The sequence below is a fragment of the Lycorma delicatula genome, chromosome 8, assembly GCF_047948215.1.
Source record: "Lycorma delicatula isolate Av1 chromosome 8, ASM4794821v1, whole genome shotgun sequence".
Lineage (NCBI taxonomy): Eukaryota > Metazoa > Arthropoda > Insecta > Hemiptera > Fulgoridae > Lycorma > Lycorma delicatula.
In genome coordinates, this window is record NC_134462.1 from 70723132 (window position 1) to 70781778 (window position 58647).

At 27.2% G+C, this 58647-nt stretch overlaps 3 protein-coding genes and 1 long non-coding RNA gene across 5 annotated transcripts; 2 read left to right on the plus strand and 2 right to left on the minus strand.

Moving 5' to 3' along the window:
- Window positions 1-394: 394 nt before the first annotated feature.
- Window positions 395-9600, minus strand: Pfdn6 (prefoldin 6). The gene is made up of 4 exons (XM_075373472.1): window positions 9466-9600; window positions 7991-8061; window positions 4257-4381; window positions 395-695 (listed from the first exon to the last, which is right to left on the minus strand). The coding sequence occupies exons 1-4, from the start codon at window positions 9527-9529 to the stop codon at window positions 578-580; spliced, it is 378 nt and encodes a 125-aa protein (XP_075229587.1). The 5' UTR covers window positions 9530-9600; the 3' UTR covers window positions 395-577.
- Window positions 9601-9891: 291 nt separating this feature from the next.
- On the plus strand, window positions 9892-22421 carry ND-30 (NADH:ubiquinone oxidoreductase core subunit S3). Its single transcript, XM_075373030.1, has 5 exons — window positions 9892-10034; window positions 14764-14850; window positions 17308-17555; window positions 18953-19198; window positions 22088-22421. Exons 1-5 carry the CDS (start codon window positions 9950-9952, stop codon window positions 22250-22252), a joined length of 831 nt encoding a protein of 276 aa, XP_075229145.1. The 5' UTR covers window positions 9892-9949; the 3' UTR covers window positions 22253-22421.
- Window positions 22422-26218: 3797 nt separating this feature from the next.
- LOC142329037 (uncharacterized) lies at window positions 26219-31267 on the plus strand. The gene is made up of 2 exons (XR_012757415.1): window positions 26219-26705; window positions 30986-31267. It is a non-coding gene; the product is annotated as an uncharacterized LOC142329037 (long non-coding RNA).
- Window positions 31268-31377: 110 nt separating this feature from the next.
- Window positions 31378-54969, minus strand: LOC142329036 (proton-coupled amino acid transporter-like protein pathetic). Of its 2 annotated transcripts, none has more exons than XM_075373292.1 (10): window positions 54720-54969; window positions 50055-50125; window positions 47189-47311; window positions 45586-45736; window positions 44562-44683; window positions 43965-44049; window positions 41830-42105; window positions 38741-38919; window positions 35028-35188; window positions 31378-32783 (listed from the first exon to the last, which is right to left on the minus strand). In XM_075373292.1, exons 1-10 carry the CDS (start codon window positions 54825-54827, stop codon window positions 32527-32529), a joined length of 1533 nt encoding a protein of 510 aa, XP_075229407.1. In that variant the 5' UTR covers window positions 54828-54969; the 3' UTR covers window positions 31378-32526. The 2 variants fall into 2 exon arrangements, with proteins under 2 accessions (XP_075229407.1, XP_075229408.1); XM_075373293.1 differs by lacking the exon at window positions 54720-54969 and adding an exon at window positions 50780-50896.
- Window positions 54970-58647: the final 3678 nt, after the last annotated feature.

A 58647-nucleotide genomic window follows, 5' to 3' on the forward strand; every position in this document is an offset into this window, starting at 1 on the left:
AATATCACAAAATTAATGAAAAGATATATTAGAAAATGGACTAACTTCATAATTATAAACAAATTTATAGGTTTTCAAATTTATTAGAATTTAGCAAGTATAAAGATTTTAATACTAAATATAGTTAATAAATTAGTATTTTGTAGTTAAAATACATAATAATAATAATAAAACTAAAAAAAGCTTTAAAATAACACTCTTATAAATACTCTTATCAATTAAATGTCTGCTTATATCAAAAGTACATTAACAAATTAACATAGCACAAAATTTTACTTAAAAGTCACATTTTTAATGACTGGTTATTTCATTAGTTTACTGAAAAAAAAAATCATTAAAAATATATTCATAAAGGTAAGCTTGTAAAAGTAAAATTATTAATAATGCATAAAAATACAGAAAACTAGAAAAAAATTTATTGAAGAAAATATATAATTAGTAAAATTTAACATAGCTGATTGCATAGCTTTTTTCTTTTAATATCACACGTTTTGTGAGCCATTCAAATAAAATAAAAACATATTCAATGCACAAAATTTTTTTGTGTTTCAGTGCACAATAATTTAATAACTTATTTCTAAGCCTTCATAGCAACTTTTGCTTGTTGTTGAAATTGCTGTTGAAGTTTTGCAAGTTTCTCCCTATGAGTATCTTGCTTAGAATCCAGTGATGATATTAAATCTTCAACTCGTTTTCTGTAACAACATGATTTTTTTACTTTGATAAATTATTTAAAATCTTTTATTAAACTGTTCTATAAATTTTATTTTTCAATTATTTTGGATGAATAATACAAAACACAAAGAAATGATAAATTGTTTTCTTTCATTAACAAAATAAACTTTAAATAGAACATAATGGTAATTAAAGTATTCAAAAAATTCAATAAAAAATTAAAAAAATGGTACTTTTTCAATTCTTTAAACTTCTATTTCTTGACATCAATTGCCAAATTAAAAATAAACCACTACCAACACCATCTTACTAGCTCTTAAATTAGTGTAAACCAAAAACATAAAAATGTAAAGTATTGAACAAGTATTATTGTTAACTTTTTAGTATAATTTTTGCCAGTTTTATTTTTTAACCTTCTTCCAACACAATGATCCGCGCTTGATTAGTGCTCTGCGAAAATATGTTGGTATCTGATTGCCTCCCTTCATATTCTTATGCTACCCTCTTGTGAAAAAAATTTCAAAAAATTACAGTATATTAAAAAGATTTAACAGATTGGATATTTTTTATGCTTGTAACAACAAAAATACTGAAAAAGTACAAAAATTACAATAATTTAATTGCAGATTTTTTTTGCGCATTTCTACTGCGTTTTTTATTATTGAAATTTTTTTTTTCTTTGTGTTTATGAAACATAGTTTGCTGATTTTAAAAATAATACTTTCAAGCAAATCAGTTGAAAATTGAGCAAAATATGATGAAAAACCCGTGTCATAAATCACATATTAGTAACATATGTTAGTATAAGTGAAAGTAGATTCAGAAAACTACGTTTTATATAAATCCCCACCCCTGAAAAGGCTCTTCAGATTGACAAAAAACAATTTTTACTGTATACTGTTATTCATTATGAATCATTATGTGTTACATGTTTACTGATATCATTTGTCAGAAGATATTTATAGACCTCAAGTAAAAGTGATGTATTTATGACCACAAATTCTTTTTTTTTATTGTGTGTGCCGTATATAATAATTTATTATGTGTTTCAACACATCGATATGTTGCTACTAAGATAAGCTATTTTTGTAAATAATAAATAAAACCATAATCGTCACAGTAATTATAATACACAAGTCACACACACACATACAAAAGCACATTTCTGAGAAAAAATGGTCATATTCTTTCTAGTCTAAATAAAACATTTTACATTGTATAAATGTCGTTCAAATTGTGTAATAAAACTGATTCCTTTGTGAATATAAAACAAAATAACTGACTTAGATGCCATATAAAATGATTTTGTAACAGCGTTTTAAAACTGACGCCATACTTGACCAGTTCCAAAACTAAATGATCTGAAAAGGTTAAGGTTATTTAACATATTCTACTTTTATTTTTAAGTAAAAATTCTGCCTTCATAAAATACCTGATTGCAAGAAATATAAATCTTAATAAAATAACAAAAAAGCTACAGAAAAATAAGGTACTATTATCAAGAGAAAGCTAAACCCCCTTATAATATAGAAAAAAAGAATTATTTTTTATAATTAAAATGATGTAAACCAATTTTCTTGAATTTTCAGATGGAAACTTTGAATAATAAATATATGGCAAACATTTATCAAACTGCCTCTACAGACATAAACTATAGTAAAAGCCAATTTTCAACTTACTGACAATTTTTAATTTTCCTTTCATTTGTAAAGGCAAGTGAGAAAAAAAAGAGAAAATCAGCACATCAGGTAACAAGTAATTATTGAAATTTCATAAAAAAACCAGTTATCAATAAAATTTCTAGTAAGACTTTTCCAAAAACTTTCTTCTTCTTATTATTATTATTAATTCACTTGAGTGAATTTCTAACAAAGTTATTAACACTAATTTTAAGATTATTGAAGATAATAAGGTTATTATTGTTATTTATAAAATAATAAATAAGAGTTAACGAAGTTATCGATAGAAATTAAAAAAATTACCATAATTTTTATTTAAAAGTCGTTGTAAGTATAAAACATACCATAAACAAATAGAATCGTGACTATGAGGTCTGTAAATAAAGTAATAAAAGTAGTTTTTTCATAGCCAAAATGGCAACACTATAAAGTTACTAGTACACATATGAACAGCTGATTTATACTAGGGATTAATATTTTTAGTCTATTGTTGCCATGTAAGATGTAAACAAACTTTTTGTGAAACGAGTTTTTGTTGTTATGAAAATGAGTGATACTAATTATGAGCAACGTTGTGCAATCAAGTTTTGTGTTAAACTCAGTGAGAATACTATTGAAACATTTTCAAAATTGATAAGGGGTATGGAGATGACGCTTTGTCATGAGCCCAAATTTTTACAAGGTTTAAAGCATTTTTGGATGGCCGGGAGGAATCAGTTGCAGACGATCCAGGCTCTGGAAGACTGTTAATGTCAAAAGGTGACAACAATGTTAAGCGAATCGGAGACTTGATATGGTACGACTGGCAATTAACCATCAGAATGATTGCAGAACAACTGAATTTGAACTGTACCACAATCCATCAAATCTTGAAAAACAAACTGGACATGAAAAAAGTTTGTACAAAATTGGTCTCAAAAAACCTCACTGTTGAACAGAAAAACAACAGCGTGGAAGTGTGCTACGATCTTCTAGGGCAAATTGAAGCTGATCCTGATTTTCTAAAAAAATGTTATTACTGGTGATGTACCTTGGATATTTGAGTATGTCTCAGAAACAAAACGCCAGAGCAACAAGTGGCACACTACTCACCAACTCCTAAAAAAAAAAAAAAATGAGCAAATCAAAACCATGCTAATTTGTTTCTTCGATACAAATGGCATTGTCCATAGGGAGTCTGCCTACAGGGCAGACTGTAAATCAATATGTTTATCGAGAAATTCATAAAAGATGCCCATGTGAGACAAACCATCGAAGACAACTGGACATCAAGACAATGCACCTTGTCACACTGCACTCTCAATTAATGAGTTTCTGGCAAAGAAAAACTTTCCTGTAGTTCCTCAACCATCTTTTATTCACCTGACTTGAGTCCCCGTGACTCTTTCCTGTTCCCGACTTTAAAACAACACCTCCAAGGGTACCATTTTGGAACAGCAGAAAACATTAAACAAATTTAACCAACTACCTGAAGAATATTCTGGTTTCCGAGTTCCAACACTGTTATGGCGAGTGGGAAACCATTTGAAGTGTTGCGTGGCTTCTCAAGGAAAGTATTTCAAAAGTGTCTATGTATAATTGGATTGTAAGTAAAATGGTTTTCTGAACCAGTTTCATTACTTTATTTATAGACCTTTTATAATCAAATAGAAAAATAGACCCTGATAAAATAAAAAATTATGTGTAGTTTCTTGAAAATATATTATTTTATTGCTCAAATATTTATCAGAATAACTTATCATTTAAAAGAAATATTTAAAGCAATATATGTAGTTTTTAATATTTTTAAGTGTTTACTAACATAGAATTATTTAACTAAAAACAAAAAAAATACAGAAATATAAATTTGAACAAGTACATCAAAAAAAAAATGTAATCTCGTTAAAATTAAATTATACTTACAGTTCTCCGTTGATATAATCTATTCTCTTAGCCACATTCTGTTTGGCTTCTTCTAATTCCTGTTTTATTAAAACTGGCCCTATGAGCTTAAAGACTTCAGCATCTGCTTTCATTAAATCAAGTTCCTGATAAAATTATTAGTTTTTAATAAAAACACCCATTATCTAACCAAAAATTAAAAATATTAAAACTAAATACTAAAGCAATCCATGCTCAAGCCAGTGATTAAAAAAGGCTCTCTCATTCTTTAAATATAGAGACAATTCATTTTTCAGTAAAACAGCAATCTTTAGATTTAATAAATACCAGGTAATCCAAACAGTGTCATAAATTTTAATTTAGAAAACAATTTATTTTTCTGAGATAATCAGATAAAAGAAGTTTTGTTTTGAAGTATAAGAGAATGTGAGTATATTTTATACAGAGTATATTAAAAGTTAGCAAATGAGGTTTCTTGTGTTAACAATTCGCTCCAACTTGTCATTTGAGTGAGGAATTTCACAAACAGAGTGGAACAAGCACTAATTTTTCTACTTAAAAGTAATCTACTTTAAAGAAAGGTAATCTGAAGCATATTTAAAATTATTACTTTAATTACTCTACTACCTCTAAGGTTTTACAAAAAAAAAAAAACACATGTAATTGGCAACTACTTTGGGTTTCATACAGATTAAGTTCTCTGAACAGGCTACTGTAAGGATTTTTTCTCACATCAATTAAGGGATTAAAACAAAAAAAAAGTAGCAGCTCTTTTTCCACGCATCCAGAAAGCTTTATACATGGTTGAACATAACATATGCATTGCTGCATAAAATAAATCCATTATGTGGATCAATAATAATTGTGTTAAAATTGGTTCATACTCATATTACAGGATAGATGATGGGATGTGTCAGGTACTGATAGGCACTAGGTTTCATAGTTCTATTTTGTTATTCTTATATAATAATGACTCCTGGTGATTGTAGGCTTAAAGATCAGCTCCTTTTGTTGAAGATACAGCATTGTATTAAGGGGAAGAACTTGTCAGCAGAAGTAATCTGCTATGGAAAAAGATCTAAAGCTGTTTAATGTTGGTTATCTTTGAAACAAATTTCATTAAATGTAGAACAAACATATTTTATCGAGTTTAAACTAAACTTTAATGACTAAGAAATGGGAATTTTAAACATCATTTAAATTATAGAAGGAAAGGAAACTGTAACTGTGATTTTATTTAACAGCTGTCAATAAAGTATCTTGTGTCACCATGGATTAACAATTGACCTGGAAAAAGGACATTATTAATAATAAAAATCAATGTCAAAGTTATACTCTAAAATGTTATATTTTGAACTTGAACAATCCAGCAGTAGTTACAGATTACTCTGTTTGATTATTGCACATAAATCTCAATTGAGTAAGTGCAAAAACATATAAGCATGATGGTCAGAAAACCTAAACTACACCTACCATTTAGTACGGTGGTACTTTCAGAGAATAGGATGTCCTAACGGTGTTTGGCAAACTTACACGATATCAAAACAAACAAAAATGTTCATGTGGACAAATGCCCTTTCCAGTTTAATTTTCCTTTGGTCTGATATTTTGTTTTTTCAATGTAAATGTATATTTTAAAAATGGATTGAAATATAAAATTTTAATATAAAATACAAAAAACATTTACAAAATAAATAAGTCTGAAAATTTTATCCTTGAAAATTCCAAAATGACAATGTATTAAGTTTTATCAAATTATGTTACATTAAATAAAATGTAAAACCTTTTACCGAGAACAAAATGATACCTCATTTGTAGAAATTTGTTGGTAAACAGCTGAGATATGGCTGAAAATGTTAAAATGAATTGCAAAAATTACACAGCCTGACAGTTTTTATGTCTGTTTTCATTTCCTTTAGTCACTGAATTAAAAGTAAATAATAATTTCTATTATTAAGAATAAAAGACAAGCATAAAATTGTCAAGCTGCAAGTACTAATTTTAGGATTACATCTATAAAATCACACTTCTTTTTTCATTGTCAATTGTACATTATCAAGCCAGTTTAATAAGAATGTAAAGAAATTTAATCTTAATTTTCATTTAATGGAAATGTGGAGATAACTACTTTTTAACGAATGCAACAAGTTTAATGTTAATTTAAATAGTAGTATATTTTTTGTCAATTAGATAATAAATATATAGTTTAATGTTATCAAATTCCACTTTCAGTGCAATATAACGTAAGCAAATTTATATTTCAAGAATATATTTATAATTATATCTTGAACTAAAATGTTATTTGTACTTTTCTGGTAAGCACCATATTCACGTTGAACCTTTATCGGAATTCCTCCTCCCCAAACATTTTTAAACCAATGGGCCAAAATTCGATGTATTTTTAATATCCAATAAGAATTGGGTGGGAATAATTATAGATACAAATTATAAATATAATCAAAGAAACTTAACCTATGCTCACTTCGATTGCTAACCTCGACTAATTAACAGTAATGTTTTGATTATTTAAATAATTGCAATAATTAACTTTGTTTATCATTTCGGGTAGTTTTATTAACAACATACAATTCTTAAACGAAATCGTTCTGCTTATTGATTATTATTTTGAGCTCCACAATTGATAATATTACGAATTAGTAATAGTCACCTAATTCTACAATGACGATAATACATGAATTTTGCAATTTTAATTTCATATATATTCCAATAACTTTTCTACATATTATTTTCATTTAATTAGGTGGAAATAAATAGAAAATCAAAATTGGTAGTTTTTTGTTTCTCACGCTCCAAAAGTTTACAAGTTTTTCACCTGGGGATAACTGAAAATAGCAAGAAATACTGATATTAATAATTTGAAGGTTAAATTTGGTTAACCAAATTTAACCTTCACTCACTAACCTTACTAATTAACAGTAATTTTTTGAATATTTAAATAATAAATTCAGTAATTATTACAATTATATTACTTACATAATCAAAACATTACTGTCAATTAATCATGGTTAGCAATCAAAGCAAGCGTAGATCAAACTTGGTTGATTATAATCTATATCTATAATTATTCTCATTTAATTCTTATTGGAGATTTAAAATACATCGATTTTTGGCCCATTGGTTAAAAAATTAAGTGTTTTTTTTTTTGTTTTTGGGAAGGGGGAATTCTGAAAAAGATCCTTCACATTTTATATTCTATAAGTGTTTCTAGGTACAACAATTTACAAAAAAAAACTTACTATATTAAATAAATTCCATATTAATAATATTTACCCACAAAATAATGAGTTCAGTTATTACAAAAAAAAAATCATTCAATCAAATTTTATTAACAGTCAATCCCCAATTTGACTATTTATTTTCAATAATTTGGCCACATTATTTAATGTAATATTTTAATAGCTTCAACAAAACCAAATTACTCAGGTTCCATGACATTCATTGAAAATTCATATCACTACATGATAACAACAGTTAACGCATCAAAAAATCACCTATTAAAAGAAATAGCAGTTATGTAGTTTTGCAAGTAATTAGGGAAACTTGTTGGATAGTTAGTTTTCAACTGCAATTTACAATTACAACTTAGAAGTACAATTACTTTATAATCTTTATTTTCACTTTATACATACAGAAAAAAATTTTTATGTAGCAATCCAAACAAAATAACCTATCCAAAAATTTATAAACATTAACAAACAAAATAAATTTGTTCACAATATTTATAATTCTAGTACCTCTTTTACTGCAATATTTTCATTTAACTGGCCATCTAACTGCTGTCTCTGTGAAATTGCCTTATGATATTCTGAAACAAAAATTTAAAAAATGGATAAGTATATGTGTGGTAAACATAAAAAAATCTGTGAATTGCATTCTACATAACACAAAAAGACAATAAAAAAATATATATCATGAAAAATAAAAAAATTGAATTATAAAATATAAAGACTAAATTAAATAACTACATAATACAATATACTTATCATTAAAGATGCCTAAGGCAGTAACTGATTTTAATTAAAAAGTAAGATAATGGAGAATTATGATTATATATATGCATATAAAAATATAATTTTACTCTTTCCTAATATCTCTGATTTTAAATGGTGCCCACTCAATAACACTTTTATGATAACAGCAGAACAAACAAGCATTTTGTTACAAAGGCAAATCATAAAATAAATTTCACATACTGAAATAATTGAAATTATTTTTCATTGAACTAGCAATTACTTCGTAATAACAATTCCATGATATTATGTTTATACTATAAAAACAAACTGATAGACCAAGAGGAACTTATAGGAATTATTTACACCCTTATTTTCTAACCAATTCTCTTTCACTACTTTTATATGTCTCAAGATGCCAAAATAACACTTCCAGCCACAAATCTAATTTTAAATAACATTTTCCTAAAGCCCCCACCATAAACAAAGTATTACTGTGGTTAAAAACAACTTGACAGAAAGCTCATCTTTTGAATACATAGAGCATAATTAAAAATAAAAACCCCAAACTGTAGATTATCTTTTTTTATAAATCTGTACAGTATACTCAAAAGAAAATGAATTTTAATGAAAAATCAAAAAAAAATGAAAATAGATATCAGACTAAATATAGTGGAAATTTATCTAAAACTGTGCTAGTTACGTTCAACACGCATCCAATAATCCAAATCATGGTAAAAGCAGTACTACTGCTTAAATAATTCCAGATTAAATAATAAATAAAACCTCACAACTCTTAAAACGTTACTACCATAGTTATTAAATTTACATACGAAAAATTTAGTTGTACATAAACTCGAAAAACGGAAATCCTTCAAAAATAATTAATAGAAAACAAACGGTAAAAATGAATTGAAGAAGGTATGAACATTTGGGAGATAATAAAAAACGGATAAGTAAATCTGTTTTTTCCAAATTCACTACACAGAACGGACAGACAATATTTTACAACCAGAAATGCTAACTTTAAATAGTACACAGAACAGTATTGAACTAAAAATAAAAAATTTATCATTGAAAAAGTTATTATATTAAATTTCTTGATGTAATTTTTTCTAACTAATATTCCTCGACCAGATTTCAAGAATTAAGACATGAACCAGCTCTGGTTTTCAATCGCCCTTAAGTAGGAACATGAAAAATACTGTAACGTTTTAATAAAATAAATTAAAAAAAAACACGTTATCAGAAAGGCAAACCTTTTTGAACTGATTTAAAATTTTCAAGCTCAGTCTGTAATTTTTTCTGTAGTTCTTCAGACATGTTTAAAATATTTCTATAGAATTACCGAACTATGGCATGCAATAGCAACTAAACATTTCCTAACCTCAAACGCTACAATAGAGACAACATAACAAAAAATAATTTTAGTAAAACTTTTAAGTACTACTGACTTACTAAAATATTACACCAAAATTACATATAAAATTAAATAAATTTTCAATTTCAGTATTTTTAAATACCTAATCAGGTTAATGTTTATCAATTAAAATATGATATGATAAATTATTATTTTTAATAATTTATCCTCAATTACATTTTTTAATTTAAATTATTTTTTTAGTAACAGATTTACAAAAAAAATTGCATTCGATTAAACAAGACTATTAATTATAGATTAAGAAGGCATAATCTTTAAACAGCTGTTTTAATGTCTATTGAAGGTGGATACAGCGGTGGTTAATGGTTAGTTTAGTTTATAAAAATATGGCATCACAGTTATTTAGAACTGCGTTTAAAAGCAGTCATATTGTTAAAATCCTGTCAGGTAATTATTAGTGGTAATATTTAAAGTGATTGGTTCCTTAAATTACATTACAAAAATTACGACTTATCTACTAGTAAATTTTATACGTATTCTGTGATTTTGAATTTTTTTATATTCATGCCTTTTCTATGTTCAGATTTTGATCCTCACTTTTCAGTAAACCAATCTAATTATCATTTGTAACAAATATAGGCCGATTGCCCAATTTCTGTTTCTTTCTTTTTTAGTGTGATTGTATCACAAATGCTCGGGTTGTTTATTTATTTAATCTGGCCTCAAAGATAGATCCGATTATCCTGCACCAACTATTAGTTCTTATACTTAATCCAGTAAATATGATTGATTCATTCATATCTATGTAGAAGTTCTGATAATAAATATGCATTTGCTAAACTTAACATTGCATGTGTTTATTTAAAGCTAACTTTGTGTAGATAAATACAAAGGCTATTATACCAATGTACCCATAAAGATGAAACTGATAAAGAAAAATCATTGTATTAATACAATATCTGCAAATATCACACATCATAGCAATATCTGAAAATTGGGTCTTAGTCAGTCCCAATTTTTCTCAGAAATTGATGCCCTTTTATAAGGGCAAAGAAGTTTTATAACTTATTTTATTGCAAGCAACACTAACACCAATGAATAGCAACACTTAAATGAATAAAAAATTAACAGGAAGTAATAATTGTGGAATGTTTTCTTATTTTAAAATGTTTCTGGAATAGGTCTAAATGATTTTATTTGCATATATTTCAAAATTTTAATAGGCAGTTTACATGAAACGCACGAAATAATTAACTTTTGATCAAGTTAATCAAATAAAGCAGTTAAAATTAAATAAATTTAATTCATTTTTTGGTAATTTTATTATTATATTAATCTCAATTCTCAAGACATGAATTGCTTCTAAATGGACTTGATATACCCAATACAACAGTTGTTGATTGGAGCAATTATTTGCAGGAGGTGTGTACATGTATTAAGTAGTAGTATTCAAATAGTCTGAGGTGAGAGCCAAATAGTTGAAATAAATGAAGTGAAAATTGGAAGAAAAAATATAATTGAGGTGAGTCATTGAAGTTATTGGGTGTAAAAAAAAAACAACCAGTTGCAACCCATGGTCATGAAACACTACTTCTTATTGTTCATAAATATATACACCCTGGAACTACTATTATTTCAGATTGCTTGTAAACATACAATTGCCTTCAGTTTGAAGAATACCAGCAATCATAGCTATCATTTTGTAGATACTGATTTGTGAAAGGTAATATATCATGATATGGTAGCACCAAGTACCACCTTATCACTAATTCTGTTGACTCCTAATTAAGTTTCTTACTCGTATTCTTTCTGATGCTTCATTTACACATTTTTATTTTTCATATAATAGACGACATACTTCGATAATAAGAATGAGGTTGGTGCAACAATAGTAGAGAATTACCCATTCTCCCTAATATTTATTAAGTTTTACTTTTAAGAAACAATCTTGATCACTGCTGTTAAATTGTGAATTTTTATAACAAAAACAGTAATGTTAAGATAATAATATATTTATGCAGATGAAATTGATCAATGCAGAGGGGAAAATATCTGAGAATATTTTTTTTCTTCATGACATTTAACAATGAGTCTTGCAGAAATATTTTTTGTATGAAGTACAATTTTTAATCTGAACCTACTAGTTTGACCGCCTTTGTATTTCTTTGAAAATTTTATTTTGATATACTTGTGAAAAATCATAAAATTGATTAACAAAAATAGCTACTGTAATAACTTTAAAAGAAATAACTGAGGGTGACCTTGCTCTACAGCCTCACCCCCTTGACCTTTTAAGTTGAAAATTTAATGGCATCAATGCCCCATATATAGAAGTAATCTGCCCAAAATTGGTCAAGTAGTTCTGGAGATATAAGCTGATTTAGGATGTGACAACCAAATACACATACAAACATTCGGAAAATTTCCATTCGATTTTTTGGGTTCCTTAAGTGTCAAAATGTAAAGATCCACTGAGAACCACATATGCCCAAATTGGACTGATTACTATACTTTCCCTTCTATTGCTGTAGTGCTAGGCGTAAAAGTTATATACTTACCAAATTTTATAGGTACGAAAATAAAAGATTTGTGACTTAAACCAGCTGTGATCACAGAAGTTGTGTAATTAGAAATATAGAAGGTAGTAGTGGAAATTAATTTTAAGCTGACCTTAAAAGATGCCATAAAATCACAATGGAACAAACAACTGACTAGGAGATGAAGAATAAAAAAACCTTGAGTTACCCAAGAAGTGATTAAAAAACTGGTGATCAGAAGAAAGTAGTAGAACAAGAAGGCTGAAGGATTTACAGTAAATTGAGTTAATACCAAAAGCGAACGAAAAGTAATTGCAGATTAATGCCTAGACAGAATATGTGGAAAGAGGATGGAAGAACTGGTGGTTAACAAACAATAATATGAGATAAATAGGTAGTTTAGAACATTAAAGTATATTATCAGTACAAACAACAAAATATTATGTAGAGAGGAACAGGTATATAACAGGCAGAAGGACTACATGGAGAAACTGAACTAGACCAACAGGGAACTAAGTGATCTTATGGAAGGTCAGGTTAAAGTAGAAGTAGTCGTCATATCTATCAGAAGTTATTCAAACAATATAAATGATGGAAAAACTGTGGGAAGGGATGAGCTGTCAATATAAGTTATTAAATGTCCTAATGAAGTAGGATTACAATAGATAAGAAATGTCTAATATGATACACAACAGTGAGAATTGTTAAAACAGTTTCTTAAATCATAATTATCATTAAAAAAAATATGGTGCATTTAAATATGAAGATCACTCAAAAATTAATTAAACTTCAAATTTTGCAAAGAATGTTCTGAAAATTGAGAAAATCTTCTGAAGTTAGAAAATGTCGAATAATAACAATATGGGTATAGGAAGGGAAAATACATATAGAATACAATTGTGCAAGTAAGAAAGAAGTATTGGTGAAAGATATCCAGAAAGAGGAAAAGCAATTTATGTTATATTGATATGCAAAAAAGAACTTGACTGTTGTATAAAATAAAATAATTTTAATATTCAAAGTCAGAGAGTTAATTGGAACAATAGAAGATTTAAAGTTTTTTACTTGAATCAGAAAATAGCTATGAAAACATAAGTTGCATGAATATAAGCGGTTTATATTGCTTATGTTTCTTTCTTGGCCTAAGAAGAAAAACAAGATTGGGGAGAGCCTATCCCCAAATGTGTTTAATAAGAAAATAAAAAAAAAAGCATTAAACAAACAAGATGTGATAATAAAATACTCTATAATAGGATTAAGAGAACAACATAAGAAGGAAAATAAAGTTGTATAACGGTGACATGGCATTTTGGAAGTGAAGAGTAGGATATTCAACAAATGATTATAGAATTAAACTGCATAACAACAGAATAAAAATGAATATTAGGCTGATGAAAATAATTAGTGCAGGAAATAAAAAGCTGATGAGTGTCTACACAAAGGAAGGGGGAATTGAACAAGTAAAGAATATGTACTTGGTTACTCTGTTAGAGAAAGTTTCAAATGAAAAACAAGAATAGTAGTGACTAAGGAAGCGTTTAATGGAAGGAAGTAGCAGTGAAGTTAGAGGTATGCTTTTTGTGAAGTGCTGTATTTGTAGTGAACACTTGTAGGGATATGAAACATGGATACTAAGAAAGAGAAAGCAATTTCAAATGTGGCATTGGACAAACAAATGAAGTATTGAAGATATAACGAGGATAAAAGCAAATAAGTTAAGAATAAGAAAGTCAACTGGCTGGAACAAGAAAAGGATTGATTAAAACAGTATAGAATGTGAAGAAAGGAGTGTTGTCAAAGTGTAAAAATTGTAGGCAATATAAACTGTAATTCTAGGTATTGAATTCTAAAATCCAAGTGAAAATAGAAGAGAACAGGAAGAAAAATTAACCAAGGGACCTGCTCCAGACCAGGCAACGACATGATGTTTTTTTTTGTGCAATTTTCAACCTGAATGTATCTTCACTTTAGTCATGATACCTACTAAATGTAACGAAAAGATAAAATTATAATTTAATCCAACATCAGTTATATTGACATAACCAGAAAAAGTTTGAGAACATTAATAAAAGAAGCTATTCTTTATTTATAGTCAACAACTATTCTAGTCCTTGAAAAAATTCTATTCATAAATTACTCCTTATGTTCTAGTGTTGTTATTTCTTGATATTCTGGTGTCTGTGAATTATCTTCTAATAATCTATTAAAAAGTTGGATACTTATATTTGTTATGTACTTTTTTATTTATTACTAGGTATTTATATTATAACAACCTATGTATAAACATTTAACACTCTGTGCATAGAGCGTTAATATAGTTCCACATAATTTTTATAACTTTAAACAATTAGAAATTAATATATTGAGAAGAAAATTCTTAATTCCTCAGCATATTTTGTCTCAACTTCTCACAGACCTCATTTGCTCTGATAGATAAAGATGAAAGATTTTTTATATGATGCCAATTAAAAGTATGTATTAATTTTATTGTAACAAATAATGTTTATATTTAAGATTGTATCATTGACTGAATCTAAGAACAAAATAATAAATTATTAAAGAAATTTACACAATTAGAATGACGCTAAAGCAGTCATTAGTAATTTGAAAATTATGTTAACAATTTTTTTTTTTTTCAGGTAAAACAGTTCAGAAAAACTGGAGCCCTTTACAGCCTGTATCAATTCGATTTAGTAGCACAGTTGCTAATCCGGCTGAGACTAGACGTAAGTGATAATTGTTTTTTATGATTTAGTTCTGTCTGAAAGGTTTTTTTGTTTAGATGTATTTGTTCAGTGTTTCTAATTATATTTAAATTATGTAAATTAACATGAATGTTGACATTTTTAATTATTAATCTTTTGAATTATATATGAAAGTTTTCAGATTTTTTTTTTAAGTGCATTGATCTCTAGAAACTTATTAATTTTGATCGAAATTGTTGTTCACCTTTTAAATGTTGATAAAAATCCTTCAATCGTATTATTTATTGTAAAATCTTCTAATTATAATATACAAAATTATTATATCATCATAAGTTTTACTGCCTCATGACAAATTTTTTTAAGGTACTCCTCTTTATTTCTTAATATTTTCTCTATTGTGATGAATTTCTTCCCATTTTCCATTGTCTGATATCTTCTTGCTGTACATCATTTCCCTCTCACCTTCATTATAAAAGTTGTTTTAAACCTTTACCTTCCAATTATGAATTGGCAAGTAGTGCCATTGGCTTTCCAATTTTTTGATCGCTTAATTCTCTGTCAGCTATTAATTAAATTTGTGGTTGGTTACCATATGTATATGGTAAAATTGCTTATATCAAAAAAATAATTTTTTTTACAAAAACCTTCATTTAATAATAAAAAAGTAGGCCTTACATGTCAATTACAATAATTTTTTTAATGTGATACTTCTTCAACAATTTTCTGGGTGTAAACCAACCAACGCAGGTTTCTGGAACGTTAAAAGTTGGCCTACCTTGGAGTCCAACTATTACATTATTACTACCTTCACTTTCATTATAATTGTCCAAAATAGCATTTTCTTGATCACATTCTTCAAAATTGTAATCAGGATCTTCATTATTATTATCATTAAAATACTAAATATCAGAATCAATTAAAAAAGTACTGTAATGACTCGTAGTTGTCATGCCAACTCACAGAATACACAACCTCACTTTGAGAATGTAATTAAGAGTAAAACGATCTGTTTTCAATTATATCAGTATTGAATATCGATATTACATGGGTTTACAATCTTACAAACATGTCTGTTCATTTTTGAATCTCTGTGCATAGCCGCGGTTAGTTTAAAAATGTCAAGCCATACTCGACAAAGGAAAGCTACTTGTAAATTTCATTGTTGAGTTATACTCAACAAAGGAGCGGTACCAGTAAATTATGATGTCAAACTATATTCAACAAAGGAGTGCAAAGAGTTAACAAGCTTTCTATTCTTTAGAAATGTCTAGTCCAGTTCTCTTTTTATTGTTTTTTTAATTCTTCTTCTTAGCTCCTCTCATTTTTTACATCCTATTCACGCATTTCACTACTTTCATCCTTTCCATAACCATATCTCAAAAGTTTTTTCTTATTTCATCCCCTTTTTTTCTTTTTTTGACTCTGTTCCATGTAATGTTTCTCTAATTACAAAACATTTTAATAATGTTTTCCAGATACCTTATTTGTCCTGTTAGAACTCATACCAGTTCTTTTATTGGTGATTTTTTTTTTAAAGGCTACTGCAGATTAAGTAGAAAGAATTTTTTTTTTCTAGTTTTGTTAAATGAATTACTTTGTTGACTGTCAAGAAAATTGAATGAAATATTTGTTGTACTCTTCTAGGTATAAAATTACAGTAAAGTTGTCAATTGTCATGAATTTTGTTTCTGGAATTTTGTTACCAATTCATCTGTAAATAAGTTAGATATTCAGTTGAAAATTTTTGTTGTAGATTTTATAAAACTAATTTTTTAGTAGAATTCAGTATTAATGAGGGTGGTGTTTTTTAATTTATTTTAAATCAAATTAATTGCGTGATATTTTTATAAATTGAAAATGTTGTATATAAACTTCCATAGTTATGTTTTTCTTCCAAAAGATGCAATATGGTTCCATTCAAAATTTAATAGGAAAAAATCCAAAACTTTGTTATGATTTTCGAAAACTAACTGAGATAAGTGGAAACAGCAGTCCATTATTGTAAATTGCTGTTGAGGTTGAACATATTGGACTTCCTTATGTATATCATAATTACTTAAGTAAAATTAATGAACTAAAGCCAAAAGTAGAAATTTTAATAAATTAAAGTTTTATTGTTAGAATGGATCACAACTGGCGAACTGTAGCACCAACTAAGATGTTATCAACAAATTTTTGGAATCATCCAAAAGAGGTGAAAAAGAGTTTTTTTCAGATATCTTAACTACATTGATTTTACTGAGAAAAAAAATTATAGTCCAAATTTAAATTTTGCACAGTTCAGTAACTTGAGATGTACCATTCAGTTTTATCAAAAATTTATCAACACAAATCTTTTTTAAGAAAATCTGGTTTACATCCCTTTTTCAAACGTAAATATTGATTTGCCAATTTTGTATTTAATAAAATGTACAGTTTGTAATAGTTAATATAAAACAATATGAAACTTAGAGTAATGTATTCTTTTTTTAACTTTAGCTACAGCAAGAAAATCTGATGCCGTTGCTAGAACAAAACTTGCTGATTTTGGAAAGTATGTTGCTGAATGCCTTCCAAAGTATGTACAGCAGGTTCAAATTACTAGTGGTGATGAACTTGAGATATTAATTGCCCCGGAAGGGATTGTACCAGTCTTATCGTTCCTTAAAGGACATCATAATGCACAGTTCACAAACATTGTTGATATTGCTGGAATGGATGTACCCAGCAGACATTATCGCTTTGAGGTAGTAAACAGATGCTTCAGTTATTTTATTTATGTTAGTTTACTGTAGTCACAACGGTGGTTGAACATAGCTGTAAGTAAATGTTTTCTTTATTACATTCTGATATCATTCTGTTATCAGTATACTGGTTAGTAAGTAGATTAAGAAAATATTTGTGAGCTCTCAACTTCACAAATAGAAATAATGTAAGTTAGTTTGAGTCTAGAAGTTAAATTTATGAATTGACCTCTCAACCACTTCTGCTTTATCTTATTTATCTTATTATAGAATGATGTGTGAAAGTTGTACATGTAATGCTTTTTAATAGTTTCAGCATTCTTTTAGCATTCAAAAAGAAATTTTGGAAACTATTTTCTGAGATTACATCTTGTTGATTTTAGTGGCTGTCACATTTGCAAGACAAATTTCTTTTGAGAGAGTTGATACTATTGAAAATGCAAAGTATTAGTATAAAATAGATAGTACCTAAGCACAGTAATTTTTTTTTTTTTTTTAGAAAAAATTCAATAGATGAGGCTGAGTTATAAGGATATATGTATAATTTGCATTTTCAGAAATTTATGTATCATTTTTTTGTCATTTACATCTGATTTTTCTAATAATGTTTTCCTCTATTTACCATTTCCTCTTGTGGTTTTTGATTATCTGACAAGGTGTAGTAATTGACAGGGCAAAGATTATATGTACTTCACTGGACAATTTGTTTCCAGATTGTGAATTAGTACAGTGTAACTCCTTGTCCATTCAGTTGGAATTTGTGTTGGTGCAATAGTGAAGATGTTCAATAGGATACTTTTCTTGGGTTATTTCCTGATTTGTTGGAAGAAAGGTGAAGTAAAGCTCAAGAGTGGAACTAGGATCCTGCTGCAAGTTCTTCATGTAGGCCTCTGACACTCCTGTCGGTACTTGGTAAGGTTTTTGAGAAGATATTGTATTTAGGGATCAGTGAGAGAGGTTGACTTCTCAAAATTTGTTAATGAATGGTCAGTGTGGTTTCTGAAATAGTAAAAATACTTATTTTTATTCTTGGGTATTTTTCTACAAAGCAGCCAACTTCATTTTTTCAAACTGAAACCATGTTTTAATTGGAATTTTGGGTAGGAAATGTTTTCTAAAGTTTTTATTCTTGAATATTTTTCTCAACACAGCCATTGCAGAGCTACAGTTTGACCATTGCAAAAATACAAAAACAATAAATAAAATATTAATACTAAATTATTAACAGCTGTTTTTTTGCATTGTTGAAAAACTTATTGAATCTAATAAATAGTACACTCATTTATATATATATTGTTTGATTATTGTATATATTAAAATTACTGTTAAAGTAGTTCAAGGAAATGAAAAATTACAGAAGCAGCATAATTTTATATCTTTATTTTCTTTGTCTATTACAGATTATATATAATTTATTGTCATTGAGGTATAATGCTCGTATTCGTGTCAAAACTTATACCGATGAATTATCACCAGTTGACTCATCTTGTGAAGTTTTTCAAGGTTCTAATTGGTATGAACGTGAAGCATGGGATATGTATGGTATATTCTTCAGCAATCATCCAGATCTACGACGTATTCTGACTGATTATGGTTTTGAAGGACATCCTTTTAGAAAGGATTTTCCATTATCAGGATATCTTGAGGTTAGTTTTTTTTGCGTTTTTTACTTGATATCAATAAGCTTAAATGTTGTATGTGGGATATGGAAATGGAATTTTTAGCATATGAAAAATGCCATGCCCGACCGGGATTCGAACACGTTACCTCTGGATGAAAGACCAAGACACTACCACTCACCATGGAGATTGGCATACTAAGATTTATCTCAGTTTAGCAACTTATTATGATATTTTAATAATGAATAAGAATGTTTGATAATTGCATTTTCTTTATCAACTGGTTGTACCTTTCAAATTAATGTATTGTTTGCTATTCGTAATTCTATTTCCTCCGTGATTTTATTTACAAGGTTTTTGTCAGATATAAACAAAGTATTATTCCTGTCATATCATTGTTTGCTGTTATGACAGGTGTTTTGTGATTCTGTAACATTCATGTTCAATCCAGCAGTTACCTTAAAATGGATTTATATACTCATGTTACACATACAATTTGGGAAGGTTCAATTAAAGAAGTTTATAGGAAGTGCTTAGCAGATGGAAAAATTCTTTGACCCTGACATTTCAGACTTTAAGTAAAGGAAAACATTATTTTAATATGTTACATATTCCCTTTTTATAATTTTAAAATAAGTTAAATAACTAAATTTATTATTCATTCTTACTCTACTTATATTACAGATTGACTACATTTAGTAGTCAAAAACATTTGCATGATGCAAATTTATGCTGCTTTAAAGTTCCTAATGAAACTTTACTAATTTATTTAACTGTGTATTAGCCAAAAAAACTAACCATTAGATGAGCTATATATTAGGTGTTGTGAAAATATAAGTGTCCAGAATTTTTAATAATAATTATAAAAAAAGCATAAAGAATATTTTTTTTTTAAATGTAAGTTATAAATTAAAAATTAAGACTGAAAATAGTCTAAGAATCAAAAGATCTCTTTCCTGTAGCCATTTCATTTTATTACCATATTAGGTGATTTATTTATTAATGTTTATATTGGATAATACAAGAGAGTTGAAACTGCTTTTTAACTATATATATATATATATATATATAGTGAATGTATAGATACTTTTACTATCCATAACTTTTGAAAATTAAGATTCAAAATTTAGGAAATAAACGTCCCCTATGATGAAAAACAAATTATAATTAAAACAATATAATGTGGTTTATTTTAGTTGAAAAGTGGGATAATCATGTCACTTAGCTTTATTATGCAAAAAAAGATTTAAGTAGCAGTGTTGAACTAACCACTTTCTAATAATACTGATTATATCTAGTTTACTGATTCTAAAATGCCAAGAGTGTTTATAATTTATTAATCTCCTTTATTATCAATGATTATTTGCTCTTGTTGCAGAACTAAACAAAGTAAAATTTATCAAAATTTTTTACTGCAAATGTTTCTATTAGAGGTTGTGAAAGATTTTGAACTGTTTTTTCTCCCTCAAAATGTTCTTGTTACATATAGCCAGCTCGTGATCATCAATTTTTGTAACGAAAATATAACCCCTAATAACTGCCCTTTTAATTTGTAACATTACTACTGCATTTATTTGCTAATGAGTCTTTTTCAAGTAGTCACAGTTCTCAACTGACTAGATGAGCAGTACTGAATAGGAGCAGGATCATAGAATGGGAAGGTGGTTTAGAAAAATCAAGTAAGAAGCTCTTCGTCTAGATTTATTAGTCAGTATTCTCCTGCCTCTTGTGAAACAAAACTTCTCAGAAGTAGCGCAAAAAAAGTTGATATTGTTAACAAGTCGCAATCAAGGAGAATATTGAGAAATGGTTTATGTAAAAATTTGTTACAACTACAATTTATTACTCTTAAATAATTTATAATATACAAAATAGTAATTTAAATTAAAAACAAAATTATTTTAAATACCAAAATACATGTCCGATTTAATAAAAACTTTATTAACTAATAGAAACTAATATTGAATTAACTAACAATAATATAATAGAAAAATCTACAATTCATACAGTTCACTTTATGCAAATATTATTCACTTTTGCTGTTTACAAAAGAACTAATTCTACGCTTTATGAGTGCAGTACTGTCACTTTCACTCCTAATCACAAATAACTCACCAAACAGCTTTTTTTTTCAAACACTGTCCAAAATTGAATACTTGTGATAAACTATTTACTTATTTGTTGCCAAACACTTACTATGATCACTTTTATCGCACACTGCACCAAACTTTAACTGGAAGAAACTGTCACTTCGCTGGTCCCTGGCAGTATTCATACCTTCTTTTTTTTCCTGTTTAGCCTCCAGAAATCACCATCAGGTATTACTTCAGAGGATGAATGTGGAGGGGGGATATGTATGAGTGTAAATGAAGTAGTCTTGTACAGTCTCAGATTGACCATTTCTGAGATGTGTATTAATTGAAACCCAACCACCAAAGAACACAGATCTATGATCCATGAATCTAGTATTCAAATCTGTATAAATGTAATTGCCTTCACTAGGATTTGAATGTTGGAACTCTTGACTTTGAAATCAGCTGATTTGCAAAGACGTGTTCAGCACTAGACCGACCCTGTCAGTCATTCATACCTCCTGTCCTGCAGAACCAGTACCACCTGATCCCTCCTTTCGATTGTTCAAGCATGATATAATTTAATTGTTTACACCTTGTATGCTTTTCTGTAACTCCTTTTCTACAAAGAATTCCTTTGTCGTTTCTTCTAGATTATTCTTTCTTCTTTCTGGAAGCTTCTCTACCCATTACAATATTAGTATTTCATAAGGGTTATAAAACAGTTAAGAAATAACAATTATGTAAAATGATATTTATCTTTAGTTTATAAAATGTATTAAATTTTTAAATTAATGTTTTTTTTAGTGATTGCAACTAGTTAATTTTTTATGCCATCTTTCAGGTTCGTTATGATGATGAAGTTAAGAGAATAGTTTTTGAACCTGTAGAACTTACTCAAGAATTTAGAAAATTTGATTTATCAGCCCCATGGGAACAGTTTCCTAATTTTAGAAATTCTCCACCAGCAGCAGAAGAAGTTCCAATAAAAGAAGATAAAAAAGCTTAAAGCAAGTAAAATATTAGACTGTAAATTTCTTTTTCAAATTTCAATAGAGTTGAGATACTTTTAGTCTTGTACAGGAATTTAATATTCTTATAAGATACATCTTTTCAGAATTGTTAATACTTATTTATGTTGAATGTGCTATTAATGTAAAAATATATAAAAAATTGAATTCTTTGGTTATCAAATTTTCTTCCTTTCTCTACCAATCTAGTTTATACTTTACTATTGGAATCAAACAAGGTAATTTAGTAGATTTATGCATTTGTTGGTTTGAGTTGTTACATTTGATCTGAAAAAAATTTACTGCTGAGCTCTGTAAAATGTTTATGGATATAAATCTTAAATCATCATATCTTCTGGTCTGTACTGTATTAATGTGTTCTGAGCACTGTAGTGTAATTTTTTTTACTTTATACTTTTAATAAAGAATTTATATTTAATTTTAAGATACTTTATTTGAGTGATACAGATGGTTATGCACTAGCATTTCCATGAGGGTGGTCGATAGTTCTCAAGTCCTAACTGAACTTGTTATATTTTAATGCCAACAACTGCTCACTACTCATTCTAGCCACCTTTTTTATTGATTGATACTAATAAATTCTGTCCTGTCAATCCATGGATATAACAATCTACAGATACACATTTTACAAAGAAGGGATGCAATTGAACCTGAATCAAGAAAGCTGCACTTGGTAACTGCAGATATCTGTGTTCCTGGTAATTGCAATAGTCATCTTAGTTTTTTCTAGTTTCCTTATATGTAAAAAATCCAGGTATTGAATAAACATAATTCAGTTGTCGAGAAACAATTGCTTTAGTGTGTAATTAATAATTGTTATCTGTGAAACTACTGAAAACAATGTGACCACTAGTAAGCAGCTGGCCATTATTAACGGCTAGTTGATTTACTATCATAACAGATACTGATTTGGCATCGAAAATCAGTGCTATGTAGCCGAAGGAAAACCTCATTCTTTGCCATTTGTACTTAGGATACCTGTTTAATATATTAACTTATTATGTCACCTTCTGTAGGTACGCTGATATAGTGTGTGTTATCATTTAATAATGCATTTTTCTGCTTAATATTCAACGTAGTTTTGCCACATGAATTTAAAGTATTTTAGCAAAAAACATTTGCAGCATTTACTGAAGATCCTTTAAAAAAAGTAAATTAACTTTTAGAGATCTACAGGGCAAACATAAAAATTCTGTTTTTATGTCACTTAAAACAGTGATATAAAAATATCACTGTTATATTATATAACAGTGGTATTATATTTAATTATATTTTTGAGAGGAAAAAGCCTTTTATACTTTAACTTAGATAATTATTTCTGCAATTTTCCTTGTATTTTTAAGTTTGTTTATTTAATTCTACATCAGTTGGGAAATTTTGTGTTTTAAATCCTCATTAATAGTTTCTTTGGGTCTTTTTATAGCTAATTATTGTTATTTGATTTTTTATGCTAGTTTATACAGATGTAACTTTTATTTTTTCAGTGTACAGTTAACAGATCAGTTCTTCTCTACATTATCAATTGTATTTCAGGGAAAACTAGCTAGACAACATTTGAGGTTTGAATTACATGTTTGAGTTTCAAAATACCTCCAGTTGGATGAACAGAATTTATTATTTGTCCAATTAGAAATCTAAGGACATTGAAGTCTTTTTATTTTTTGTATTAATGACTCGACGTCTTGCGAAGAATTTCAGGACTTGTTCTACAAATAAAAAAAAAAAAAATACTCATGTAAACATGGTTCTGGAAACTCCTTGTTTTTGGCTTGCTTCATTTTTACTTGAAGAGCATGTTCTGAAATTATTTCTGTTTTTTTGTAAGACTGTATAATCCAGTTGTAATATACACCTTGAAAGTAAAGGTTTTTCTTTAAAGTTATGTTTTATGAAACACTTGAAAGAGAAAATTGAGTTTTATGCTGTATTTTAATACAGCATAACTAAATAATAGCTATTGTTTTAATAGTTTTATGTAATTAAAAATATTCTCAGTCCTCAAGCAGGACTAGACAGGAAGACTGTCATTCATGCAAGTGTGAACTCTCCCCACTCACTCTGTTCTACATTTATAAACTACACTTTAATATACAACAGACAGATTCCCAGCAACTTTGATATAAATTCTTTCCTTCTCATCTCTTTTCCCACTTTAATTGAAATTATGAAACTATGTATATACCAGGTAATCATTTGAAAAGTTACCACATTTATTATTTAACAGCTATCAGCCCTATTATATTTTTGTTTACAGGCATGTACACCATTCTCAGGGGAACCTTTTTAAAATTATTTTCGAAGGGGTGGAACTATTAGTGGATGAATAACTTCATCCAGCTACTGCAAATACTTTTCATCTGTCAAATTCCTGTCTATAAATACTAGATCGATTATGTTATCACCATAAATCCCGGCCCACACATTTATTTTTTCAGGATGCTGCGTGTTTCCAAGATTGAAAACATGAATATTACATCGTTCCAGTATCAGCAGTTATTAACAAAGCCATTTAGAAAGAAGATGAATGCATCAGAAAAACAAATATTTTTTGTAAGCATTCATATTTGTAAACATTGAATCATTTCTTCACAGAATTCAATCCTGTCAACATCATCCTCATTCAGTTCTTGATGCAGTTGAATTTTATATGGAAAAAATTTATTCACTTTTAATATAGTGAAAACAGAATCATAAGAAACCTCAGTTTCATGGGATATTTTATGAATTGAGTTCTGAGCGTTTGCTATTACATTTCCCAAGATTTCATCCAAAGTTAATTCATCTAAAACCTTTTGCCTTATATGTTCTTATTCATGACAGATCCCATTTTTTGGAATTTTTACAAATGTAAAATGTTTTACAATGTAAGAGTGTGAAATATTTTTGTTTGGATGTCATTCATTAATAAAATGCTTGGGCAGTTCTAACACATTTATTTTGTTCTCCTTTGTAAATATTAGTTCAGTCCTTTCTTCCAGGTTGTAAGTCATTTTAGCAAAACAAAAAATGAAAGGCTAAATGGTGGTAGAACAATCACATACCAATTTTAATTAAAGAACAGCAATTTAAATTTTAAAAAAATGGTGATGAAATAAATACAATAAATAATAATATTTTGCTATTAATTACATACAATATGAAAGAAAACAATTTGCAAAAATGTACCATAGAAATTAAGATCTCAATAATTGGCAGAAAATTATAACCTGTTATAATAAGGTAATAAATTTTTCAACATGTTGCCTACAAAGTAGGGTACCCTATTTATTGGTTTTTCGTATGTTTAACAGATGTTGTAATGCTAAGTATACTGGTATATTTTTTCAATGCTGAAGAAACCTAAAACCTATATTTTTAACAAGAACAGACAATTTCATACCTAATGCTTTGTTTGGGTCAGTAACTGTATCCCAATATAGCCTAAAAAACACATTTTTAATCATAACTTCAATACCAGTGAACCAATTTTTATTTTATTTGTCATTCAAAGGGGCTTCCAATGAGGTGTTGCAAGCTACATTGTCTCATTTAAAAAAACAGGTTTTCAACCCTTGAGAATTTAAAAACATTTAAGGGTGAAATTTTGTGTTGGTAATTTTAAAAATAATTTTCAGTTTTAATCCACTGAGTATGATTATTTCAAATGGTTTAAGTAATATCACGCAATTTTATAGTTATTTTTGTTGGACTGAAATTTAAAAAAAGTACTACCCCAAATGGTTTTTACAATACACTGCGACTGATAGCTGTTAAATAATAAATGTGGTAACTTTTTAAATGATTATCCGGTATATTGTAATTGTGCTATTAAAACAAAGATCAGTAAAAAAATTTCAACCTTCAGAAAATTTTTTTAAACAGAAAGGCAAGTAAAATTCTAAAGAAATTTTGCAGGTATTACCTAATGAAGAAGTTATGGAACTTTGAAATTGTTCTACCAGGAAAATAGGTACTCTTATATTGGTGCTTTTTACATGTAATCTTTAAAATTCCTACATGAGTAAATAAATTTAAACCCTGTTACATAAAAAATGAGCAAGATGTAATACAGTATAAATCTCAGTATTTTTCAAATACAAGTTTTTCCCCAGATATATATCCCAGTGGATTTGATGTGTTAAAAATTACTAGCTTGAAGAATTTAAGTCAGTAATTTGTATTTGTAAAATCTAGTGTTTTGAAGTATTGCCAACATTAACATGTAACTTACCATAATAAAGAGAAAATAAGCTGGTTTGTAGTGTCCATTATTAGTTAATACCTCGGAAATCTTAGTGAACTAGTAATCTGTATGAAATATGGAGAAATATATGAATATTTTTGTGATTTATAGGTAAAAGATGTGAGCGTAAAAAGAAATTTATTTTAGTTTTGAAAGTTTGCTTATATTAGATGTGAAAATTGTTCTTGAATGTGGATCTCAATTATTCAGTAAGTAGTAGTTGAATTTTACGCATATGTGTATAAATATTTTGTAATAACTAACAACGAAAATGCGATTTAGAATGGCTAAGATGTTAGTTTAATATGCAAATATTTTGGTTGTAATATAAAAGTAGCATGGAAAACAATTTTGAAATATGTTATAGATCTTTGCAAATGATGTATTCTCAAGAATAAAAAAAAAATATATATGTATAAGATGGATATCAAGTTTTATTAAACTTCCACTGATTTTTTAAAAATTAATCACGTTTGTATTTTTAAAAAATTGTTAGGGAAATATTTGATATTTTGATATGCATCTGCATGTATTGTTTAATTAGAGCACAACAGAATGGTGACCAAAATGTAACATCAAAAAGCTAAAATATAACATTGTAAGACATAAGTGAACATTTCTTGCTTGTTTAACTGTCACATGGAACGCTAATTCTCTGCACAAGCATTAGCCCTTTAAGTCTATGCACATACAAGGTCTGTAAATGAAGTAATGAGACTGGTTCAGAAAAACCTTTTTTTACAATCCAATTGTACATGAATCACCTTCAAAATAGTTCCCTTGAGAAGCCACGCAACGCTTCAAATGATTTTAACACTTTTCATAGCAGTGTTGCAACTCAGAAACTGGAATATCATTCAGATGGTCGGTTAAATTTTTTTTTAATGTATTGTACTGTTCAAAATGGTTCCTTTGAGGTGTTTTTTTTAAATTAAGAACAGGAAAAGTTGCAGAAACTCAAGTCAGGTGAATAAGGTGGTTGAGGAACTACAGGAATGTTTTTCTTTGCCAAAAACTCATTAATTGAGAATGCAGTATCATGATGTAGCATCCAGTTGTCTTTGATGGCTGGTCTCACACAGGCAACTCTTTTCCACAGTCTTTCAAGAATTTCTCAGTAAACATATTGATTACAGTCTGTCCTGTAGGCAAAAACTCCTTATGGACAATGCCATTACTATCGAAGAAACAAATTAGCATGGTTTTGATTTTTTATTTGCTTTTTTGGGACGTGGTGAGTTTGAAAACTAGTCTCATTACTTTATTTACAGACTTCATATGTTCAGGAGTTATTTTTTTCTAATATTCCATAGCTAATATTTTCTTCTACAGGTGTGTGGTTAAAAAAATGATAATACTTATCTCTCATATTCTGTGAATTGAAATCTGTATTTCATTTAAGTGAAACTTTTTTTATACAATAAATCAGCTAATCGCTTAATATTTAAGGCAGCCTTATCTTTCTAGAATGGATTTTGAAAAAAATTTAAAACTTTAATTAATAAGATAATTTTATTAAAATTTTCAAAAGTTAAATTCAATGTAGAAAGTAATTCTCTTTCTTGAAATCCTTGTTTTTTTTGTTGAGATGGGTTCCTCCCTCCACCCATCTCACTCATACCCGTTCTTGCTAAAAACAGAGTTCTTATACTAAATATTTATTGTTAAGAAATATTTAAACAGTGTAAGATACACAAATTGTAGTATTATTCAATGATTTATTTATTTATTTTAATTTTGTAAAATATCAGTTTGTAATGAAACAATCTAGGAGATACAACATGACCAAACACTTTTCACAAGAGTTTTATTGTCAGATCTGTTATTGATGAAAACAGAGATTGATGTCTGACTTGAAGAACTTGTTACATCAGGATTAGTTTTACAATACTGTATATATTTTCTGTGATTTCAGTGCCATCAGGTGTTCTCATATTTTTTTTAAATTTCATGAAAAAATAGTTATCTACTTGATCAACAGTACTACAAGTGTCATCTAATTTTTTTATGATCACATTGATTTTTGCGCAAAGGCATTCTCCTATTAACAATAGTTGATAAACTTGCAACCTCACTGGCACTCTACCATATGTTTCACTTATGTGGCTTACAACAAAACTTTGACATTGATGAGAAGCCAGTTCCCCTAACCACGAAGTATCAGGAAGATGTGGTCTCTAGTTCCTAAAGTACAGGATGGTTGATCATAAGATGAAAGCTCAACTGGGCTCTCCTCTCCCTCCGTAGGTGTTTCATTACTCACTTGCCCATACCTCTTTAAATATTAAATTAGATATATTTATAAAAAAAAGTAATGTTATTACTGTAATTATTACAGCATATGGTTATTTTTGTAATTTTCAGTTACAAAATAATTATTGAAAATTAAAGGTTTTTCTGTTACAGAAATAATATCACTTTGAGATGAATTTTTAAATAATACAATTAAACTATTTTAAAAACTCCTGTAACTTTAACTAGTAGATAAATTTGTTCTCAAACAATTTTCATTAATTTCTTCTGAACTGTGATTTAGTAACATCATGTATTTAATATTGTTTCATGTGTTTGTAATAATTAATCTGTTCTTTAATCAAATTTGTTTTTAATTTTATAATTAGTTGTGCATTTTATGATTTTACTCTTTTCAAGGTTTTACCCTGGTTTCCCTTGATCCATCTAGCCACATGCTAAGGTGATGCCTTTTTTTTATCCACTGAGTAGCATACGTATTCATTCATGACATGATAAATATATATGTATATTATTTTACTGAAATTAATCATTTTAAGGTTCATATTATCCCTCTGTACTTTTAAATTATATTGAAATTCTATTAAAATAAACCACCTAGTTCAGAATACTGAGATAATACATATCTTACCTTAATAATTCAATAATTTTTGAATTATAGAATTATTTAAATTATGATTGAGGATGCAGGATCCCATGAAAGTACTTTTGTAGGAAAATTAGGGTAAAATATGTCTTATCTTAATATTTTGTACCAGGTAGATTATTTGATTTATTTTAATAATATTTAAATATATATATAAATTTGTGTACATACATATTTCACGAGACACACACACAAACACAAGAGTTGTTCAATAATAAAGAACCAAGTGGCAACAGCGGAAAGACTATTTAATAGAATAAACTTAAAGTATATGAATATATATTATATAATTATATATTATTATATAAAGTGTATGAATTTCAAGCTGGCATCCCTTTTGCAATGAATTAACTTTGCCATTTCCATTTATTTTATTGCCTGCTGTTAATCTGTACAGCAGATTTTTTTTTAATTTATTTGAAGAACATCTAGAAATATTTACATCAATTTAGATGCATATAGTTGGTTGACCTTTAATTAATAGAAAAGCAGAATAAATTTTTACTGATTTTTTTTTTTATAAAGTACACAGAGTATGAAATATATTTAAAATAGCAGAGTAGGATACTGATTTTATTAAACCACGTAAATATGATTTATAAGTATAACCTTAACTAAACAATTTGCAAACAAACTCCTAAAAAAAGGAAATAAGCAGTTGACATTGTTTTTCCCTCACTAACTACTTCAGTGAATACTTGGCAGAGAAGCTTTCTTAAGAATTAATTGCAGTTTTTCTTTAAAAAGAATTCACAAGGACATCCTAATAACATGTACCAAGAAAGTGATCATAGAACTGACAGACAAAAGGGTCGTTCAGAATGCTCAAAACTAAGATTTATTTTCTTTTTTGTGAGGCTTTAGTGATCAAAGTATAGTATGATGAAGTAATTCATGGAATGCCTGCGTAGTGATACTCTTGTGATAAAGAATCACATGACTAATTGTTTTTGTTCTTGCTTTAAGTAATGTAACTAATGCATGCTTAAATCTCAAGCCTACAGAGGTAGGCCTAGTTTGTTGTTATTTTAAAAATAATAAAGATTCATGTATATACCCCTGTGTAAAAATCAGCAAAATTGTTACTGAAATATTGAAGCTGTTGAAAGCTTTGTACAATGCACAAACTTATGTACTCACTTTTGGACATTTCTGTTCAAAAAAATAATACCAAATTAGTTTATCCTGCATATTTATACATCAGAACCTTCATGATATCTAAGTATAACTAAAATTAAAGACTGCAATAAAGCACAAAGATCTTCTGGTAATACTGATATTCAATATAATGTGACAAACTTCAAAAGTGGCCTGGCCATTAACCCTTTTTGCTCATTTAGTCTCTTTAACAAAGTGTCTCAGGAGTTATATGGCCACTGGGCCTGGCATTTTCTTTACCAGCTTAGACTTTTTTCAGTCACCCATACAAAATCTCGTGAACATTTACATGGCCAAAACATAATGTTTTTGTGAGGCCTAAAAAATTATCCATTACTATGTTTTTTATTTTAAGATTGTAAATAAAAAAGAGCTTGTTTAAAAAATCATCGTGTTTCTTCTGTAAATGCTCATTCAATGTCTCCATTTCAGGTAATAGTCGAGAAAATAATTCCGAACTATTGACAGTTGGTGGTTGATATGGCAGTTGAGCAGCAACAGACAAGCGAACGACCTGAGAGAACTATACATGTGGAACATATTCAAGTTTGTGAATGGCGTGTGGCCACTGACAGTGGCCTTTCAAGCGCAAAGGGTTAATGTAAAGTTTAAGTGTGTGTATTTTTTAAAGGTGCTTCTGGAAATTGTCCTATCTTGTATACAACAATGTGTTTATTAATAATATTAATACATAAACATATCTGATCTGATAAATACTTTATTTATTATACAAAATTATATAGATATCCGTAAGTTTTTCATCGAGTAGATTAACCTTATGACTTCATTTTATATGACCTTCTAACATAACCACATTTTACAATTACTAACCTATAATACATTTTATATACAAGTAATAAATTATTACAAATTATACACAAACTGAGACTTTATAGTAAACGTAAATATACATACATTAAATTCTTAATAAAGAGATCAATAAAAGGAAAAATTATAATACAGTATATGAATAATGAATGATAATTAGTGATAAAATGATATTTACAATTGATAAGCGAAATCTTACTTTAAATCTACCAACAACTCTTAAAAAAACATCATTTAGTTTTCAAACATGGCACCGTTTGTTATAATAACTATTACGTATAATTTTAAAACAGCTTACCAAATTCCAATTTGATTTCCTCTGCATATACAACTAATAATAAAATCATAAATTATATTAATAATAGAAATCCAATGAAAACTCAAAAAAATGGTAGTAAATATAATTTGAAAGGACAGGGAGTATATAGCCTGAAATGAAGATTGTGAATTACGATATATTGGTATGACTAATCAATCAATCATGTTTAATTAGAACTGAGGATCATATTTACTGTATAAAAAAGAAATATAAAGACCGTTCAAATTTTACTAAACATATATTGGAAAATAAGCATAATTATGATCCGAATAAATTTATGGAAGTATTGGATTATCTAATTATTAACACTTTTAATCTCGAAAAATTCCATATCTACAGTAATAACAAATTAATAAATTAACAAGTTAAGTTCGATGATGATATTTTCTATAAGCAGGTAATAAACAATAATAAGTTTGGCTAAACTGATTCCACAATTTACAGAGCACATAACAATTGAGAAACTATTACAATACGGATATAGTGACTTAGATTTAAAACTTCTAACTTTTGATGAATTTTAACAAAATGTCAATCGGTTGTTTAAATTATATATTTATATATATATATATATATATATAGATTATAGTTTTATACATGTTAGTCATAATTATCCTCTTGAAGATGACAGAATATAATATAAATTAATATATAATAAAAACTTCATTGTCCTTAATAGTTCTTTTTTTTATTGATGTTATTTTACGAGAGATATTATGTGATAAATTCCCAGGTTTTCTATTGTATTATTACTTCTAATTTGATCCAGTATTATAAAAATGTTCATGCATGTGAAAAAACACCAATTTTTATTATAAAATCTTTTTCAGTCTTCCACAACATCAAATGTATCAATCATTTCTTTTATAGCTACCATAGTGCCAGTAATTAATCCAGTTATACCAAATAATAATATTGGAATATTTTTCCATAATCTCCAATAGTAAGAACCTAATCCTGGTGATTTACTATAAATTAGTACTTCTAAAATCGGTGGAAGAATTAGACCCACTATACTTAAACTTAGCGCACCAATCAATGTTAAAAATGGCCCTAGATTTGGAAATATTGCAGCAATAATTACTGAAACAATATAAATAAAAAATTGCATTATTAAAATTGTTATATAACATATTTAATACAGTTTTTGTAAATTAAGTTACAGTAGTTGAAAAATATCATTAAAATATTGTGAATCATCTTGTCCTTTTTGTAATATGAATCTAATAAATTGTGCAGTATTTCTGAAATCTGTCTCTAGGCACATTGTGTAAGTTCTTATGATTAATTTAAAAAAAATATTTTTATTGCTTTTAGTAGTGCCTTTTTTTTGTTTACTGATAAGAAATAATTTTGGCATAATTACAATTCATGGCATTAATGCTATGAGTTGTAACATCACAAGACTGAGAAAATCTCTAGATGGCATTAATAACTTTTTATGTCTGATTTTCATTGCATGGAAGGTATTTATGTTCAGTATTGAAGTAAGTTATTTATTTATTTATAGTATTTTAAGATTATGATCATTCCATTGCTATTTATTTAAAAGAATGTGCTCAGTATGCTTATGCATTTTTTTTTTGGACAGCAGTTTAAGAAGTATGTTGATTTACTTTCTATGTGCAGTCCTTATATTTCTGTAAATTCTCATTTTGATTTGGTATCAGTTTCCATCGTTTTTCGGTAGTCTGCATTTATTTTCTTATTTTAATACAACAGTTCAGCTCAAAGACATTCCATAGTATATAGCTAACTATATCTAGTTGTTTCTTTGAAAAATATAATATCTATAATCTGTTCCCTCCTAACAATGAATAAATGTATTGCTGAAGGAGAGAAAGCCTAAAGCAGTTAACTCCTCTATATTACATTTTTATTCTTGCTGGCATACAAAGTATTTATAAATATTCGAGATTGCTGGAAATAATTCTGCACTTCAAAATGGAGAAATTATATCCAATGAACATAGAAAATGTTTTGTTTTATTGTCTATGTGCTTTCTCAAAAAAAAAAAGAAACTTCTCATGTAGGTAAAATATTACAGTTAAATTTGGTGTTACTCATGTTTTGCTTCTATCTTAAATAAATAATATTCCAAAAATAAGAATACTTTTTTAAAATTGCACCTATATGAATTTTAAGCTTTAAGAATTTTAGCATTGAAAACTTTAAATGACAACCATTTTGAAGAGTTTTTAAATACTTTTTTCTTATTTTCGTTATACTGTGTAAAGGTTATATAAAAAATTTGAATTCTATATTGTATCTACACAGACAAAAAAGTATATTTGATTTATGTTTATGAGGCATTTTTTTTTAAGTTTATAGAACTTTTTCCTAAAGTTTGTTATATCTTTTGACAACATCTTGTAATGCTTTAGAAAAAAAACCTTTTTTTAACTATTTTCATGCCTACAATAAACATTCATGCCTACAATAAATATTTGTATTGCTAATTTTTATGTTTTTTTAGACTTCATTAATTTTTTTTTTTTTAGATTAATTCTTATTATTTTATCTCAGTTTCACTTGTGGTATGATATAGTTGTAAAGAATTAACATTAAAATTCAGCCTGTACAACATACAAACAAATTTCTTTATTATTGTTACATATCTGGAAAAATGTACATTTACTGTTCACAAATATTGCTTCAGTGTTGCTGTAAGATGAAAACAAAAAAAAAAATTAAATGTAAGCAAGTGAGTGCATCATGGTAAATGTTTCATGCTACCAAAAAAAAAAAAAGTAAAGAAACTTTGCCAATGCACAGAGAATCAATTTCATAAAGCCTGTTGTGAAAACTAATAGATCACTAAATAGTAAACCTCCCAACAATATAACCTTATAAGCAACCAAAGTTACCCTTTAGTTATACAGGATGTTATTCCCTGCCACATTCCATTCCATGTTGTGAATCCATTAGTTGGCAAGAAGATATAATTTTCTTGTTACCCAGATCCATTAATTTTTTATATCCTGTGGTTTATTCATAATAAAATGAGGTATGTTTTTATTTTTCATCAATCCAGGTTGGGTAATGCATTACTTTAACCTAGAGTTTATTAATTATTTGTCTAATGTTTTCATTTAATAAATCAAAAAGATATTACTTATGTTTAAAAGTATAGATAAAATCTTTTAAGGAAGTAATTTGGGAGAGAGAATGTAATATGGCAGCTTGAAAATGGTTTATGAACGTTTTATCATTATCATTTTCTAAGAGATCGTGAACTGTCTAAAATTTGTGACATGATCTGAAAATAACTTAGATTAATAAGATTAAAAATAACTTTGGATTAATAAGTAATATTATTTTTATTACCTGTAATTATAAGAATTGTAATCCTCTTAAAATAATAATGTAATAACTTTGTTTCTTTATTATTTTGAGCTCCAAAAAGAATAGTCATTGCCAAGAAAAAAAGAAGAGAGAATGAAAACAGCACACCGACAGATATTATGAGTTTCAGTCCTTGCCCCAACCTTAAAAAAATAATATTCTCATAAACAGTCTTATTATTTACACTATTTTAAAATGTCTTAATGCGATAAGTAGTTGACTGATGTGAACAGACATCCATGATGAAGGTGGGATGATGGATGATGGGATGATTGTGTCCTTCATCCATGATGAAGGACACAAGTCTGTTGCTACTGTATGCCTGGTTGAACGTGTTGATGATTTTGTCCATGACAAACTGAGGTTTATGATGAGTGAACTTTCTGCAGAAATTTCAAGATATTCTCTATACACAATTGTGACTAAAGACCTAGAATTTAGATTGTCCAGAAACTGTGTAGACATTGGGTCCCAAAAATGTTGAGTAACGATCAAAAAACGCAGCAAATGGCGTCAGCCTTAATGTTTCTCATGCCTTACAATAATGAAGGGGAAGGGTTTTTAAAGTCTTTCGTTACTGACAATGAGACTTGGATCCAGTATGACAAGCCAGAAACCGAAAAACAGTCTTAAGTAGTGGATGCACACTAGCAATGGCTAGCTTTTTGGGACCATAAAGCTGTCTTTTTGGGACCATAAAGCTGTCTTTTTGATGAATTTTATGGAGCAGAGGACAACAACAACAAAGGAAGTTTATTGTGCATATTTATATCACCTCTGCAGAGCGATCCAGAGCAAACAAAGGCCTGCTGTCATGTAGCGTGGTTTTGATCCATGACTGCACTGTGTCAACGTGATGCAAGGACCTTCTCAAACAATCCAAGTGGGAAGTGTTCAACCATCCACTGTATAGTATAGTTCAGGCCTAGCAACTAGCAATTTTCACCTCTTTCGAAAATTAAAGGCATGGTTAGGCGGACAACACTTTTCCACCAATGAAGAACTTCAGGATGCTGTCAAGACGTATCTTACCTGGTGGCAAACTTCTTTGAAGAGGGAATTGAAAAGCTGGTGTCATAATACGACAAATGCCTCAGTATTTTTTGGAAAGTATGTAGAAAAATAAGTTAGATACTACTCAACTTTTAATAATGAAATCATTTTGTTAAGTCAATGTGTCTTTTTTTTTTTATAGCTCATTTAATGCTGAAAAAAAACAGCCCTTGTATGTGTGTATACTGCAGAATTTTTTGGTTATTGTCTAAATAGCAAATAGGCACATTTCTAAGCCTAAGTAAGAGAAGGAATGATTTTTTTCTGTATACTTTTCATTCACTTTTGTCTTTGACCAGTTTATCATAGGGAGTTAGTGAAGTAAGCTACATTACCCCAACAATTGCTAATTGTTGCTAACTTTCTCATGTTATTGACTTCTGAAATATTTTCCACTCTAGTGCAGACTAAAAAGTGTATAGATTAATATTTCTTAAATATCAGAGGGTCAAAATGTGAAACAAGTTGTGATTCAGTAAAATAAATCAAGAGTTTGGGGCAGAGCTGGTAGCATGAGCAGGTGTTTTGATATTAAACACCAAAAAAAGGAACATAAATAAAAGAAGGGTAAAGGAAGAAAAATGTTAGTTGAAAGAGAGGAAGAAAGAAATGCAGAGAAAAATGATCTAATGCAGCAGTCCTATTTACTGTGGAGCATGATATATATATATACTTTATCATGCTGCACTGTGCCAAACTCAGTATTATTGTGGACAGGTGACAATGACAACTTGCATTTTGAGTAATAGGTCTCTGCCAACCTACCCCACAGGCACCACAAAGCACTGCTCTGGCATGAATGTGCAGTTCAATAAAGATGCATTGTTTTTCCTTTATGTGTTTATAGAATTATCGATAGAGTGTTGGGGTTTATCCATTTATTTATGCAAATAAATGTACGTGTCCAGTTTTGAGATTTGCATCAAGAGATTTATGTTTACTGTGTTTTATTTTTTTATATGTTTATTGTTTTTGCCTTCAAATTACAGTATGTTTGCAGTTTTTTGCTTGATATGACTGTATGTTAAAAGGCAGCTGTGTGCATGAGATGTGTAAATCAACCAAACAGATTTTTTCATTTATGCAAGTTTTTTTCCGCTTTAATTTGTTCTTGTAAATAAATATGAAGAGAAGATCAAGTCAAAATAACACTGTAGATTTGTATTTTAAGAATAAGCAAATCGTTGCTGAGGAGAAAATGAAAATACCAACAAAGAAATGGAAAATAGAAAATTACGATAAAGTAAGCTCATGTGATAATTTTATTAGTAGTGGAGTATGAATAGATATTGCGAATTTTGTAGAAAAAAATAGCTTAAGTGGATGGTAATCCAAATGAACTAATAGATAAACTTTTGATGCCACTACCTAATTTCCAGTTTTCAATTAACAAAAAACTCCACAATTTACAATTTAAATACACTTTGGTCAAGGAATTTGACCGGCTTGTTTATTCCCCAAGATTGGATGAAACATTAACTGTGTTTTCTTCACTCTTCATTGAGTCAAAAATTGACGGTATGGGTGATCAAAAAGTAGGTGCTTTTGGGTGACAAAAAATAGGTAATTGAGCTAAATAGTCCAAACAACTATAGAAAAAGAATACAGGCTTTTGAAATGTGGTGTTACTAGAGGACATTGAAAATTAGTAGGTTAAAAAAATATTAAATGTTAGATCTTGAACAGAAGAGTAAGAGTGACACAATCAAAACAAGAGAATATTTGTGACAGAATTTTCTAAAATGAAAAACTATATTGTAGGCCATGTATAAAAACATTCAGGTTTAGTTAATTTATTCATAGATGAATGCGTATTAGATGAAAACTGTAAATTAAGGAAAAGATCAGAATTTGCAAATAGAATGGAAAATAACATCAAACCAGTCTAATGACAACCGCAATAAAACTATACCTTAAAGGGGACGTTATTTTATGGTGAGAATTTGCTTTTCTTGTTTGAAAATTGTGGAGTCAATGTTTCAGCTATTCAGCATGGTAGCAGTCACATTTTAGTGCATGTATTCTAGTTTACTATTAAATTTGTAATAAAAATGATTTATTAAGTTCAAAATCTCACATCATAAAGAATTCATTTAACTCATTAGCATATTTCTCATGGTTGTATGATCATCTGAGGATTTAATAAGAGTAAAAATATGTTACATGTAATAAAAAAATTAATACTTACTAAAATACATGTGCTTAATTAACATTAAAATGTATAACAATTTTCTGTGTAACAGAAAACATCTTTTGATGTGTATATATTATAACATCAAAAATATTTATTTCAATGAATGGCATTTTAATGTGAAACTTTTTTTATAAGAACACTGGTGGCTCAAAACCAGCTGAAATGTGTTATACAATATGATTTTAATGTGCATTATAAGTATAAAAAAAAATCAAGGTTACACTATATACTGTTACATTCGCCACCAAAGTAGTGGCGACGATTACTACCCAACGTAAGTTGCATCATGTTCATGCTACTAGGAAATAACTAATCATAATGTGCCGTTTCAGACAACAATAGTATAGCAGTGATGTGTGGGCTGATCATCCAAGCTCACAGTTACATGGCAGCTGCTGTACATTACTTTTTAATTACTTTCAAGCCATAAGATAATATTTTTACTTACAATTCATCTGTTGGAAGATTAAATGTTATATTTGCTTTGGTATTTGATCCATATTTTAAATAACCAAAAAATCCTGTTAGAATATATAATGAGATTATTATAAATGATCCTATATTTAATACTCCTGGACAACCAAGGAAGTGTTGAGGGTTTTTCATATTATTTTCAAGTGGCATAACCTGGATAGTAAAAAAAATTAAATAAATTAATAAAATTACTCATTGTAAATTATTTTTTTACTGCATAGATTTTCTTCCAAGTTCTAATTCCCATTCATCTCTACGATGATTTATTTATCTATTGTGATTAAAAAATAAGCATATTTTATAATTTTTCTATGCATTTATATATGAACACTTTTCCAAAAAAATAAGCCATTATCAAACAAATAAAGTAGCACCATTACAAAACCAGGAACAAATTATTTTCATCTAATTTCTCAATACTTTGGCACACAAGATAGGACCATAGTAGGTATTTACTATCATTTTTAAAATATCTTATTACCTAATCAACCTAACTTAAAATATTTTCTACTCTCTTTTCTTTACATTTATGAAATATATTTAGCCATTAATTTTATACGATACTACGCCTAGCCAGGTAACTCCACTTCCTGAACCACGTACTGTTTTCAGTACTATTATGCTTGTGAGAATAATACTGATAAATGACAACTAAAGCTTGTTCAGTTTATAAAAACTATCAGTGTATTGTAATTTTTTCAGAGCAACAGTATAGTCAGCACAGAAGTTGAAACTTTGAATGATCTGAGTATGTGAGCTTCAGAATAATAGGTCCCCCATCTTAAAAATAGTAGTTGTAGCCAATTACCTGTCACTCATACAGGTAAAAAAGTATTTTACATTGTTTTTAGTGTTACCCATCTAATAACAGAAGGAGATTACTGAAATTTTTATCGTTATTTTTTTACGTAATTTAATCAGGTGATTGGAGGCAGGTGCAGCCAATGTCATATCACATCACACACACAGTGGCTGTGTTGGTTGAATCACCATGCTGTACACCATTTAAAGCAGCTTTTTTCAATATCTAAAAGAGATATTGAAAAAGATAAAGAACTTTTTTGTAAAAAATTTAATTCTAAATACTATAAGTTGTCTCAAACTTTAATCTGATTAATGGTTTGGCCATAGTAAAGTTGATTATCAGCAAAGAACATTATTTGGTTGTTACCACAAGCCATTAAAACAGCCACTATCTTCTCAATAGTCCTACGATCTTTCCTAGTATAAAAACTATGTTCATGAAAAATTTCAGCCCAATCAGTTGATTAATTTTTGTGTGAAAGTATAAGACTCAGAAAAAACTAGTAAATTAATATATATATATGTAAAATGAAAATTGAAAATAAGCATGGTTTTATTTTTTTTTTTACAAAGAGCCATCAACTCTGTTCTCCTTTTGATACCATTTTGTGCTAGATCCGCATTGTCATTGATTTTTTGAAATCAATGAATGATTTTGTGCAAAAACATTGATTTTTTGAATTCTTTAAGCTATCACATGTTTTGAAACAATGCAAGGTCTGAAAATATTTCTTCAATAAATAATAAAACTGAATAGCATTAATACAATAATTTTTTAATAATTAATTTTTGTAAAAAAAGTTTATAATTTGGATATAAAATAGAAAGAAAACTAACATATAAAAGAATCAAAAAATAGAGAACTGAAATTATTTTCAGTTTGGGGAAACAATTTTTTGAAATGTTGACAGAATTTATGAATTGCTTGGATGATTATAAATTACATTATACAGCGTAAAAATATAAAAAAGGTGACAGAGAGAGAGAGAGAGAAACATTTTACTAGGTAAGCTTATTTTTAAATAGCGTTTTACTTTTCAAAAGAAATTAGTATAGAAGATTGTGAAATAAACTTGATGAAATAAACTCTTTTGTATTAATCGGGTAACACTAATAAAATATTTTACCATGATAGTAGACTACAGAATTTTTCATTTTGCATATTACACTGTCATTTTTTGGTTTGATTATTATTAAATACATTTTATTGGTATTTTCAAATAGTATGTATTAATTATATTACATATAATAAATTTTTTTTAGACATCTTATTACCATATTTCTTTAAAAATGTTTGAATTACAGAATGTATTTATATTATGAAACAATAACAAGTTATAATTTATTAACTTGTCTACTCAACAAAATAAAAAATTGTATTTATTACAATAATTTTGATTGTTGATGATATACAATTATCTTAACTAATTCTGATATAATTAATTATCTATTTAAGGTAAAAGCAACTTTCATCATTCTGTATAGTACTTCTCTCTCTGGCATAACATTAATCGGATAGCAGTGGTACTTCATGTAGATGGATGGTATCCTTTGTTATGTTTCATTTGTTAAAACATTAAAGATAAATAAAATAGATGAAATTATTAATATTCAAAAACATTTAAAATCTACAAAAAAAAAATTAAATTCTGTAAAAAAATTAAAAGTGATCATTGTTAAGGTGTATACACAGTGTTAATAAGAACCTAGAACCATAAACAAGAACCAAAATACATGCTAACCTCAACATTAGACTTAAAGCCAATAATTGGCAATAATAGTAACCACATAATTCAGCATGAATGTTGTGTTAACATATACTTCAATGTACAATTTAAAATAACATATTGTTTAAGCTTGATCAATATCATGGTTAACTATATAAATTGTTAAATGTTCTACCTTATTATAAGTTTGCTTTCAGATTAGTAAATTGTAATAAATGGTTTATTTATTATATTACGCTATAATATGAAATTCTTAAACTACAACTACATTGCAATTATTGATTGATTGTTAGTGTGTTTTTTTATTGTTCCAGAATATTATTAGTGTTGCTTTACATGGAATATAAATAACATTTCCTGATTGTAATAACTGTGAATAATACTACATATAGTTGCTATAGAAGATTATTTTCTAATTAGAAAAACAGAACATCATATAGCCACACACCTCTCATGCTAGACAGTTTTATTGTAGCTATAACCCAGTGATTATTTATTTATGATAATAAAAAAGATTCATAAGTTTACTTACCACACCAATTCCTTCTAAAGCAAATATTGTTGTACCAAAAAATGTTGGTAGTTTTTCCCATGAAGAGAATGAGGGTCTTTCACTTGTGGAAGGTAAGTCACTGAATATATAAAAATATGTAACGGCAAGTCCAATAAAAAATAAAACATTTGATATCATTGATACTGGTGTTAATCGTTTTAAATTTCTTATCAGATTCAAACAAATCAGAGGTGGAAGTAATACTAATATGTAGAAACGTAAATCCCAGCTTTCCCCCGTATAATGTTCTGTAACCTTTATTAAAAAGAAAAAATTAATACTAATATTTTATTTATTACTTTAATAGTAGTTCATAAATTTCTTAAAATTATTATTTTGAACCAACAGGAATTAAATAAATATATATAATTATTGTTACAAACAATATAACTCATAATTTTTTTTATCTCAAGTACAGATCCAATAAAAATGAGATAAAGTAGAATAAAAATAGATTCATTATTGAAACTAAATTTATTAAAAAATGTAAGTTGGAACTGTAAAAAATATAATTGTGAAATATATTAATAATAAGTAAAAAATTTCATTATTACTAGAAAAATGTAAGTATACTAAACTACATCAATAAACTTGAGCCGAGAAAACTAGATTAAAATGTTTTAAGATTTCATCTATCATATACTTTTTGGTCTAGTGAGTAAATACAGACTACAATATTATTAAACCATGTAATAATCATCATTATACATTATTATTTATTTCATTTTCTCTAATTATCTTAACATATTATGATTATAGAACTACAGACAGCAACAATCATACACATGGTTGTTTTATACGATATTCATACGTCCAAATTAGCACACAGATATGAGAGGAGCTTGACCTTGCCCAACCATTTAAATAAATATATCATGCAGGATAAAGCATAGAAAATTATAGAGAAAAAGATAAACACATGAGAAAAGTTTTTGAAGCTGTTGTGCACTTATTATTTATAAATGTAAATAATATTGTAAAGCAAAAAAGTAATATATTAGAAATACCTATGTAAATAGAAAATAAAAATCTTGTAAATTTATGTAAACAGAAATATGTGTAATTACCATGCACGGAATTGTAATTCACACTGTGCAACTATCACTACATGATAGTTACACATGAATATTATTATTATATATGTGTGTTCATATGTGCATGTGTAGTGTTGAACATATATACAAAAAGGATTTCAAAATTAATATTCAGATATATTTGTAAGAAATATTTTCCTTTTAATCTGCATTGATTTCAATTAAAATTTCAGCCCCTAGATATACTAACCCTGAACTCGTATGTCAAACCTGTGAAAGGTAGTTCTGGAACTGACAATATTAAAAACAATTAATTCAGATCACATTTAATTTCATCACAAGATGATATCCTTATGCCACTATAATCATGGACTTTGAATATAGAAGCAGGAATATGAATTTTAAACCAAAAGCAATACATACATACTAATGCATGTAAAATACTTAATGTACAAGAACATATGGCTTAGCTGCAGTAAGGCAGATATTGTGGTTTAAAATGATTAAAATTATCAGAAATAAATTAATTTAAAAGGTCAATTATTAACTGACTGCTTTGATATTATAGATAGTGTGTGTTTATTGTGTCAGTTAGTTATGAAAGTTTTTTTAAATATTTTATTCATAGAATTGAACTTTTTGATTAATTAAAAAATGTGTTATCAAATAATTCTTAATGTTAAGTAAAATACACACAAGATAGTACAAAAAGATTAAAATGCAAAATGTCATATGACCTTTTAATATTTTAATAAACAATTTTACACACATTAATATTAAGTAATTGTACAAATATGGTGTCACACGTAAAAGATTAATATTAATATTTTTGAATTAAAAAGTTATTAAAAGATTTTATTTAATACTTTTATTCTTTTAAACATGTGTGATTATTTTGAAGTATTTTGATATTAATATATTTGTAATAATTCTGTTATTTCTTTATATTAATATTTTACATGTATTATTTTTAAATTTACTGTCATACATAATTTTCTCTTTTTAAAGGAGAGAAAAATTCTTTGATTTTTTTTCATTTAATTAATTTTTGTAGAAAGAATAATTTTATTATGTACCGACCTGTTTTAGATTTCTTGAAACCATTATTACATAAGCTGAACAGCATCCAAGCAATTCCGTTACAAGTGATGCATCAACAATAATTCTGTTAAAAAAAAATCAGTTTTTTTAGCTACTGCTTTTAAGTGATGATTCTAATTCTATAGAAAGTTAGATTATTTTTATGTATTAGCTTTTCTTTAGCAAATATTTATTTTCAGTCAGCTTTGCAGTCGCATAACTTCTAAGAAATAACACTTTCTTATTATCATCTACTTCTTACCAATTTTTCAAAAAAAGATAATAGAACCAATCTTAGCTAATATAAAAAATACAACACCAAATTTTATGATCATAGATTAAGCTTCTGAGGTATAAATAATATAAATGCAAACATAAATGCCTGTACATACAAAATTTAACTTATATCTTCATGTTTGTAGATTTAAAGGTTCTCAAAATGCTGAGACATTCTAAAATTCAGGAAAGACTTCCCTGATCAAACTTGCTGTTTTGATCAATAGCTTGGTTAGACTTCCTCAAATAATACTAACACAGCTAAGAATATAAAAATAGAATATTAAAAAAATTATTGTTATCAAGTATAATTTTACCTACCCTGCTAATTTTGAATATTTTTTAAATGAAGGTGGACCTTCTTGGAAAGCTAATTCAGCTATTTGTTTAAATCCAACTGATGGAATCATTTTTCTTTGGCATAGTATATGTCCACATTTAACCTGTTATCCAACATAAATATAAAGTAATATTAAATAATGAAATTTATTTACTTTATTTATATTAATTAACTATGTATGTTTTGATATTTTTTTTATAAAATTTATGAGAGAAGTAAACATTTAAGTGATGTAGTAATTATTACTTATATAACATGTTTTTGTAATTATGTTACAATTAGATGTAAAATGAACAAGTTATGATTTAAAAACAGCTACCAGCAAACTACTTACTTACCCTTGGATTTGGTTCTGACTTCAAAAAATGCTAATTTAAAGAATCCAAAAGAATTATTTTTATACTGTGTTGAACATTTTTTTTTCAAGTCAGTTTTATTAATATTTAGTTTTATTCATCTTTAATCTTTATTCATTGTGATGGTAAACATATAAAAAATGTTACTCATATGAAAATAACAGTTTATATTAATCACCGGGTTTTTCTACCTCTGTATTAGAGACATAGTTTTTGTTTGCATCATTATAAGTGAGGGTTTTTTGGTACAAAATGCATATTACAGCTTGCTCTAACTTTTAACAAATTCACCCACCACTAGTGAATAATATATTATTTCCTTTTTTTATGTAGCATAGTGATTTTTTTGTCATAGAAGATTAATTCACAATATAAATTTCAAGCTTGTGCGTAGAAATGTGGAAAATTTTTTAGCATATGAAGAATCTTAAGTTTGACACTGTTCAAACCCTAGAATCTCCAGATTGAAGTCTGAGATACTATCATCATCACATCAAGTTGACATTTTTCTATGCAGCACTTCATAAATCGAATAAATTAAATGATTTCATTATTCTGTAAATATCATCTACTTAGTCTGTTGTAGTTGTATTTTATGTTTAAATATGTATATTTAAGGATACCTTTAAATTATTCTAAATAAACTTACAAAAACATGTGTACAGTAAGTTGTGATAAATCCAACTATTAATGAAGCTATTAGACCAAACCACAATCCTGCATTTTGAAATGCCATTGGCATTGCTAATATCCCTGATCCAAGGCTTCCTTTAAGTAGATGAATTAAAGCTTCATGATCTCTGTTTAAAAAAAAAATAATAATAATAAGTAATTAAAATACCATAATAATTATCCACTTAACTAAATATATATGATATAATGTATAGTGTAATTAAAATTTGTAAATTGAGATAGCAGTTACAATTAAAGCTGGGCCTGCTTAGAGTTATCCCTTAGATCCATGGTTCAAGAGTACCATCACCTTGGGAGCGCCAAAAAGATTTTGGGCATGATATGAATTTTTTTTTAAAAGCTATTTCATGAAATTTCATATTTTAGTATCTATCATACACAATATTTCTAGAGAAATATTATTTGCCATGATGTTTATTACATAAACTTCTTTCAAAAAATTCAGAACCCATAGTCTAGAGTGAAAATAAACATAAGATCTACCAAGCAGTAGCAAATAGCATATTACTTTTGAGAGGTCAGCTTGATCCTTGATGAAATATTACATGCTGGTTAATTTAATAATTTTTAACAAATTGACTGCCATGCAATGTAAATAAAAACATCTCTATTCAGGCAGCCAGGTTTGTCTTTTAAATCAATGATTTACCTTTATATCACTTTTTTATATATGTTTCCCCTTTTTGTAAAAGGGAGACAGCTGTGTATAAAAAATAGCCTACAGGAATGATTTTTTATCACAGGCCAAATAATTCTGTTACAAGTTAGACAACAAAATGTGATTTAATAACACAAAATTTTCCTGATAGAAAATGATAGTTTAACTAATGTAAAAACATTAAATAATTATACCAATGTTTGTTATACACAAAACCTAAATTTTGATCGTGTCTGTAAGGGGCCTTTAAGATATTGGATGTTATTGCAGTATTTTCTAAATTAGTTCATCTATTTTAAATTAAAGTTAAGTTCTTGCTTTGTTAATGATTATTCTTATTTTTTATATATAATTTGTATGAAGTTTGGAGAATTATAAAAGAGTAAAGAATTAAATTTTTAAAGGTTAATATAAACAATTGATGGCCTTCAGCAGTGTAAGAACTACGTATATTGTTTGGAGATTTTAAAATTTTATTCTATATTCACAATTATATGTATATAAATACACCTTAATTACAGTTTGACTGTTCATCTTGCCTAGCCTTAAGCTGGCCATCCCTGAAATAATGATTTTAATTAAACCTAACAGAAATATAGTATAATGATATCTTGTTGGTTTTAAAATTAAATTTTAATTTAGCAACTTTAATATAAGCATTTTTTTATATATATATATACATCTTTTTCAGAATTGTTTAACTTTTATTTTCTCAACTTTTTTTACAAAAGAACTGATGCAGAAGCTACCTTCAATATAAGATAAGAATATCTCCAAAAATTGTTGACTTCTCAAATGGATTCATTAATTTCAATAATATTATCAAATAAAAAGCAGTAATATAATAAAATGTTCAACATATCTACATCTATATTTGTAAACAATTTATTTAGGTTATTACTTAGTTGGATTTTCCACTTCTCGATGTTGAAATGGGTTGTATAAATGTCTCTCTGTTAATGTTATTGATTCCATTGTAAAAAATGTCTTTGTATTTACCATGTTTTCCGGTTGTTTAGCATACCTAGTCAAAAAAACAATTAAATTACAAAACTTTTTAATATTTATTATTGATACATTTCTTAAACAATATAATTAAATTACTTGGTTTGAACATATATTATTATTCATTGTAATTATGTATAAAGAGATATTTTTCATTAGCTGTTCCTTTTTTTGTTTTCATTTTACTTTCTTTTTTTTAACCTGCGTTATTCAAACTTTTCCTAGAAGCAGAGAAGTATTACGATTTTGTGTTGACATTTACTCATTTTTTTGTGTAATTTACGAGTTGATCAGATAACTGCCATAGTTATTAGCTGCTAATAAACAGCAACAGCATGCAAGGAGACAGCAAATGATGTTTAATGTTTTTAACCTATGGAAACTGCATTATTAAAGATGACTTCAATCATTAGCATTTCATCCTTACTTCATACCCTGTGATTATGAGGACATTATGTCTGTGGTATTTCAGTTATAAATCACATTATAATAGTTACAGTTTACAATCTAACTCAAGATAAATAAATAATAACTTATCTGTCTCTTTTTCTCATCTTTCCAATATAATAGAAATGCTATCAGTAATTAATTCTCCAGCAATAAATTCTTTTTGAAAATAACGATGTGCTTAAGTTGATATCCTGACAACATAAAGGAATGTAACCTTAACTTTTCTGATTAGAATGAACAGCTCTTAACTCTCTGATTTATTAGTTTATGATGTGAGTACCATCCAAAGATAACTCCTTGAGTTAAGTAATAAAAACTTACTTTATAATTCTGTTTTGGTTCTTTGTGTTACTGTCAATAACTCAATTTAATGTATAAAAAATGGATAATATTTATTTATTAGCTTGATTATTTTTTATTTTTTTACTTTATGTACAATACATACCACAATAAAAAACTCGTTATAAGAACTGAAAATACTTAGAATGACACATTTTATATACATATTTTTTTATTTGAATTAATTACATTTTTTGAAGTTGTTTTGGCCAACTCTAACCTAATGATTTATCAAACATTCATTGAACCCAATGGTTTAAGCACATTAGTAATGCAATTATTTAAATGAAGCAAGAGTAATGCTGTTGTGGGGCTGTACTTTAGGAGCATGTTTTATCTTTTTGATTTCATATGTACTAATAAATTGTAATTTTGATGAAAAATGTTTAAGTTGTATGATGAGTTCACTTTAAAATTTGAAACTAAAACTGATTTGTTAATATAATAGAACCTGTAGTATTTAAAATCTGTTCAATCTGACCTTAAGCCATTAAAAAAAAATAACTAAAATAAATATTCACTTCCAGCTCGTATTTCCTTGAAAAACATAATATTAAACTTTAAACCAGTATGTATCCCGTTGTTTAAAACATTTTAGAATTTTGTTTCAGAATGACAATCAGGAATGCTATTTGTTTATTTATTATGCATCCTCTTGGCTCTTGCATCACAATCCTCTTTAGTGGAATTTTTAGCTTGAAGAATAAATAGAAGTTACAGAGAGTGATATTGCATATTTAACTGAATCATTTTTGAATAGTCTAAAATGTGTGTTGGGCCAGGGTCTTTATATAGTTTCCTTTGATTTTCATAGAAAATCACCATCATATTAGCATCTCAAAGGCAATATAGAAGTTCCTGTTAGCAATATTTATTAACTCTTAAAACAGTTGAAAAACAATAAACTGTATAAAATTCTATAAATTCAGTATATTATTAAGAAATATAGTCAATTGCCCTTGTGCCACCTTCAGTAACTGTCAATGTGAGTCACTGAAGATGGTTTAAGAGCAACTAAAAATACTTTAAAATAGATTATTAAAATGTTGCATTTATCAAATTTTGTTCAGTTTGTTGTTTTGAAAGTTATTTTTTTAAAATAATTTTCATAAGAAAAGCAAATTTATTAATCATTTGATTTTTAGATAGTATTCGTATACACAATCCACATCAGTAAGAGGAGCTATTTGTATTGTTTTAATTATTCTTTTTCTTTCTTTTATCTGTCTTGCTTTATTTGATCTAGGAGAAATGGATTTCTTCTATGATGACTTACTTGAGTTATAGATCACATTGATGTAACCAATTTTCATTAACCAATTTAAAATTTTCTTACGGTCTTAAGAAAATTTTAAGTATTGTTGTTGATATCCAATATCACATCAAAATTTTGATGTGAGGCTTTTAAAGCTCTTTGTTAACAACTGCTTGGGTTCAAGCTTTTTAGCCACACTGCACATCTCCAAATCATCCTTAAAATTAAATCTAAACTTTCACTAATATAAATGTCACCTTGTCATCATTCCTTGGCTGGTTAAGATTTTTCTAATGATCATTCATGATAAAATTTCAAACTTATTTCTGTAATTTCAACATTTTTTCTAGTTACTGGTCTATCAGAATGTTTGTTATTTTTGATTAAGTTTAGTGATATTTTAAGTAGTTATACCGTTCTTTTATTTGTATAATCATGGTGATTATACAAATGATTATCTCAATGATAGCATATTAACAAATTCTTAATGAATCGTTTAATTTTGCTTATCAATAGTATTGTTAAGAATCTTATGGAAAATATTTAAACCATTACTACCAAAAACTTGGTTGATCTTGGAATAAAGTTGGCCATTAAGTTAGTATAAAAAATATAGAATGTTCTTAGACTTACATATCTGAACAAGTATTAACTTAAAATATAGATTCATAAATAAATAATTTGTTTTTAAAATAAGAAGTAAATATGGCTTACTCACCTTGTATTCATCACCTGTGTATTGATTGCATTATTTATTTCATCTTTTGATATCACTGGAATTTTATGTTTCTGTAAATATATTTCAGATTATTATAGGTTTTTTTAATTTTAAAAAAAATATGGTCCATAAGATTAAAAAAGTAAAACATTACTTATAAAAATACTAATAAAGTTATTTAAAATAATGTTATTTAAAATACTAATAAAAGACTTTCATTTAACAGAAACAATTTCTACATTAATTATTGCTTTGTAGATGAATTTTTAAATAATACAAAATTTTTAAAATCCTGATTTTTCTGCATGTTAATCAACTCGTACTTATATATGCTCAAAATAATTTTCAATAGTGCCTTCCCAGTTGTAAATTATTTGTGGTAATTTTTTTAATTTAATGTCTTTGCCTTAGTGTATATTTAAATAATTCACTTTAACTTTAATTCCATCAATTTTTTATCTTATAATTTATGTTTTTATGTTTATAATTCATCTTACATTAGTGTGATATGTGTGATATATATATATATATAATGTATTATTATATATCAATCAAAATTATATATTTATTTACTGCTAAATAATAAGAAAAATTCTTTATTCAAGGAATAATATCTCATGTTTCATGATAGATTTACAGATAAAGTTTTTTAAGGTCCATAAATTTACAGTTTAAAAATAATTTTTTATTTATGAATTAATTAGTTAAACAAAAGATCTATTTACTTTGTGTTTGTCTGTAACTTTTAACTATTTTAAAATGAGTATAAACTTGTTTCCTTAGTTTGAGTAAAACAGAAAGTATGATAACAACTTTGTAATTTTTCTGTTGCGAAATTTAACTGTTCATCTTAATTTGTTTCATTTAACAATACTGTTACAGTAAAAGAATATTATTATACTGCAAAACTCAAAAAAAAAATATATATATATTGTTTTGTCTGTTAAAACAAAACAAGACAAGACTACACAAAAACAATTCACAGTTAATTATTTGGACTGAAAGTCAGTCCAAATTTACGTTCAGTTATCATTACTTAACTTAGATTACCTTTGATCTTTTATCGTTGGTGTTAAGGCCAGTGATGAAAGGTCAATTTGTAAAGTGATTTTGAATGATAACAACACTTATACAGTTTACTCAAGATAAACCCTAGTGAATATTTAGGGAAGTTGTTTATTGTACAACTAAAGATTAATGTTTTTTCACCAATTCTATTTATTTATTTTATTAATGGATATAATTTTTCTTAAGTTTTATATAAAGGAAAATTATCATAAGAATAAATAAAATAGCTTGTAAATGAATAAATATTTGAATAAAATTATCAATTGTTTTTAGTGAGAACAGCAATATCAGTTACTGAAGATAGCTATAAAAGGTACTGAAATTGTCTTGACAATAACTACTGTAACAACAGTTTATTAATACTTAATAGATTTAGCTTGGATTTCCATAAAAATATTGGTAGTTTTACATAGTTTTCATTATCAGTTATCATTGATAAAAACAATGTAAATAACTAATTGTTATTGCATATAAAAGTTAGTGTGTGTAAGCAAGATTGATCAATATTTAATTAAAGGGGCTGAGAAATTAATTCTATGACACATTGAAATCACCTAGTTTGACCAGGATTCTAACCTAAGAACCTTGTGAGACAATCCATTAATTTGATTTTTTGGCACAAATAGATGTTAAAAATTGTATTCACAAAACTTAAAATGAGCAAGCAAATCAAATATTTTTATCCATCACTTTGACAAAATCAAATTGCATGCAAGCTAAAATTGAGAAAACAAGATACAAATGGCATGGTATACGCTACAAAATTTCCATTCTATATTCCTTGCATGAATTTCAAGCTTATGTGATGAACTAATTGTAAAAAAAGTCATATTTTATGCCTGGGAGAACTATTTTATTATCAGCTCCCAACTCCAAGAAAAATAATAACACTATTATCTCCAATTTTCCTTTGTTTAATTTAATTTTTAAAGGTGCTTAATGACGTTTGACTTGAGAAAGTATTTTCAAGTGATAAAATTAAAAAGGGATGCTAAAACCAAAACTGCTGAAGACTTGTAACTTGGATATTTCTGTTAGGCTTTATATATATATATATATACATATATAGGTTTTGAAATTCTAGTTTGCATCCCCTTTATTTCCTTAGAGATGATTGAAAAGAAATCCTTGTTAGCTAAAGCCAAGTTTCCAGCAGTTTTGGTTTTAGCATCCCTTTTTAATTTTATATATATATATATATATATATATATAGTTAAAATTGAGATGAACATAAAAATTTCTAGGTATTTACTATGACAATATTTATTCTGCAGTTTATAAATTTCACTTAAAAGTACTGTCATAAGAGTTAAATAATGTTAATTAAAGTTACATTCCCTAATCTCCATGTATCTTTTGAATCTGTAACAGAAGCATGGTCTAGGGTTTGAATCCCAGTCAGGCATGGCATTTTCACACGCTACTTGTTGTTCTTCTCATCCTCTGAAGCAATACCTAACAGTGGTCCGAGAAGTTATAAAATTAAAAATAAAAATAGAAGCATGAAATTAGCTGAATGGTAATTACAGCATTCAATAAAAATACTATCTGGGGTTTCGCTTTAAACCATTACTAAAAGGTAAAAACTGAATTAAGAATGGACTTCATATATTATGAAATTCACTGTGACAGAAACTAAACCTCAGCTCTGAAAATAATATATTTTTGGGGTGGTCAAAATCACACTCATAGATGAAACAGAATAAGCACAGGTAATCTGAATTTAAATATGCTGGATACTTCTAACAAGTTATTAGAAACTAAAACTTTGAAATAAAAGGTATTTCAGAATTTCTCTTTAAATTGTTAAGCAAGTGAAACTGAATAAGAGTATTTCATAATTACAATTTACAATCATAAGTGCTGGAAACATTTAATTAAAAAATTATGTAATGGAGAAGAAAACATTAAATTTTTAACTGAAAAGGGCAAAGATACAAGATAAAATATTAAAAATTTAGTTAATTAAAATTTACTCTCATGAAGGATGTGTTTTTTTATATGAAACAAAACACTAAATTACATTTTTGTAAAAATCTTTATATAAGGTAACCAATTCCACTGCATATTCATTATATTCAACAATCTATTGTGTAATATAATGATTTAGTGATTTGATGTTTACATTTTGAATAAGTAACAATAATTTTAAATAATAATATTTTCCAGTGTTTTTTGTATATATAATTCATTTGAAAGAAATTATAAGCAAATAGGCTTATTCATTAATTACGCTCTTTAATGTTTTCTATACTCAAGTTTGATGCATTTACAAATAATAACTTGATAATCACCTTACTTATGTAGTAATTGTTGTTAAAACTAGTTTTGTTTCTCTTTTCACAGACTATTGGCGTTCTCTTGTCATAAATTGTATAGATTTCCTACTGTTTATGGTCATAATGATGTAATGTTTTTTCTGCTATTTTTTTGTATTTGATCCTTGAGTTATTTGCTGGGTTATGTATATGTTTTTGCAGATATATTTGCATAAGATTATTGGATTTGTTGTATAGTTATGGTGTTTGAAATGTAGTATTCAGAAATTTTATTTTAAATAATGTAAATATATATATATATATATATTTTTTTTTTAAATTTATTAATGTAAGTCACCCAGTACAAAATATAGAGACAAGACATATGTTACCTTAATTATATCTTGATAGTAGTTTCAAGGGAAAGTGCATCTTCAGTCATAACTGAATTCACAATAATTTCATTTACAATAAACCAACCATGGTGTGTGCAGTAAACCACATACATGGTTTATTGCACACACCGTGTGTGATTTATTTTAGCAATATAGCATATTGTTAATTTTTTAATATATTTATTTAATGTGCAATTTAATAAAATGAATTCAATCATGACTGAGAATACAGGATCCTGTGAAAGTACTATCATGATAAAATTAAGGTACACACATACACACACAACAAAGGATTTGCCTGAAATCAGACAAATATAATTAAAGCAGCAGAAATAATGGTGTATCACCAAGACCACAAATAATAGAGGAATGTTGATTTTGATATATCCAAAGACAAAGAAAACCAGTAGTCTGAGAGGAGATGTTCTGTAAGAAGGAGAAATGAAAGTAGACTCAACTATATATATAATAATTTAGAAGTAAAACAAAAATCCCCATAATAATTTTATCATTATCATTTGGACACCTTTTATGTAAAATATACTTGAAATATACAATTCATCTATGTAATAATTTTATTTATACGTAACTAAAAATGTATTTTATATTTGAAAAACCAAACCAAAATTACTTAAAATTAAATTTTTATTTTCTGTTTTATTTATATCATAATGTTTTACAGTTACTCTTGTGAGCTTTGTAACATTATAAAGTAATCGTTTTGAATAGTCTTCACAGCTAACCATCTCAGCTACACTGGTAATTTCATTTAGTTTCATTTACTGTGGTTTTTTTTTTACTTTTATTAATGATTTACTGTTGGGATAGAAAAATGAGAAAAAAGTAATAATTATAGTTAGTTTAGAATAATAAGGCATATTATTATAAGAAAACATAAATAAATATGGTTAAAAAAAGAATAATAAAACAAGACTGTAGCAAACCTCTTGTACTGCTTCATTTAAGTAGTTTTCTTGTAGCGGTACTTTTACTGATGTATTTTCATTATTTTTTTCTTGTAGTAATGCACAATTTTCAGTTTTTAATTCCATGTTATTATTTATTTTCTTATTTAAATAATTATAAACTACAATTAAAATAATTTAAGACAAATGATGTGATTTATTTTTAATCCATTAGTTTATTTTTATTTTATGAAATATCTTGAATGAAAAATCTAAATAACTAATAGTATAGCATACTTATATGACATAAATTGTGTTTTTAATCATGAATGGTATATATACTGAAATTTTTTTTTTCAAAAATCACATGATTTTATTTTTCTCTTTTATTTGCATTAATGATTAGTTATTGTTATCAGATTTAATATTTTAAGAACACCAATGGTATTAAAATGTTTATTAATGATTAATTAATGTGCTTTTTATAATTCTTATATAAATATGGAAGTCATATGATTTGATTTAAAGATAATTGTTCCAATTTTGTTTTTATATGGCTTTTTTTGTATGGAATTAATTGTCTCATTCTTTTATTGTAGAAATAAATGGATTTTCCCTAAAATAATTTAAAAATAATATCAATTTGTTATTTTTATTGAATTCTTTGTCATTTTATTATTATTAGGTTTTTTAATTCTTTATAAGACTCTTTTATTGAGTTATATAGAACATTTTGTAGATTAACATATTTTGGTTAGTCTTGTCAGTTTTCACACGGTTCAAAATTCATTCACTAATTTTTTTTTTTTTTAAATAATTTATTAATTAAAAGAAATAATAGGAGAGGGTAGGTGTAAGTCTGGCATCAGCCTATAGTTGTAAAAATGAATTAATAAATACCTAAAAGTAAAAAAAAATAGATTTTTTATTATAATATTTTCTGCTACAGTGTGCATTCCATGAAGAATAAATAGGATCCCCTCTTAATCTTAGGAAAAACTTTATTATCTTTAAAAGCCTGGAAGAACTTAAAGAGTGCTTCTTTAGGTAACCAGAAGCTTTGTTTAGTTAATATCTTAAGTCCATTTAAAGTAATCAGTATACTGTATCTTACATACAAATTTAACATTACATACAAGAAGATTTACATTTTTCTTTTTCTTTCCCTTCCTAGTTATTCGGTTATGTAATACTATATAATTCTTTTGGTTTGCAATACTATAATTATTTTTTCTATTGTTGATACCCTATTCCTCCATTACCTTTTTAACTTTCATACTGCTACCTATAATATATGTATTAACTTCATTCAGCCGCATTTTTGTCTCTTCTCATTGCCTCGCAATTCAAAAGTTTCAACATTGTTCTCTCTTCCCTCAAGTCATAATAATACTGTCTCAGAATAATACTTGATAATTGATTAATTCTTAACATATCTATGATAACAGTAACCTTCTATATTATCATCTATTACATTCCTGTTTCTAAGTCCTAAATCTATTACATTAAAATTTATAATAATTCCAAAGAAGTTATCATATTGTCTAACAATTTATATGGAAATACATAAAATCATTATATCCCAGAATTGATTAAAATTTAAGGGTATCTTTAAGCAGATTAATTTTTTTTTACATTTCAGTTTTTTTGAGGTATTCATACTACATAATCATACATTAGAGTAGAATTACTATAAGAATAATAAACTTCAACTTAAGATTCAACAAAACAATTGTATAAATATATGGTATTTAAAAGAAAAATGTATATAAAACAAAGACTGAAAATTTTTTACTTGGCTAACTATTATCAGAATGAAAAACAAGAAATCTAATACTGGGTTAAGTAAATGTTGCTATGAGTTTATATTTTACAGAAGTATATAAATTATCTTAAAGATTAGGTGCCGATTGCTGGAATAAAAAAACATAATTATTACCAGGTTTCAGGACAGATTTTTTTTTGTCTTTTAAATAAAGTTACATGCCTGATCACAAATTTTTGGCATAAAATGCTAAAAATACGAGTATTATTTTATACCATCTTTAGCAAATCCGATCAGATATGCTAAATAATACAGTATACTCTTTTCATACTTATCAGTTTCAAAGATGTTGGTTCCTAAGACATGTCAAATGTTGAAACATCAAACTGACGTACTTTTCTTATCAATATTTGTTGGATAATTATTTTTATATTAAAATACATGTAGTTTTTTCCTAAGGCATTATCTTATCAGGCCATTAGCTTGTATTATTTAATCATACAACTGTATTTCCATGTTCACATATTCACATGGAAACACATGTGTATTTACATTTGCATGTGAGTGGATATACTTCTGCCCACATTTATTCTATTACACAACTGATAAAACACATTCATTATGAAATTTATGATAAAGTTGTTACATAAGGTATAAAGGACCTTATACAATATCGTTAATAAAAGCTCTACGACCTAAAACTAACTAAAATCTTACTGCATAAGGTGTAAGTGTCTTACCCAAAGTTAGACAACATAAACAAATAAATATAGTCAAGTTGATCACAGATTTAGAAACCTAAAACAAAAACCAAACTAATAAATTTATTACTGCATAAGGTGTAAAGAGTCTTATCCAGTTTTGGACAACCATGCAACTTAACATAAGTATCATAGACAAATAAATCGCACAATAAAAATTAAAACTGAATAAGATGCAAAGGCCTTAGGTAGTGTGAGACAATAGAAAACAAATGTTTAAAAAAAAAACATATAAGATGTATGTGTATAGAACCCTTCTTCTTTTGATCCCCCCTAGACCCTGGACCCTGGATTGGGTCGACTCCTAAGCCTGAAATAAATAAATAAAAAGTATAAAACATTTTAAAATTGACTGTATGCAGTCTGTTAACCCAGATTTATGTGAGAATTCTCACATAACCCATATTATGTGCACAAGATTCTCTTGTAAGAGAAAAACCTTTTCACTTTTTCGAGGTCCTCTGCAATATTACTTTTCCTGTTCAGCTTTGATTTCATGTCAATATAGATTTGATAGCCTTCAATTAGATCTTTTACTGTTAATGGATTATTGCAATTGGTGAATAAAGGTTGGACTCCTTCTATTACGAGATTTGAAGAGATTTGGTTTTTAAGCTAATTTAGTAATGTATTCCTGAGATAAATAAATCAGAAGAAACAAGCATATATCTTCAAATTGATGTACTATATATTTTTTTTTTTTTTTATATAAGCTGGCTTTTAATTTAAAAACAGAAGTACAAACTTCAAAGTATATTGATTGGCTGATACCAATTTGAAATTTAAACTTTCTGTAATAATTCACTGAACCAAATTTTACAATAAAATGTTTTTTAAAATTTAATTCAAATTATCGTTGATTGCCCCTATGACCACCCACAGTAATTGGTGTTAACTGTTTTCTCAATGGCAACAGCTGAAGTTTTTTCAATAATCTTTTTTTTTAATTAGGCAGACACTCAATAAGAATGAGATCAAAAGAATAGGTGTCAATTAATTATAATTGCAATGTGTTTTTGTATATTTTATATTGTTTAACTTTTATATGATGTAGTCCTTTTTATTTTGTGTATAGAATATGACGACTATTGTTAATGTTGGTGGACATTTAATCTCTGTTAATGAGGTGGCTAGCAAATGTTAACTGTTTATTACTGTGGAGGATAACAATAATGTACTAAATGAACAATTCAAATCACACAATTTTAAACTATATTATTGATATTTCTGCTTATATATCAATCGTATTCTTAATATATCTACCTAAGAAACCACCTGTTGACACCAATATGAAAACAACGGCACTAGTTACTGAAGATGATTGCAATTATTACTGAAAAACTAATTTTTTTTTAATATAATTTGATTCAGTTTGTCATTGTATGAAAGTTACATTTTTTTATTAATATCATCACTGACTGATACACAAAAAAAATCACAG

What these genes read in the sequence shown, in the direction of transcription:
- Pfdn6 (XM_075373472.1), bottom strand. Translation starts at nt 9,529, where the DNA reads ATGTCTGAAGAACTACAGAAAAAATTACAGACTGAGCTTGAAAATTTT. An exon ending in TTTTAAATCAGTTCAAAAAG is followed by an intron (nt 8,062 to 9,465) that starts GTTTGCCTTTCT and finishes TTTTTGTTTCAG; the next exon opens with AATATCATAAGGCAATTTCA. An exon ending in AAAATATTGCAGTAAAAGAG is followed by an intron (nt 4,382 to 7,990) that starts GTACTAGAATTA and finishes TAATTTTATCAG; the next exon opens with GAACTTGATTTAATGAAAGC.
- ND-30 (XM_075373030.1), top strand. Translation starts at nt 9,950, where the DNA reads ATGGTTAGTTTAGTTTATAAAAATATGGCATCACAGTTATTTAGAACT. An exon ending in TAATCCGGCTGAGACTAGAC is followed by an intron (nt 14,851 to 17,307) that starts GTAAGTGATAAT and finishes TTTTAACTTTAG; the next exon opens with CTACAGCAAGAAAATCTGAT. An exon ending in CATTATCAGGATATCTTGAG is followed by an intron (nt 19,199 to 22,087) that starts GTTAGTTTTTTT and finishes GCCATCTTTCAG; the next exon opens with GTTCGTTATGATGATGAAGT.
- LOC142329036 (XM_075373292.1), bottom strand. Translation starts at nt 54,827, where the DNA reads ATGGAATTAAAAACTGAAAATTGTGCATTACTACAAGAAAAAAATAAT. An exon ending in TAAATGAAGCAGTACAAGAG is followed by an intron (nt 50,126 to 54,719) that starts GTTTGCTACAGT and finishes ATATATTTACAG; the next exon opens with AAACATAAAATTCCAGTGAT. An exon ending in AATCTTCCAACAGATGAATT is followed by an intron (nt 35,189 to 38,740) that starts GTAAGTAAAAAT and finishes TATTTTTTTAAG; the next exon opens with GTTGGGGCAAGGACTGAAAC.